The sequence below is a fragment of the Calliphora vicina genome, chromosome 3, assembly GCF_958450345.1.
Source record: "Calliphora vicina chromosome 3, idCalVici1.1, whole genome shotgun sequence".
NCBI classification, from domain to species: Eukaryota; Metazoa; Arthropoda; class Insecta; order Diptera; family Calliphoridae; genus Calliphora; species Calliphora vicina.
The window spans coordinates 21,136,449-21,208,537 of record NC_088782.1 but is presented as its reverse complement, the minus strand read 5'-3'; the positions used below and the strand labels follow the sequence as shown (position 1 = coordinate 21,208,537).

The following is a 72,089-nucleotide window of genomic DNA, read 5'->3' as shown; positions in this document are numbered from 1 at the left end:
AATATCGTCTTCTATCTCTGTTGATAATAAGGTGAGTAAACCTTTATGTTGGACTACAGATCAACAACGAAATCGTCGCCCATGTAATATTTGGAGGATATTGTCGTCTATATATTCGATGACATTTCCGTCCATATAATCGTTGTAATAACGATTATATGTCAATATTTGTTGATTGACATCAACATGTAATACAAAGACTGTTAAACTCTGCTGATGCACAACGAAATTGACAACATTTTCGCCCTTGTATTCGTTCAAGTTCAAATGGAGTACTACGTTTAATCGCTGACGACAATATGTTGGAAATATTTTTTTGTATAGAGCTTGTCTGCACACAGAGTAACCAATGTTGAAACGAGTATAATTTATAAAACTATAGTTTCAAATGTAGGGTATTTTAGATACTTATAATGAGGAATAGATGAATATTGGCATAACTTCCCTTAAAGCACATTTCAAAATAAGTTCCGTTTTTGAAATTGTTTGTATGCGAATAACTTTTCGAACTTGTGTACGTGCTGCGAGTGTTTATCCAACAATTTTTTACGTAGCCATGACTATTAATATGGCCATTGGCGTTTTTTAAAGCTCCATTGTAAATATAGGCGAAACAATTGTTGAAATAAAAATACAATATTATTATTTATTAATGCCTGTTCATAACAAAAATCCAGATGAACATTAACAAAAATAACATTTGTCAGCAATAATTTTTCAAATATATTTTTTGTGATAAAATCAAATTTTGTTGTGATTTATTTTGGTAAAAATTTTGGAAAAAAACAATCAAATTTGTTCAGCTTCAGTTGACATCCGGTGTGGGACTTATTAACAAAAGTGTGTGAAACTAAAAACATATTTATGTTTTTTGTATTTTATTTGGTTCTGAAATTATTTGCTGTTGAGATATTTAATAGATATTGTTCTTGTAAGTTTGTTTGAATTATTATTGTCAATTCAGTTTCTTTTAAGACGTCACAGTTGTATAATCAATATGTATCGATTTTTATTTTAAAAAGACAACAAGTTTCTTTTCCTTATGTTTGTTTAATTTTTTTTTTTTGTATAATATTTGAGCTGCGATTTATTGCCATGAAGGTCATCTACTAAACTTGGCTAAAATAATACATAATAACGAATCCAAGTAATGGAAATGCATTATTATACACTGAAAGAAAGATTTGGAGAGATTAAATAACTCAGCTAAAAGTAATGTACTCAAAACTGTGCAATCAAATCAGTATTATTTACTCCATTTTTATGTAAAGTTTCATATAGTTTCAAATATTTTTGAATTGAATTTCCATAGAATTTTTTACAGTGTTTTAATATATATTTTTTTCTTCTCCATAATGAATATGCGAATATATGTTCTCATATATCACTCACTAAATACCGACATTATATTTGCTAACAAAACCCCCCTCTCCTCTTCCAAACTGCTTCTAATCTCATGTAGATTTTGTGTTGACAACATAAATAAGTTGCTGTAATAATAATATGGCCATAATAACAGCAGCAGCAGCTACAACAACGTTATGCTTAAATGATTTACGAGATCATTTACAAAAAATAAAAAAAAAGTTCTTTCACAACCAGCATTTCTTAAAGTTGCATGTCGATGCAATTACTGTTGTCGAGTATCGCAACAGGTATGTTTGATTATTATAATAAATATATACAAAAATATTTACTGCAAACATGAGGAAGTTTAGCTTGGATACTACTCAAATGATTTGCGGTATTATGATCTTGTTATGCTGTTTGTGACACATTGATTTAACTCTTTGAGGTTTAGTGGTCACTTTTCTAACCACCTTTTCTATAGTCTTTAAAACATAGTTTATTGGCATCTATTGGCATTTTGCTAAACAATTCTATTTTTTAAAGTTTCCGTTTATGTTTTATTTGCAACACTTTGCCTTCAGGGTGATCTGGTTAGATTAATAAATTAATTTGAAAATATTGTGAACCGCAGTTTTTCTAAGAGACTTTCAGGCATTCAATAAAAAATCCACAGAGTGTTTATTGTTCATCGAATTCCGTGTTACTTTGCTTGTATTTACGGAAAATTTAGTCAGAAATTTATAAGCTACGAAAATTTGTATCATAATTATTTTTAATGCCATCAGCCATGGTGGTTAATAAACTAACCACCCCATTCCATAAAAACCTTGCAATGGGGTTGTTTTTTTGATTTTTAGATTTATTTTTGTCTTATTTTTCATAATAAACTAACCTGAATTAAAGTAAAAATGCAAGTGTTTTCATTTTAAACTTATACACATAAAACCGTGGCTGAAAGAGTTAATTGGTGGGTGGAAATTCCATGTTGCATACATCTAAAATACAAGATCGAAATAAATGATTTTTGTTAATATTCTTTGCCATTGTTCTAAGAACTTTGGTATGAAATATCGAAATAATATGACACAACTGCGATCGGTAAAGATTTCATTTACCCCTAAAACTAATGTCCTTTCGAAAACGAACTTTTCATTTCTGTATTTAGAATATTAAGTAGTATGCCTGTAAAATACAGTAAAAATAAGTAAAACTAGTAATTGAATACCATGTAAATTCCACTCTCGAAATTTACACAGCAAAAACTATTTCCTAAACCGTTTCAATTCAAATATTTGTCACATATTGAACTGGTTTCAATTATTTCATAATTAAATCAAGTATTCATTTGCTCAAAAACAAAATTTTTTGATATTTTCTATTGAATTTTGAGTTTTGAATTTGATAATTTTGACAATTGAATATACAATTTTCGTTATTGGTTGAACTTTAAATACAAAAATTATTCAATAGATAATTTTCGTAATTGAAAACACATTTTTGTTATTTTTTGTGTTTCAATTACGAAAATTATCTATTCAATCATTTTTATACCCTACACCACCATAGTGGGGAGGGTATAATGCGTTTGTGCAGATGTTTGTAACGCCCAAAAATATTAGTCTAACACCCACCTTAAAGTATACCGATCGACTTAGAATCACTTTCTGAGTCGATTAAACGATGTCCGTCCGTCCGTCCGTCCGTCTGGTTGGCTGGCTGGCTGACTGGCTGGCTGTCCATGTAAACCTTGTGCGCAGAGTACAGGTCGCAATTTTGAAGATATTTCGATAAAATTTGGTACATATTACTTTTTCGGCCCAAGGACCAAGCCTATTGAAACTGGCTCAAATCGGTCCATTATTTCACCTAGCCCCCATACAAATGTCCCCTCGAAATTGGACTTTATCGGTCATAAATGTTTAATTTATCTATGTATCTACAAAAATTTCGCTACAAATAAGTTTTATATATGCAAAATTCATGTCACCAAATTTTGTTACGATCGGTCCATAATTAGTCATAGCTCCCATATAGACCCGCTTCCGAAAATCACTTTAACGTGCATAAATCACTTAATAATGTTGGTATACACACAAAATTCAACATAGTTAACTTTAATATAGACATAAATCACACGACCTAATTTTATGGTGATCGGTCCATAATTGGTCATAGCTCCCATATAAGGCCCACTTCCGAAAATCACTCACGAATATAAATTATTGATATTTTAAAAGAAAAATATTTTTACTCATTTACTTGGTGTAGGGTATTATATGGTCGGGCTTGACCGACCATACTTTCTTACTTGTTGTATTTGAAATTCAACCAATAACGAAAATTGTATATTTAATTGTCAAAATAATCAAATTTAAAACTCAAAATTCAATAGAAAAAAATATCAAGAAATTTAGTTTTTGAGCAAATGAAAAGTTCAATATGGGATAAATGTTTGAATTGAAATATAATTTTTTCTGTGTACTTTAATCTAATTGAGATCACTTCTGATATTGGAAACACGTTCAAGGTTGACTACCGTTACCCCCAAAAATACATTTTCGGTTCAACTGCCGTTAGCGGTTACTCTTAACGAAATACTGCAATTACAGTTACCGCTAAAATGTCTTTACCGAAACCGTTGCGAATCGGTAGTCAATCTTGACTTCAGACAAAGATACTTGAAATGTAAAGCACTATATGACAGTTATATCCGCTGAAATTTTGGAATTTTTATGGATAATTATTATGCAATTCTTTCATTCAACTCGTATATTAACTCTTCTATAATAACACCTTACGACATTCAATATTAGATACGAACCAGATGATATAAGTCTGAAACTAGGGATTAAATGGAGCCAAACTGCGTTCACAGTTTTGCCATAGTAGGATAAGCAGAAGTATTTTTAATATTTTTTAAAAAATGTTCTTCTTTGACAATTTGAAGTCCTTTAAAAAGGATAGAGGATCACGAAATGAAAAACTGGACCTGGATAGACTAGGACGTTTAAGATTCAGCTGGAAGCTTATTCTACATACGGCTAAAAACGATTTTTCCCTGTAATGTATTGTACGATCCACTGTCCAGTCGACGACAAATTGATGAGCCCTTGCCAAAGAACGTGTATTGCGTAAAAAACTACTAAGAACTATTGGTAGAACAACGAAACACAACCCACATTGCGACGATGTTCCAGTAAGTCAATAGTGCTGAATACCCTTATTTCACCGATATGCACCTAAGCCCTCTCTTTTACGCTGTCTAGTAACTCCAAAATAGATTTAGAAGCACCGGTCCACAATATGTTTTGTCCAGCAGACATCGCACTGAATACTCATGCCTAGAACATCAAGAGCTTCTGTATTAACACATGCATTAAAATCGACTCTATTTGCACAACCCCATTCAGAGATTGTCATAAGATCTTCATGTTTTGCCTCATTGCCTCATTGCCGAAATATCCGACAATCTTGGTCTATAATTGAATGAATATGATTGGGAAATGTTGCTGTTCCTGTAATAGATCTTCAAATAAAAAAATTATGATCAGTTTTATTTCCAACTAAAATTCTATTTTTTTTATACTGAAGCCTAAAATAGGCTCTAGTTACTTTAACAGAGCTCCAAATAAAACAAGTAAGAAAGTATGGTCGGTCAAGCCCGACCATATAATACCCTACACTAAGTAAAAGAGCAAAAAAAAATTTTCTTTTAAAATTTCAATAATTTATATTTTTGAGTGATTTTTGAAAGTGGGCCTTATATGGGGGCTATGACCAATTATGGACCGATCACTATGAAATTAGGTCGTGTGATTTATGTCTATATTAAAGTTAACTATGTTGAATTTTGTGTGTTTACCAAAATTTTTAAGCGATTTATGCACGTTAAAGTGATTTTCGGAAGCGGGTCTATATGGGAGCTATGACTAATTATGGACCGATCGTAACAAAATTTGGTGACATGAATTTTGTATATACAAAACTTATTTGGAGAGGAATTTGTGGAGATACATATATAAATTAAACATTTATGACCGATAAAGTCCAATTTCGGGAGGACATTTGTATGGGGGCTAGGTGAAATAATCGACCGATTTCAGCCAGTTTCAATAGGCTTGGTCCTTGAGCAGAAAAAATAATATGTATCAAATTTCATCGCACAAGGTTTACATGGACAGCCAGCCAGCCGACTAGACGGACGGACATCGCTTAATCGACTCGGAAAGTGATTCTAAGTCGATCGGTATACTTTAAGGTGGGTGTTAGACTAATATTTTTGGGCGTTACAAACATCTGCACAAACGCATAATACCCTCCCCACTATGGTGGTGTAGGTATAAAAAGGATGATAATCTGTGATCTCTTTTATTTCCCACTAAAAATCAATATTTTAAATGGAAACCTATAATAGGCTCTATCTAGAGCTCCAAACCAAGAAAGGTGATCACTTTTATTTCCAACTAAAATTCTAATTTTTATATTGAAACCTAATATAGGCTCTAGTTCCTTTGAGACAATTCGAAGTGAATACCTGTAAGACTACGAGAAAAATGTAGCTCCAATATAAGGATATACTTTTTCTGCAATTTACGCATCATAATTGGAGAGACATTTCAAAGCTTCATTGGATTGGATTAATTGCATGATTTGTAAACATCTTGGATTTTGGAGAAGTGGTGACAGCCTACAGCTATGAATATCCAGTTCATTATGTAAGGCAAACATATACAGGAAGACCCATCATAGATTTTAGAATCAATGCCACAAGTGAGACCTAGTACCTCGTATATATCAGACAATAAATATAACCCAAGAAGCCACTAAAATTCAAGCACTTGAACATTTGGTTGGAATTTGACTTTTGTTTTAAACTTGAAAAACATATGGCTTGAATTTATGTTTTCTTTTTTACTGGAGAATGCTATTGAAATGAAGTGTAATATAACTGTAATTCAATTGCTTGATTATAATTCAAGACTTGAATTACACTTGCTTTCAACTTGAATTCCAATAAAAATGCTTATAGGAAATCTGAGTGTTGTGTTATATATTATACATCATTTTTATATTTAAATCGTAATAAATATTAATGCTTATTATTGGTAGAAGGTTACAATCGAAACTTAAATCTTTATCCCTCAAGAGTATATACATTCTGGGTCCTTATGAAAATCTAACAGGATCTAGCTATGTCCGCCCGTCTGTCTGTTAGGGACCAAACGAAAGAAGCTAGCTAGCTGAGATTTTCCACAAATACTCTCAGTTGATAAGGTTTGTTTGGTATTGAACATGGGCAATATCGTCCATGATTTCACCTCATATAATCCCTATATCACAAAAATATTTTATTGTCACATATTGATGCAAGATTCGCAACAGCCCAATATAACAGTCTTACTTGTTTCTAGTTTAGATTTTGTTTCAATCATTTTAATAGCTGTTTGCTGTTTATTAATCTGAAAATTGAATAAATTATTGATTGTGGTTTAATACTACTATGTATGCAATATGTTGGAACAGTGGGACTGGTTTTATTTACATGTAAACTTTGTATTAAGCGGAAATTAAAGTACAGACAAATTATAATACATATTTATATGGTATGTGTTTTCCAAACTACTGGTACCATATAAAAAAATAAAGTACATGGAAATTCTAAAGCAGGACCTAGGCTTTCACCCTTAATAGAACACAGGCAGGAAACACAGATTTTGTATGATTTTCAATGTCATAGGCTCCACTTTATTAAGTTTCTCAAGAAATTTAATTCTGTTTAAAAAGAGTAGTTTTCAGCAAATGCTGTTGATAATTTGTTTTCATATCCTTGTCAATCTTCTAAAAATTTACATTTCAATTAATTTATTTCTCATTTAAAACGTACTTCGTATAACCTCTACACCACCACAATTACCAAAAAATGACTTGTGTTTCTTCAAAATAACTGCCAATCATCTCATTAGCTTCTTCCAGCAGCTACAAAATGATCATGAACTTGAACCACAAACAGCAGCAGCTATTGAAACCATCAAAAACAATCTTGAACCACAAACGTGCGTGTGGTGCGTGTAAAACTGCACTAAATTACACGTACAAATATCAGTCAATTATACACAATACACAAATATCTAAGCATGCGGACGTTGGCCAAGTTGGAGACACAAGAAAATGTGTACTCAGATTCATGGTCATTATGGAGACACACACAGATTCGAATACTTACACAAATGCACGCACAGGTAGTTCGTTAAAGAAACCACATAAATCTAATTGCAACAAAAATAATATTTTTTTTATTTTGAACAACATTGTTGGTGTTCAGTCACTGTTGCTAGCTAGTTTTGCACGTAACGAAATTAAGAGATGAATTCGGAAGAATATTATAAATAACAGAAATATGAAGGCTACAATTTTAGGAATGTCCGATCAGTGTAAAAATTAATATCTTTAGGACAGAAAGATTTTAGGAAATGTTTTTCCAATTTTTTTTTAAAAAAAAAATAATTTTTGTTTTTATTTTTTCCAAATTTTTTTTTTAATTTTTTAAACAACTTTATTAGTGAAAAAAATGATGGCAAAAAAAATTTTGGATGAAAAATAAAAATAGGGTTAAAAAATATTTTTCCCGATTTTGACCAATTGTAGATCCAACTTACTAAAGCCTTTGGACTTTGAAATATCTATCATTGAATTAGTAATCCAGATATACTTTGTGGGGTCGCAAATAAATAATTTAAGGGTATAAAAATCATGTTAATCGAAATAATGATATAATTACCAATTAAACTGTTCGCCAAGGAATTGACTCCAGGTCAGTAAAAGTATTTCCAAATACTTATATTGGGTTCAAGACCTAAAAATGCTGGATTTTTTCAAAGTTTTAACTTTTATGTTGAAACATCTGTACAATAGAAATTTATTCAAAGTCTTGGAGATTGTTAGCGATGAGCTTTTCCCATCTATCTGGCAATATATGGATTCCGAGCCAAAAGAAGTGCTCATCATTTGAGGTCTATAACAAATCAAGCCACTTTCGGATACTCTGTTCTGAAGTGAAGCGTATTCCACACGCAGAGAAAAAATATAATTGGGCATGGTTACTGTAACCATTTATATAGTGTTACAAGTTTTTTAACTATATTATAGTCACAGTAACCATTTACATGATTGTGGTAACCATAATATGGTTAACTTACGATTCACATGATTGTCTCAACCATATATATGGTTACAGTAAACATATATATGTTTGTGACAACCATTTATATGATGAAGGACTTATCATATTATGGTGCTCTCGGCTTAAGGCTTATCATAATCTGAGAACAACATATTATGATAAAATTATTCATCATAAATATGGTTGCCACAAACATATATATGTTTACTGTAACCATATATATGGTTGAGACAATCATGTGAATCGTAAGTTAACCATATTATGGTTACCACAATCATGTAAATGGTTACTGTGACTATAATATAGTTAAAAAACTTGTAACACTATATAAATGGTTACAGTAACCATGCCCAATTATATTTTTTCTCTGCGTGCAGAGAGAATGTTCTGCATCGATCGAAACAAAAAGTAGTTGGACGGGGCAAGGTCTGAACTAAAATCTTCACAACCACTTCATTCTAAATACTTTTTGGTATAATTTGGCCGAGCGTTGTTATGATGGAATCTGGTCGTTTTTCGGCAAATATGCTGGCTTCAAACGAATCAGTTGAGTTCGGTACAGGTTCCATGTGATGGTCTGGCCAGATTTTAGCAGTATTTGCTCCCACCAAATACAGAGAATTATCTTATCTTTGGTGTCGATTCGGCTGGTTGCCAACATGATTTTCTTTTATAGCGTTCAAGCATAATTTCCAACATGCAAAATCGTCTTTCAAGGTCTCTCGGCTTCAATTCGTATGATACCAAACGTCCCTGCTTTTGGATGAATCCAGCTGCTCTCAAACGCTTGAGTAGTTCCCAGTAATAGCTGAGTTTTACAACAATCTTCATAAAGTAAAGCCTTTTTTGGTCATTTTTGGCTGCCTTGGGCGATCTTAAACTGCCGTTTAAGACAGTCAAACAACACCAAAATCTCTCATGAGTGTCTATACGATATTAAATTTGTCATTTAAAGCTCTTGCACTCCTTTATGTGAAACGTGCGAACTTTTACTACTGGATACCGAGACACCAGTGTGTAACAAGTAACTGCATCGATGATACAATGTTATCTAAAATGATCGATGGCTTTGGCGAACATTCGTCGATGATTACTGGCCTTCGCTTTCTTAGTGTATACTTTAGCTTATTGGATCGTCCCAATAAAGACTTCTGAAGCAGTGGTCAAAATGACTAAGAGGATGAGAAAACGATGAGACACATTCTCTGTCACTCTCCAATATTATTTTTCACAGTGTATACTACTATTGTAAAAACTAGTACATTAATGTTATTGTTTGTTATTGTTAATGTAACTGTTATTAAAAATGATTTATTTTAAAACTTTAAGACTCTAACTGAATTTCATTAAATATTTTATTTTTTTTTTTGTTATTTTGTCAAGTTTGACACAAACAAAACCAGTTGAAACATGTTTGTCTTAAAAGATCTGACTGAGATTTCAAGAAACTGCTAAATCAAACGTCATGATACTTTTTGTTTTAGAAGTTTTATATGAGTGGAGTGAGTATGTGGAAGTTTCAGTTAGCTGCTGCTGCTGCTATCACAGCTGCTGTGAGCCATTTACGGATTGTGCAGTCTTTGTTGACCACAATTTACAAATAAGTTGAATATAAAAAAAACGAAAGTGTTTCTTTGTTACAAAGTTTTTTTCCAATGCATTGGATTGGACTGGACTTTGTGTTTCTCTCCCCATATCTTTTTTTATTTTGTTTCGTTTGTTTTTTTTTCTAAACATGTCAAATATGTTGTAATACTAATAATGTATGTTGCTGTTGTTAATATTATTACAATTATTGTAGATAGATTTAAAAACCCACAATTGCTAGAAACGACATTACGACAGTTAAATTCTTAAGCAGCACCCATTCATTCATTTGTTGTTACATGCACATTAATTGTCTAAATAGGAAATATTTTGGAACAGCAAAATTTTAAAAAAAAAACTGAATGTGAATTACATTATTTGGAATTTCAAAATTTTATTAAATGATTGGCATAACACCAAACTTAAGAAACAATCATAATACAATTTCTCTATTAAAAATATTTAAATTCTTAACACAAAAATTAATTTCCCAAATTAATCCTATATATAGTTTTGTTAGAGAAGAAGACCTCAAGAATAACATTTTAACCTTCTCAATAAAATTTCATCCTTTTTTTAAACAAATTTCTTCCGTTAAAGATATAATATTTTCTAAAGGTTATTTCACTCTCGAAAGGTGGAAACTCTTCTATAGATAACTTCACTATTTAAAGATGGAACATATTCTAAAGAAAATTTCACTATTGATAGTTTTAATAGAATATTTCCCAATGACCCCAAAGAAATTATTTTGTAGTGAAAATTTTATTCCTTAAAGATGGAAAATATTCTTGAGAAAATGTCACTCCTTAATGATGGAACATTTTCTATAGAAAATGTAACTCTTTAATGATGGAAATTTTTCCATAGAAGATGTAAACCAGACTCTTTAAATTTCTACAGAAAATATCACTTTTTAAAAATTTAAAATTTTCTAAAGAAAATTTCTCTTTTGAATATTTCGCTCTTTAAAGATATATTTTCTTTGATGGGACAGAGTGAAATTTTCTAAAGAAAATATCCCTCTTGGGACAGAGTGAAATTTTCTAAAGAAAATATCCCTCTTGGGACAGAGTGAAATTTTCTAAAGAAAATATCCCTCTTGGGACAGAGTGAAATTTTCTAAAGAAAATATCCCTCTTTACACAGAGTGAAATTTTCTAAAGAAAATATTCCTCTTTACACAGAGTGAAATTTTCTAAAGAAAATATCCCTCTTTACACAGAGTGAAATTTTCTAAAGAAAATATCCCTCTTTACACAGAGTGAAATTTTCTAAAGAAAATATCCCTCTTTACACAGAGTGAAATTTTCTAAAGAAAATATCCCTCTTTACACAGAGTGAAATTTTCTAAAGAAAATATCCCTCTTTACACAGAGTGAAATTTTCTAAAGAAAATATCCCTCTTTACACAGAGTGAAATTTTCTAAAGAAAATATCCCTCATTACACAGAGTGAACTTTTCTAAAGAAAATATCCCTCTTTATACAGAGTGAAATTTTCTAAAGAAAGCAAGTGAAATTTTCTAAAGAAAATATCCCTCTTTACACAGAGTGAAATTTTCTGAAGAAAATATCCCTCTTTACACAGAGTGAAATTTTCTAAAGAAAATATCCCTCTTTACACAGAGTGAAATTTTCTAAAGAAAATATCCCTCTTTACACAGAGTGAAATTTTCTAAAGAAAATATCCCTCTTTACACAGAATGAAATTTTCTAAAGAAAATATCCCTCTTTACACAGAGTGAAATTTTCTAAACAAAATATCCCTCTTTGCAGAGAGTGAAATTTTCTCTTTCACTCACCTCTTTGCAGAGAGTGAAATTTTCTAAAGAAAATATCCCTCTTTACACAGAGTGAAATTTTCTAAAGAAAATATCCCTCTTTACACAGAGTGAAATAAAAAATTTTGCGTTGAATGATTATTCTTCGTCTTCGAATTCCAATTGACCCATTAACACTGATTGTAAATTTACAATTGCTTTATGTTGGGTCAGTAAAAGAATAAATAAAAAAAACTATTGTACAAATTAAACCACCAAACTTTAGTAATAAAACAACAAAGAAAAATAAACAAATAACAATAAACATTTGTAAAGTGAGTCTGTCTTTCCGTCTGTCTGTCCAGCTGAGTGCCGGTATATTGTGTTTTATTACATTTAATGTTTCTAATTCTCATTATTTGCGAATGTTCCAGCGTTTTCATGTTGGATGTTGTTGCTGTTGTTGTATTTGTGTGCATTTTTATGGCTTTATAGTTCATTTGGGAATTTTTCGTGTGGCTGGCATTGTAACCGATTTTAGTATATAAACCGCCACATAAACTTAGATTAAAACATAATCAATTTAGACTTCAACACAGTCTCAGTCTCTCAACACAGACCTCTATTGAACTTTTTCCAATTTTTTTTTTCTTCTTCAAAACTCTACTCAACAAAATGTTCAAATTGGTAAGTCCTTAAGGATCCTGGCTTGCATTCAGAATTATTAAAAACTGAAATTTTCCTTACAGGTGGTGTTGTGTGCTCTTCTTGCCGTAGCTGCTGCTCGTCCCGGTTACTTGTCAGCCCATGGGCCTTTGGTTTATTCCGCCCCCGCAACTGTGATCCATGAACCAGCATATGCTAAAGTCGGTGCCATTGTTAAATCCATACCCACTGCCGTTTCGCATCAATCGATTTCCCAGGTGCATAGTTCAGCTCATGTGGTGCAGCCCATCGTTGCTCCTGTTGTCAAGACAACCATTGCTGCTGCTCCCATTTTACATGCTGCTTATGCTGCTCCTGCCATTTCTTATGCTCATGGTCTACATTTGCCCTCCTGGTAAATGTTGAAACACAGCACTTGATCGATCACAAGTGCTTTCAGCAATAACAATCAAAACAACTACATTTATAAACAACAACAACAGCAAAAATGATGTGTGGATATTGTCTTTAGATCATTAAGTTTGCGTTTTTACTGCCGTTGCTGCAAGTAGTAACCCGGTTCTGACAGTTGGACGTCGTTCAAAATTCTAAATGACCTCATTTTATTTCTTTGTATTTTTATCATTTTATTTTATTACTTTCTGTTTCTCTATTTTTAGAAACTTTTCATTCCCATTTTATTCATTTTCTACTTCATGTTGTGTAAATATGTATTTTATTTATTCTAATGGTATTTTTTCTAACTATTTTTCACTTAAAAGTATTTTGTAATTTTCTTCTGTTTTTTATCTTGTTTAAACGAAAATTGACTGATAAATGCAATTTTGAAAAAAAAAAAAATAAATAAATATAGAAAAAATATTGATTTTATATAAAAATTTTAAAAAGTTTTATTTTATTTAGAAAATAAACTGGTAAAATATTTACATTTTTCAAGGAAAATTTGTCAATCTAAAATTTAGATTCTAAATCAGTGGTACGCAAAAAGAGGCATTTAATTTGTGTGCTCTTTTATCTATTTGCTATAGAAGATTAACCATCTTTTAAAAAGAGTGAAATTTTTGCGAGGGGTCTCAGCAAACTTTCCATAAGTTTTATCAAAGTTTTCACAATTATAACGTATTGTTCTTTCGTAAAGCACTCTATTTTTACAAATCGGAATAAACAGATGTGATAGCCAGAAACAAAAAATTTCACTAAATTTAGAAAGTGCACTCATACTGAGACACCCTTTATCTTTTTAAAGAGTGAAATTGTAGTTGTGGTGTTGGTCATCTGCTTGTTGAAAAATAAACAGGACGAAATGAAAATGATTAAAACCATAGAGTGGACAGATTGACTGTGGCTGGTATGCCCGCGTATTGCGCTCCTTAAGTTCGCAGGGTGGGGTGATTTTTGCCCATCTTTGGCCAATACGTTATTCAAAGTATTGGACATAGTTAGCTATGACCTTTTCCCATCTTTATGGCAACATATGATGGATTCCGAGCCAAAAGAACTGCTCATCTTTTGAGGCCAAGCACGAATGAAGCCAATATCGGATACTCTGTTTCAAAGTATCCTAAATAGTGTTATTTTCTTTAGAAAATTTCTTCTGCAAAGAGCGATATTTTCTTTAGAAAATTTCACTCTGTCTGAAGAGGGATATTTTCTTTAGAAAATTTCACTCTGTCTGAAGAGGGATATTTTCTTTAGAAAATTTCACTCTGTCTGAAGAGGGATATTTTCTTTAGAAACTTTCACTCTGTCTGAAGAGGGATATTTTCTTTAGAAACTTTCACTCTGTCTGAAGAGGGATATTTTCTTTAGAAACTTTCACTCTGTCTGAAGAGGGATATTTTCTTTAGAAACTTTCACTCTATCTGAAGAGGGATATTTTCTTTAGAAACTTTCACTCTATCTGAAGAGGGATATTTTCTTTAGAAACTTTAACTCTGTCTGAAGAGGGATATTTTCTTTAGAAACTTTCACTCTGTCTGAAGAGGGATATTTTCTTTAGAAACTTTCACTCTGTCTGAAGAGGGATATTTTCTTTGGAAACTTTCACTCTGTCTGAAGAGGGATATTTTCTTTGGAAACTTTCACTCTGACTGAAGAGGGATATTTTCTTTAGAAAATTTCACTCTGTCTAAAGAGTCTAATTTTTCTTTAGAAAATTTCACTCTGTCTGAAGAGTCTTATATTTTTTTTAGAAAATTTCACTATGTCTAAAGAGTCTTATTTTTCTTTAGAAAATTTCACTATGTCTGAAGAGGGATATTTTCTTTATAAAATTTCACTCTGTCTGAAGAGCGACATTTTCTTTAGAAAATTTCACTCTGTCTGAAGAGCGACATTTTCTTTAGAAAATTTCACTCTGTCTGAAGAGGGACATTTTCTTTAGAAAATTTCACTCTGTCTGAAGACGGACATTTTCTTTAGAAAATTTCACTCTGTCTGAAGAGGGACATTTTCTTTAGAAAATTTCACTCTGTCTGAAGAGGGACATTTTCTTTAGAAAATTTCACTCTGTCTGAAGAGGGACATTTTCTTTAGAAAATTTCACTCTGTCTAAAGAGTCTTATTTTTCTTTAGAAAATTTCAGTCTGTCTAAAGAGTCTTATTTTTCTTTAGAAAATTTCACTCTGTCTAAAGAGTCTTATTTTTCTTTAGAAAATTTCACTCTGTCTAAAGAGTCTTATTTTTCTTTAGAAAATTTCACTCTGTCTAAAGAGTCTTATTTTTCTTTAGAAAATTTCACTCTGTCTAAAGAGTCTTATTTTTCTTTAGAAAAGAAAATTTCACTCTGTCTAAAGAGTCTTATTTTTCTTTAGAAAAGAAAATTTCACTCTGTCTAAAGAGTCTTATTTTTCTTTAGAAAATTTCACTCTGTCTAAAGAGTCTTATTTTTCTTTAGAAAATTTCACTCTGTCTAAAGAGTCTTATTTTTCTTTAGAAAATTTCACTCTGTCTAAAGAGTCTTATTTTTCTTTAGAAAATTTCACTCTGTCTAAAGAGTCTTATTTTTCTTTAGAAAATTTCACTCTGTCTAAAGAGTCTTATTTTTCTTTAGAAAAGAAAATTTCACTCTGTCTAAAGAGTCTTATTTTTCTTTAGAAAATTTCACTCTGTCTAAAGAGTCTTATTTTTCTTTAGAAAATTTCACTCTGTCTAAAGAGTCTTATTTTTCTTTAGAAAATTTCACTCTGTCTAAAGAGTCTTATTTTTCTTTAGAAAAGAAAATTTCACTCTGTCTAAAGAGTCTTATTTTTCTTTAGAAAAGAAAATTTCACTCTGTCTAAAGAGTCTTATTTTTCTTTAGAAAAGAAAATTTCACTCTGTCTAAAGAGTCTTATTTTTCTTTAGAAAATTTCACTCTGTCTAAAGAGTCTTATTTTTCTTTAGAAAATTTCACTCTGTCTAAAGAGTCTGGTTTTTCTTTAGAAAATTTCACTCTGTCTGAAAATTTCACTCTTTAGAAAATTTCATTCTCTCTAAAGAGTGTTATTTTCTTTAGAAAGTATTTCACTCTGTCTTTGAAGTGTTATTTTGTTTCTTTAGAATATATTTCACTCTGTTTAAGTGAAGTTGTCTATCAAAAATGTTCGTTTTTAAATAGTAAAAAGTTCTATTATTTATTAGTTTTCATTGTTCAAAACTTGCATGCTCATTTTTCATAAATATCTGCGTCAGTTTAATGCGTATTATTTTTTAAATATTGTTTCATTATGTTTAATCTGGTTTTAATAAAAGAAATAATTCCTTTTATATAAATATTTTTTTTATTTATTTGTTTTTGGACAAATAGTTTTTTGTCTCTTTAATGAAATGATCTTCCGCTTATGTTTATTTATCATTAATGATGCTTAAAATATTATAAAAAATAGCTACTATTGTTATTATTATCAAATAAATATAAAAAGAAATAATAATATTATTAAAATTGCTATTGATATAATAAATTTTGTTTTGTTTTATTTTATCTTTATAAGATATTTCTAGTTAAACGGTTGTTGTGGTTTTTAAAAATACATTTTTATTATTAACTGTTTGGTTATTTATAATTTAAATAAATATGTATTTTAAGATATTGGTTGGGGTAATAAACTTTTTTAATAAATTTGAGTTTAAACTTAAGTTTAAGTGAAGATATGTTCGAGTGTAGAATCTGTTGAAGATGAGTTTTATTGCTGAGAAGAAGTGGTTATACCACTTCTTATATTAATAACTGTTGTAATCTGTTTATGAACCTCGTTGACATTCGTCTTTTTTTCAGTTAAATAATCGACTGTGTTCGTTACTTTGTGGGTGTGAGAGCCTATCACTGCTGTGATGTAATGAAAAGCTATGTTTATCTCTAAAGTTTAAACTACTAAGAGATCTCAAGAATTACTGTTTCCATTATCCAATGTATGAATAAATGAAATGATTTATGTTGGTATAAATTCCGTTATCATTGCTTTTTTTAATAAATTAAACGCTGCAAAACATAAAACCAGAAATAATTGAATCTCCCCCTTTAAAAGATAATTTTTATGCGCAGTTTTAAAATATAATGAAATTATTATAGTGATATTAATATCATTCTTCCCGTGTTTTATCAATTCCTTTCATATAATTATTGCCACTTTTGTGGTGGCTTCATCATGATGTTGTTCAATATTTATTTATTTTCTTCCATAATTCCCCCAGGAATTTATCTTTTGTTTACGCAGGCCAAACATATAATCCAAGTAACCTCTTATCCATCAGTTTGTGCTGCTCCATACCGATTGTGTTTGACTGCTGAAAGTACAATAAACCGCATTACAAATGACCTTGAACTTGAACTTAATAAATTTAATAGTGACCAAGATAAACAATAATAAAAACAAGAAGGAAAAAACGCTACAATTACAAACGATATAAGGTCATTTACTAAAGGGGAATTGTGATGGCGGGGGGAAAAGAGTTAGCGGCGTTAAATACTCGTAGTAGTGTTTTTTTGTGTATAAGCAATTACGTTGATTGTTTTTATTTTTTTTTTTGAACAACAATATAAACTAAAAACAAATAATAAACAATAATAACAAGTAACAGATAAAAACAGTTTAATTCCCTTACTAGTTATTATAACAGGCCATTAACACATATTTTTTATCCATGATATTGAAGAAAAACATACAAACACATTATCCGGTAATTTGACACTTGACTAAAACTTTTAATTCAATTTCCAAGAAAAGCTGGTCCAGAAAAAAAGAACCAAAATTCTTGAGTTTATTTGGTTTTGGTTGGTTGGTTTACGTGGTAGTTCGCTACGTACAAACAATCAAGTAGAGTCGAAGGGACCCCGTTTTGACAAGACCCACCACTCGTCAGATGTAATGTCGTTTAAATGGTAATGTATATAAACTGTGGGATATATCAAGGTTACTGGAAGTATTAATGGTGCATTGGACTTTAGGCAAGCATGCAAATTACCTGGGATTCCCTTTTAACGGCCATTGTCGTAGCTGTAAGGATAGGGAAAAAGAGGAAACAATTTTCCACCTTCTCTGCGAATGCCCAGCCCTGAGTGTCAAGAGACATTAATTCATGGGCAACTTTATATTGACCAACCTGTAGCTGTGAGATATCTCAGTCATTGAGTTTAGACCCGGCTACCTCACCAAGGTTGGAATTTATGTCTGTTGGCATTCAGGTCTGGCCATTCGCAGAGAAGAGTGAAAATTGTGTCCTCTTTTTCCCTATCCTTATAGCTACGACAATGGCCGTTAAAAGGGAGTCCCAGGTAATTTGCATGCTTGCCTAACGTCCAATGCCCCATTAATACTTCCAGCAACCTTGATATATCCCTTATATTGCGGGTAATCAGTTGCATAGTATGTTTTTCGTTAATAGCTACCCTACATATGTCTAAATTACGCCATCTATTCGCAACCTTTATAAGAAGGTGTCTGAAGATAATACCTTTAATAATCCCCAGTGGAATTGCACTGAGACCGCATTAGAGATATCAAAGGCAGATCCCATTCTGGCTAGTTCGTCTGCCTGTTCATTAAAGAAGTGGTCGCTGTGAGCAGCCTTGACAGAGAATTCTTACATTGCCTGACTAGTAAAATGTGGTACCGTGAAATAACTCCCAAATGAAATATATCCCCACGAAAAGACGAAATAACACCCAACAAATTTTTCATACAACTTAGGACTTATTTCATTATGAAACAACTCCTAACGCATAGGGAGTTATTTCATAATTTTTTGTTGGGGGTTATTTCATAATGCATTAACTCCCAATGAAATTTTTGTTGGGTTTTATTTCATTTTATTTTGGGAATTAGGAGTATTTCATTGTACTTTTCTGAGCGAAGCCAGTTTTTGATGCACCCCAGAGGAAAAAACCTTAGCTCCCGGCCGAAGGCCGGCAATGCAAATGAAAAAACAAATTTTCTGAGCGAAGCCAGTTTTTGACACATCCCAGAGGAGTAAAACTTTGCGCTACGCCATAGGCCCGCAATGCAAAAAATTTTTGGTAAGGGAAGAATAATTTCACTTTTGAAGTTCCTTTTTTAGATCACATAAATAACCTGCTTGGGAATTATTTCATTTCTATTGGGATTTATTTCATTGGGAGTTATTTCGCTTTTTTGGGAGTAATATTTTTAAAATTATGAAACCGCCGAATTTTGGGAGTAATTTCATTTTACCCTTTGGTAGTTATTTCATTTTTCAAGTTCGGGAATTATTTCATTTGTAATGCGAATTATTTCATAGGGAGTTATTTCATTGGGAGTTCTTCATTTGGGAGCTACTTCACGGTACCGTAAAATGTAGTTGTGTAGGCCTTTAGTGAGACAAGTGCCGCCTTTCTGACTCTGACTCTTCCTCTTTTTTATTTTCTTCTTCAATTGGTCGCCAGCCTTGGCATCTGATTGAAGAGGAGCATTGGTCGAGTTTTTGGAGGGCTATAGAGTGCTGTGTCGGTTACCCACGCTGCCTGATATTTTGACCAAAGACTCTTAACTAGAGGCTAGTAGGTCGTCTTCTGAAGATGATCCGAGATCATTGGTCTTCATCAATGTGTTGTTGTTGTTTAAATTAATTTTTGGTCCCGCGAGTAGGCACGTCAGTGGATGGACCATCCATGCAGTTACGACATACGTGGACTGGACAGAAATGGTTACAACCGGACCGTATCATAGAACCGGAGGTGAGCTGTTAGCGAATAATCTTCTTTTACCACTAATTAGCCATTCAGGTTCTTGGCACTGCTACCAACCACGTTAACCTTACAAGTGGTGGAGGTTAAAGAGCGAAGAGAGGGGATAAAAAGGATAAGGGAAAAGAGAGGGTTTTGCACTTCAGAAATTACTTAAAAATGCGGGATTTACAATAGATGGCTTGACTCTTGAACGCGGTTTTTGTTTCAATATCTTATAAGTCATTTTGAAAGGTACATATGTCATTTATTTTCACTTAATTATTGAGCATTATAGTGTAATCAACAAATGTCGAATTTTTTACCTACGAATCCTACCTACGAGTCATATGCGCGAAGTTTTGCTTTACTTTTTTAATTTGAAAAAAAAGTGCCGCTGAAGCCCTCCCATTGTTCACCAAAGCTTATGATAGATGTGTTCCATCGGTTTCACCGTTCGAGAGATTTGTTTGTGCGGTTCAGAAGTGATGATTTTGACACGGAAGACAAAGATCGCCCACGCCAGCCAAAAAAGTTTGAAGACCAAGAATTGGAGGCATTACTCAATGAAACATGTTGTTAAAACCCAACAAGATTTAGAGCTACTCAAGCAGCAATTTCGAAACGTTTGCGAACAGCAGAATTTATCCCAAAGCAGGAAAATTGGGTACCATACGAATTGAAGTCGAGACAAAGATGATTTGCATGTACGAAATGATGTTTGAATGCTATCAAAGCAAATAATTTTTGCATCGAATCATTACATGCAATGAATAATGGATCCATTACAATAACACGAATAGACACCAAATATCCATGCCGCCAAGGTAATGCTATGTAGTTATAGGGTGCAAAATGAGTCCTATTTATTGTGTGCTGCTGAAATCTTATCAGACCATCACAGGGAACCTATACCGAACGCAACTGATTCGTTTAAATCGAGCATTGACCGAAAAAAGCCCAGAATATGCGATTAGACATGAAACCGTAATATTCCATTATGTCAACGCTTGGCCACATGTAGCAATATCTGTTAATATCTATATATAATGAAGTGGTTGGGAAGTTTTTCCTTGCCTGCCTTATAGTCCAGACCTTGTCCCGTCCGACTACTATTTGTCTCTCTGGAATTTGTTTTCATCAAACATTTCATTTTCATATTTACCAGTACCAGGCAATAGAAAAGTTTGTGCAAAATTTTGTCAATTATCTTTGAAATCGCAACCTGTAGTTGGATTACAAGGTTTATATGGATGGACGGTCATACATAGGACATCGCTTAATCGACTCAGTAAATGATTCTGGGAAGATTTGTATACTTTAGGATAGGACACTATGTCATCACTATCCTAATATTTCTTCCTCACTATTGTGGTGTAGGGTATTAATATTTATGCATGCGGGTAGATGAAAAATTAAAACCTATTTTTCTTCAAACAAATATATACTTAATAAACTACGGCATCTAGCCTTTCTCAAATACATTTGTTTCATTCAATGCTCAACAATATTTTTTTTAAACTTTTGTTTTTAAAAAGGTCTCAGTTTTTTTTCAATAAACAATTTCAATTTTATTTCAAATCAAATTTATTTTGTTTTTTTTTTTTTTTATTTCGTAACAATTTCACGTCCAACTTAACTCAAACAGTCATTAAAACTAAATCATATCCATTGTCATTTTATGCACCCATCTTACCACACACCAGTAGCGGTATAGGTCAAAGGTGATGAAGCAGCATATGTGGTTACAGGAGCAGCATAAGAGTGTACCACTGGTGCGGCAGCATATGAGTGTACTACAGGAGCGGCAGCATAAGTGTGCACGACAGGAGAATGAGCATGAGCAGCAGCATAAGTTTGCACTAAGGGAGCAGATTCAATAGTCTTTACAACAGTGGGTACTTCCTGGGCAACAGCATAACTTTCCACTACGGGTGTAGCCAATGTTTTGGTTGTGTAGGCAGTGGTTTTAACGGCTGGGGCTACGACATCTTCGACAGTGTGAGCTGTGCTGTGTACAACGGAATTGCTGTGGTGAGAGATGGCTGAGGGTACACTCTTGACTACATTGCCGACATGAGCGAGACCGGATTCTTGTACGGTAACGGTAGAGGCAGGGGCGGAGTAGACAACGGGAGATTCGAAGAGACCGGGACGAGCAGCAGCTACGGCGAGGAGAGCAGACAATACCACCTGGAGAGGGACAAAATGGCATAAATTTAAAATTAAATTCTCAAGAAGATGAATATAAATTTTTAAATGTCTTTTATCATTAATACCTCAAACAAATGTAACCAATATTACCTATATGGGGTACTATTTTTTGTACATTTTTTTAAATATTTCAATATTGTTACTATTTATCAGATAAGTGTCATTTGGTATCATTTGTTTTAAAACAAAATTATTTACCTATATCGTTAGTCCAATTTCTGTTAATAATTAAGGTACTACTTTTTGATGCCTTTTATAAGTACATAGTGGTAATAATTTGCAATACCAAATTAAAACTAAAAATTCCCTGAATTTAATATATGTATTGTTTTTATTACTTTCATCCACACAATTTTGTTAAAGGCTAGAAACTAATTGTGATACCTTTTAAAAAAGTACTTTCTAATCAATAACGTGATAATTTCGATTTTAGAGATATTTTTGGAAATGTCAAATATTTATTTTAAATATTTTATAGATTATTTTAAATAATAATGCAAATTAGTTTACTATTTCTGGTACCAATATATTATTTAAACAAGTAAGAAAGTATGGTCGGTCAAGCCCGCCCATATAATACCCTACACTAAGTCAGAGAGCAAAAACATTTTTCTTTTAAAATTTCAATAATTTATATTTTTGAGTGATTTTCGGAAGTGGGCCTTCTATGGGAGCTATGACCAATTATGGACCGATCACCATGAAATTAGGTAGTGTAATTTATATCTATATGAAAGTTTACTATGTTGAATTTTGTGAGTATACCAACATTTTTAAGCGATTTATGCACGTTAAAGTGATTTTCGGAAGCGGGTCTATATGGGAGCTATGACTAATTATGGACCGATCGTAACAAAATTTGGTGACATGAATTTTTTATATATAAAACTTATTTGGAGCGCAATTTGTGGAGATACATTTATAAATTAAACATTTATGACCGATAAAGTCCAATTTCGGAAGGACATTTGTATGGGGGCTAGGTGAAATAATGGACCGATTTCAGCCAGTTTCAATAGGCTTGGTCCTTGGGCCGAAAAAATAATATGTACCAAATTTTATCGAAAAATCTTCAAAATTGCAACCTGTACTCGCGCACAAGGTTTACATGGACATCCAGCCAGACGGACGGACGGACATCGTTTAATCGACTCAGAAAGTGATTCTAAGTCGATCGGTATACTTTAAGGTGGGTGTTAGACTAATGTTTTTGGGCGTTACAAACTTCTGCACAAACGCATAATACCCTCCCCACTCTGGTGGTGTAGGGTGTAATGAATAAAAAAATATAATTTTTGAACTTTACTTTTTGGTCTATTGTAAGCTTTGAGACTGGTACTCTTTCTGGTACCATTTATATCAAATGATGTGATTTATTGTGATTTTTGTATCCTTTTATAATTTGGTATTTTTTACAACAGTTGGAAAGGTTCTCTTTTCACATGTCACCTTTTAAAACTATTTTCTTTTTATACCCTTCAGCTTCGTGAGAAGGGTATATATAAGTTTGTCATTCCGTTTGTAATTTCTACATTTTTCATTTCCGACCCTATAAAGTATATATATTCTGGATCCTTATAGATAGCGGAGTCGATTAAGCCATGTCCGTCTGTATGTCTGTCTGTCCGTCTGTCTGTCTGTCTGTTGAAATCAGTTTTCTGAAGACCCCAGATATCTTCGGGATCCAAATCTTCAATAATTCTGTCAGACATGCTTTCGAGAATTTTGCTATTTAAAATCAGCCAAATCGGTCCACAAATGGCTGAGATATGAGGAAAAAACCAAGACAACCTCGATTTTTGACCAATTTTTGACCTATATCTGGATTACTAAGACATTAATATAGACAATATGGATATCTAATGATAGATATTTCAAAGACATTTGCAACGACGTATATAAGACCATATTAAGTTAGACCTACAATGGGTCAAAATCGGGAACAAAAATTTTTAACCTGAATTTTTTTTTTCAAAAAAAAAAATTTTTATAAATTTAATAAAAAAAAATTTTAAATTTAAAAAAATTTAAATTTAAAATAAATTTTTTTCCAAAAAATTAAAAAAAACAACTAAAAAAAAATTAAATTTTGTTTACCTAAAAATATTTAAAATTTTGAAGTATAATTTGGTGAAGGGTATATAAGATTCGGCACAGCCGAATATAGCACTCTTACTTGTTATACCCTTCAGCTTCGTGAGAAGGGTATATATAAGTTTGTCATTCCGTTTGTAATTTCTACATTTTTCATTTCCGACCCTATAAAGTATATATATTCTGGATCCTTATAGATAGCGGAGTCGATTAAGCCATGTCCGTCTGTCTGTCTGTCTGTCTGTCCGTCTGTCTGTCTGTCTGTCTGTTGAAATCAATTTTCTGAAGGCCCCAGATATCTCCGGGATCCAAATCTTCAACAATTCTGTCAGACATACTTTCGAGAATTTTGCTATTTAAAATCAGCAAAATCCGTCCATAAATAACGGAGATATGAGCAAAAATCCGAGACAACCTCTGAAAATTTCATCAAAAAACATAATGTATTGCATGCTTTGACAAAAAAACAACAAAACGTATGGTTGGATGTGTATTTTGTTTTTTTTTGTGTTTTATTTCTTTTGGCGTTGTTGTTGTTTTTTGTACAACTAAACTTTTGTTTGGTTGTGTGTTGTTTTTTTTGACAAAAAATCAACAAATCGTATGTTTGAATGTGCATGCTTTGCGTATTTTGTTTTTCTTTTGTGTTTTGTTTCTTTTGGCGTTGTTGTTTTTTATACAATTAAACGTATGTTTAGATGTGTGTTGGTTTCATTGGATTGCGTATTTTGTTTTTCTTTTTTCTTTTGGTGTTTTGTTTCGTTTGGCGTTGTTGTTGTTTTTTGTGTTCTTGATAAATTTAGGATGCTGTACGCTGAAAGTGGGCAATGTACATACATACATATATACTAATTATAAAAAATAATAATGCATCCACAACAAAGGTGAAGGGTATATAAGATTCGGCATAGCCGAATATAGCACTCTTACTTGTTTTTAATTAAGTTTGGTGTTTCTACATTGTTTAGGTTTAAAGTATACATCACAAAAATTTAGCAAATTTTTACTATATATTGTAAATTTTGTACGCTTCTTGTTATAATCCCTTTTGCTGGTACAATTCAGTTTAGGTACTGACTCATGTATAATGATTCAGAAACTGTTATAAAATAATAAAAATATTAATAAAGTTCTATGTATAAGCCTTTTTTACCAAGCAGGAAATGTCAATAGTGAAACTGTACTGACTTACTATTGACACAGTCACCAGTACTAGTGACTTATTAAACCCCAGACAATGCTATTTACAATATACATTTAGCATGTGCGTGTCATAGAAAGTCTACTACTGGCGTTAGTACTATTGACTAAGTACTTATTTTGGGTCCATATGTGGACATTGGAACCAGAGACTCTCTAATACATTTTAGTAAATCTAATCTACACTTTTGGTACTTTTCTGATAACAGTTGGAAGAGTCGTCTACAAATGCATGTTTTTCTCTCTGATCAAAGACAAATATAAAAATGTAAACGCTTCGCTGACAATGTCGCCAAAATAGTCGACAAAACTGGTGACTTGGAGACACTTGTCTCCAGGTTCCCTTCAGGATAATTACTTTGGCACTTTTTCAAACATTTTTTAATACTTATACATTGGTACTTTATTGATGGCCATTATGCGTTCTAGAAAGTTTCAATGGTACTATATTGTTTAGCTATTTTGGATAGTTTTTGAAAATTCTTGCAATTGGTACTCGAATTTGTTTGGTACTATATTTGTAACCGAAGGTATTTATGTATTAATCAAAGTATTAGCTACATTGGATACTTTCTGCCAATTAGCTGAAATAACCTTTTGTACTGTGAGAATTGAGTTTTGGTACATTTTAAGTTAATATTGATTCATAAACTGATAATAAAGTTTGTTCAATAAACAGTTTTTAAGATCCAACCGAATAAATAAATTATATTTCTTTAATTCTTTGTATTTCTAGTGTGCTGGTACTATTCAGTTTTTGGTAGTTTTATAAACATTGATATTTAAGTTACTGCTAAAAATTTATACAAATACAGATCTTATTATTATAAATATTAGAACTTGTTTGGTACTTTTTTAAAAAAAATTTGGTTCAAATTTTGTTGGTACTTTATGTCAATTGTACGGAGGAACTTCAGCTCTTGTACTTTTTAGGTACTATTTTTTGTAAATTTAATTGCTAGCAAAGGGTTTTCAAGTCAAATTGTATTAGTATCCATCCAAATTGGAGTAAATAAAATTTACTTAAATTAAATAATTTATTAGCCATTATAATAATAATTTCTAAATTAATTGTAACACTTCCTTGTGCTTGTATTTGGTTTTGGTACTTTTAAGTTTGACTAATAAAGGATTTGCTATAAAAAACCAAGTCTGGTACTTTTTGTAAAACTGTTACGAATATCCTATTGAATTGGAAAACTTTTTTTTTGGGTACTTTAATTTTGTAACCATTAATGTTCTTCACTATACTTCACTTTATCACAAAACTATCTCAATTAATTTGATTTTTATCCTTAAAATTTTATATTTTATTATCCACTCACCAACTTGAACATTTTGATTTTTTAGTTTATTTTTATTTTTTGTCAAATTCACAGAAGGTCTGTATTGCTCGCTAATTGTTTAATTAAAAACTGATACCATTCCTGTCACCAGCACACAGTTTTATACTAAAACACCAAAATTTAATCTGCTCCAAAAAATAAAGTAATTTCGGAAAAAAAATATTGTTTGTACTTAAGTTACCAATTGAACTTGGCCTTGTAAAGAGATTAAAACAAACACAAAATTCTTTAAACACAAAAAAAGACAAATACAAAAATAAAGCGGAATTGTACGTTAAACAAATAGGAAAAAATTCAATTATATAATATTCAGTATGTGGAGGAGTACTTAATTCAAAAGAATTTTTGAACATAAATTGCAGGAAACCGGTATTGAAGCTTAAATAATATTAAATCTATTGTTAATAGCAATTCAGTCTGTCCCCAGTAATTGAAAATTACATGGTAATGGTCTAAAATATTGTAGGAATGTAATTTACTTAATGATGATTAAGGGTCATGGTAACCTTCTAGATTCTTAAGTTTTGTCTTTCAAAATTTTCTTGTAAACTCCTAAAGGTTTGTTTGAAAGTCTTTTTTTAACCTGCATTACTTGCACTTTGTTTTAAATTGTTTTCAATTTGCTATGGTTTTGACGCATAATAGCCAGGGACAAGTTTATAACTACTGTTTGTTACGTTAATAAAAAAAACCAAAATAAAAATAATTTTATTTCTTTTTTTTCTAGTTAAATATGAGATTGTTTTGTTATGATTACCAAAACTAAATGAAGGAAGGTTTTGAACATAAAATTTACATTAATTGAAATGAATTTGAAAACAATTTAGCTTAGTTTAGTATATAAACTCAAGTGAAAACTTTAATACAGCATCAGTTCTTTAAAACTTTTAAACACAAACAACACAGACCTTCCTTAAAAACAAACAAATTGCAAAATGTTGAAGTTGGTAAGTACTTAGTTGGTGAAAATATTTATTTTTATTTAAACCAATATTTTAATAATAATTTTTTCTTTACTTCAAAAAGGTGGTGTTGTCTGCTTTATTCGCCGTTGTCTTAGCTCGTCCTGGCTTATATGAATCCACCGTATATTCAGCTCCAGCTTATGCCTCGGTTGCCGTACAAGAACATGGTTACGCCCATGTTGGTTCCATTGTCAAATCTGTGCCTTCAGCTGTCTCCCATCAAAGTCAATCGGTGGTCCATAGTTCTGCTCATGTGGTAGAAGATGTTTTGGCTCCTGCTGTTAAGAGCACTTTGTATTCAACAAAATCTTTAGTTGCTCCCCAGGTTGAAACTTATGTGGCTGCACCCACTTATGTTAAATCTTATGCTGCTCCTTCGGTTGTTTACAAAACTTATGCCCAAGCCGCTCCTGTTTTGTACAAATCCTGGTAATGAGGAGGAAGACTAAAGTTTTTTGTTATATGATTTTGTTAACGATTATAAATGAATAAAATATTGTTTAAAATATAGTTTTTGAAGAGTTTTATTGGTTTTTCTTAGTTCTACAGTCTGGATTTAAGGTTTTGTTTTTTTTATACCCTTCACCTTCTTGAGAAGGGTATATATAAGTTTGTCATTCCGTTTGTAATTTCTACATTTTTCATTTCCGACCCTATAAAGTATATATATTCTGGATCCTTATAGATAGCGGAGTCGATTAAGCCATGTCCAGATATCTTCGGGATCCAAATCTTCAATAGTTCTGTCAGACATGCTTTCGAGAAGTTTGCTATTTAAAATCAGCAAAATCGGTCCACAAATAACGGAGATATGAGCAAAAAACCGGGACAACCTCGATTTTTGACCTATTTTTTATCTATATCTGGATATAGTCATTAATATAGACAATATGGATATCTAATGATAGATATTTCGAAGTCCATTGCAACGATGTAGATAAGGCTATAGTAAGTTGGATCTACAATGGGTCAAAATCGGGAAAAATATTTTTTAATCAAATTTTTTTTTCATCAAAAAAAATTTTTTTTCACACATTTTTTTTCCAAAAAAAAAAAAAATTTTAAAAAATTTGGAAAAAACTTTTTTTAAAAAATTTCAAAAAAAAATTTGAAAAACAATTAAAAAAAAATTTAAATTTTGTTTACCTAAAAATATTTAAAAAAATTTATTTTAAAGTATAATTTGGTGAAGGGTATATATGATTCGGCACAGCCGAATATAGCTCTCTTACTTGTTAAATTCGGAAATTGTTTAACTTAGAGATTACAGCTGATAAGTGAAACCATTCTCACCTTGTATCACCGCTTAACTTAATGAAGTTAGTTCTTAAATAGCTTTCAAATAAGCTTAAAATTTATTTTATAGTAACTACTAAAGCAATAAGTATTTTTGTGCAACCACTCATTACCTAGTAATGCAAGAGGTAAACAATTGTTATTAATAAAATCTCTGATTATATAAATTAACGATTTTGAAAAGTTTTATTATAATTGCTTAGAAATATGTTTAAAATATATAAAAAAAAACTATTAAAGTAATACACTATATTACAAAAGCACTCATTACCGAGTAATGCAAGGGGTAAACAATGAAAAATAATAAAATCAAAAATATTTCTTCCATAATGTGAGCTGAAATATCTCAGAGTTTGACGGTGAAATACACACAGCCTAATCCCAAGTGTAAAATTTAAATATATTAGGTGTATGACTTAAAAATTCGCAATGTTTTCAAATTTTTAGCTTTTATTTTGGAAAATTTCTACAATATAAATTTATTCAAAGTACATTGTTAGCTATGATCTTTCCCATCTTTCTGGCAACATATGATGGATTTCGAGCCAAAAGAATTGCTCATCTTTTGAGGCCAAGAAAGAATCAAGCCAATATCGGATACTCTAATCCAAAGTAAAGCGTATCACTGAGAGAGCATTATGTATCTATGGAAACAAATAGTAGCTGGACGGGGCAAGGTCTAGACTACCAAGCGGATGAGGCAATATTTCCCTATCACTTCATTCTAAATACTTGCAAACTAACTAACGTTGTCATAATGGATTATTACGGTTTCATGGCTGGCCTCATATTCTGGACGAATTTCGGTAAATGCTCATTTCAAACGAATCAGTTGCATTCGGTACACGTTCCCTGTGATGGTCTGGTCTGATTTCAGCAGCTCATAATAGATGGGACCCTTTTGTTCCCACCAAATACAGAGAATTACCTTAACGCCATGGATATTTGGCTTTGGTGTTGATTTAGCTGGTTGGACGAGCCTCACATACGATCTCAAACTTTTCGTGTTTTCGTAATGGATTCATTTTTCATCGCAAGTAATGATTCGGTGCTTCTTTTCGGACAAACAAAATCTTCTTTCGAGGTCTCTCGGCTTGAGTAGCTGCCTGAGTAGCTCCAAATGATTTTGCAAGATCTTCTTGAGTTTTACAACAATTTTCATGGAGAATGTTTTCAATTCTTGGTATTCAAACATTTTTGGCTGCACATATCATCTCTCGCACATTGAAACCGATGAACACATGCACCATAAGCTTTGGTGAGCAATCGGAGTGCTTCAGCAGCATTTTTTTTGTTTAAATTAAATAAGTAAAGCAAAACTTCCCTCATATGACGCTTTTTTGGTACAAAATTCGACATATTTGAAGCAAACAAAACTTTGTATTTTACACTATAATGTTCAATAACTAAGTGAGAATAAATGACAGATATGTCCCCTTGAAAATTGAAAACGATGACGAGATGCGCCATCTATTGTAAATCTAGAATTTTTAAGTCATTCACCCAATATTTATTCAAGTCGATCTTATACTGATATTTGTTGTGGCCCCCATGCCAATAATTTCCATTTTCTCTCTACATGTCTGTATATTTCACAAAAATCGTACATCTTTAAATCTTTCAACACTGGGTTCAAAAGTCAATTTGTTTCAAACTTAAGATATTTCACAAAAATATAACAAAATACTCTATTCATAATTAAATTTTTATTTAATTAAAGGTTAATAGGAAATATTTTGTATGAAATTTTTGTTAAATAAGCCTTTGATAAAATCAAAATTTGATTATGAATACAGTATTTTGTTATATTTTTGGGAAATATCTCAAGTTTCCCACAAATTGACTGTTGAACCCAGTGCTGAATGGTTTATATATGTATGATTTTTGTGAAATATAAAAAACATATTTGTTATGAAATAAACCAAAATATTTTGTAATTGTTTTATTATAATTGAGCAGCAGTATAAAATATTGGTGTATGTACTGAAATACTTTTGTTTCTTACGTTTTCTCCGAAATCCAAAGAATTCAAGCCACACTTACTCTAACATAATGAAAGGTATTGTCCTAATTTTTATTCTCTTTTGTGTCCTTTATAAAGTCACATTCAAATAACCTCATAGTTTCAGAATTTGTTTAAAATTTTTTTCAAAAACTGAAAATGCTGTGCAAAAATCAATCACTTTTGGTAAATGATGATGATGGTTAATGGTTCTAGTAGGAAAACTATTTCATATCTGTAAATTATTGAATATAAGACAAGCAGAGACAATCTCGAGTTACCAGATTTCCCGCAACTTAAGTTTTTGTATAATTTTCAAAAGGTTTAACATTGGTGTGGAAAAATTCTAATAACTTGAATATTTTCCAACAGATTTATGCTTTTTTACAGCATGTGGTCATGAAAAACTGTAGAAAATTAGCATTTATAACACAGACAATAAAAAGGTCATTACCTAACGATTTCTGTGTAATGCAGATGGTATGTAGTAGTCATTAAAAAAGTATGGTATTCAAGTTTTTGCTGTGTTTTACTTAATTTATTTATAGCTTAAATTAAAACTCTTCCAAAATACTTTAAAACTATTTTCATTTTATTTTTTATCGTTAATTAATAAATATAACAAAAATCACATTAATCTTTTTTTATTTAACAAAAGACTTTAGTTTTCCTCCTGATTATTTAACTTATTACCAGGATTTGTACAAGACAGGAGCGGCTTCAGCATAAGACTTGTAAACAATCGAAGGAGCAGCATAAGATTTAACATAAGTGGGTGCAGACGCATATGTTTCAACCAGGGGAGCAACTAAGGATTTTGTTGAATACAAAGTGCTCTTAACAGCAGGAGCCAAAACATCTTCTACCACATGAGCAGAACTATGTACCACCGAGTGACTTTGATGGGAGACAGCTGAAGGCACAGATTTGACAATGGAACCAACTTGGGCATAACCATGTTCTTGTACGGCAACCGAGGCATAAGCTGGAGCTGAATATGCGGCAGATTCGTATAGACCAGGACGAGCCAAGACAACGGCGAATAAAGCAGACAACACCACCTTTAGAAATAAAGGAAAAATTATTAATGAATAAAGATTTCAGCCAAAAAAATACTTACCAATTTGAACATTTTGTAATTTAGATTTTTTCTTAAAGGTCTGTGTTGTTTGTGTTTGAAAGTTGAAGGAACTAATATAGAATTAATGATTTTGCTTGAGTTTATATACTAAATCATGATAAATTGTTTTCAATTTTATTTCAATTACAGTAATTTTTGTATTCATTCTTGTAATCATAACAAACCATTATTTTTAGTTGCTTTTTTATCTTTCCTTAACTTAAACAGTAGTAAAAACCAGTAGTCATTATGTTGTACCTGAAATTATGCGTTAAAATAAACCAAAAACTTATTTGAAATTAAACCACAACAAATTGTAAACAATTTAAAGCAAAATGCAAGAAGAGCTGGTAAAAAGTGTCTTAAACATGTTGGAATTTACAAGAATATTTTAAAAGACAAAATGCTAGAAACTAGAAGGTCACCAAATACAATCTCTAAACCTTTACCCTTTATTGACACTGACTAGCTTACATTAATTTGGTTATTAAGACAATAGTGATGAAATTTACAATTACTAAAGACTTGCACCAAAAAATGTTTGAATTGTTGCTAGCTATAAATGAATATGTTATTTCTAATAATACAATATTACGAGTACTACTTAAAATACTCTTTCACATAGTTGGTCAATTCACAAAGTCTCCTATCGTGACATATTGTTAAAATGTCATAATATTTCACGACTAGGCGATCGGCTTAACCCACTCTAAGGCATTCGGCGCAGGTCTCTGCTGGTTGGTTACGATAACACAATAAGCATAGCTTGAAAGGCAATAACAAAATTTTCAAACCATTGTAAAGTAATAGGGCATTATGAAAATATGACATGATAGAAGACCTTGTGAATTTGTTTAAATATTTATGCCCTTTTAGCTTTTTATTATTAAAATTAGAAGAGATTTTATTACATTGGTACATAAACGGACAGACTTTTCTGATCAACAGAGAATATTGGGGGATATTTTCATTCCTCCCATATTCTTTCCTCTATGCCATTCCTGCTTATAACAGATAGATGCCTGTCTTAGAATTTTCTAAGAACCAATATTTCGATGTGTTACTAACATAATGGCAAATTTAAGATACCCAGTACCGACTTTACCATAAGGCAACCCGGGTACGGTCCCCAATACTGTTTTTAATAACTTATATGTCATCTTGTCTAGTTATTGAACATTATAGTGTAAACAACAAAGTTTTCTTTCATCGAAAATGTCGTCATATGCGGAAATTTTTGATTTACTTCTTTAATTTGTAAGAAGTGCTGCTGAAGCTGACACCAAATGCTAAGCAAAACTTATGGCGAATGTGTTCCATCGGTTTCAACGTGCGAGAGAAGGTTTGTTCGGTTCAGAAGTGGTGATTTTGACATGAAAGCAAAAATCATACAGGCCAGACAAAAAAAGTTTGAAGACCAAGAATTGGAGGCATTACTCCATGAATATTGTTGTCAAACTCAACACGAGCTTGCAAAATCATTGGGAGCTACTCAAGCTGAAACGTTTCGAGCAGCATGATTCATCCAAAAGCAGGGAAATTGAATTCCAGACGAATTTTCATCGCTACTTGCTGTGAAAAATGGATGCATTACTATAATCCAAAGCGTGAGAAATCTTATGTGAAGCTCGTCCAACCAGCCCAATCGAAACTAAAGCCAAATATCCATGGCGCTAAGGTAAAGATCTGTATTTGGTGGGAGCAAAAGGGTTCTATCTATTATGAACTACTGAAATATGACCAGACCATCAAAGAGAATATGTACCGAACGCCGAAAAATTCCCAGAATATGCGGCCAGACATGAAACCGTAATATTCCGTCATGGCAAAACTTGGCCACATGTTGCAATACCTGTTAAAAAGTATTTAGAATGAACTGGTTGGGAAGGTTTGTAGTCGAGACCGAGTAACGTCCGATTACTAGTAGTATGCATAACGCTCTCTCTGTGATACGCTTCACTTTGGAACAGAGTATCCGATATTTGTTTGATAGTTCATGGCCTCCAAAGATGAGCAGTTCTTTTGGCTCGGTATCCTTATGTTGCCAGAAAGATGGGAAAAGGTCATAGCTGCCAATGGAAGATATTTTAAATAAATTTATATTGTATAAATGTTTCAAAAAAAAAACTAAAAGTTTAAAAAATCCCATATTTTTGTGAAATATTTCATGTTTTGTTAAAATTAACCCGGTAATGCATTTGGGAACACAATTTTTAAATTTATTGAAGATTTTCGAAAGGAAAATTCTCAAAATTAACCATTTCAAGCTCTTAGAAAAATATAGTTTCAAAATTTATTCTAGGGTCATTTAGGTCCATATAACATTAAAGGGTTAATTTATTTTGTTCGCTTCTAATATTAATTTTAACTTTACTAAATCGATCTCTATAAAAATTCTTCAAAATATACATAATATTGAATTATGTCAAGTTGTTAAAAATGTTACCTTTGACCCCAGAGATTCATTTTGTGTCCGAATGACATTAGGGGGTTAGTTTTTTATATTTCTCTTCAAATACTAATTCTAACTATACTCAGTCGATCTTATACTCATAAAATTTAACATTTTGTGCCCTAAGGGTAAAAATTAGTTGTGGGGTCATTTTGGTCCCCATGCCTTTAATTTCTGTTTTCTCTCTACATGTCTTTATATTTCACAATAATCGTACATCTTTAAATCTTTCAACAATGGGTTCAAAAGTCAAATTGTTTCAAATTTAAGATATTTCCCCAAAATATAACAAAATACTCTATTCATAATTAAATTTTTATTTAATTAAAGGTTAATAGGAAATATTTTGTATGAAATTTTTGTTAAATAAGCTTTTGATAAAATCAAAATTTGATTATGAATACAGTATTTTGTTATATTTTGGGGAAATATCTCAAGTTTCCAACAAATTGACAATTGAACCTAGAGTTGAATGGTTTAAAGATGTATGATTTTTGTGAAATATAAAAAACACATTTGTTATGAAATAAACCAAAATATTTTGTAATTGTTTTATTATAAATGAACAACAGTATAAAATATTGCCTTTATTTTGTTACATTTTCCCTGCAAATTCCAGCAAATTCAAGCCACACGTACGCTAACATAATGAAAGGTATTGTCCTAATTTTTGATAATTTTTATTCTCTTGTGTCCTTTATATAATCACATTTATATATTTTCAGAATTTGTTAAAAAATTTTTTTTCAAAAAACTGTAAAAATCAATCACTTTTGGTCAATGATGATGATGGTTAATTGTTCTAATAGAAAAACTATTTCATATCTGTAAATTATTGAATGTAATACAAGCAGAGACATTATCGAATTACAATATTTCCTATAACTTAAGTTTTTGTATGACTTCCAAATGGTTTAACATTGGTGTGGGAAAAATTCTAATAACTTGAATATTTTCCAACAGATTTATGCTTTTTTACAGCATGTGCTCATGCCAAATACTCGAAAATTGGCAAATATAAAACAGACAATAAATAAGTCATTACCGAACGACTTCTTAGTAATGCAGATGGTATGCAGTAGTCATTAAAAAGTATTGTATTCAAGTTTTTGCTGTGTTTTACTTCATTTACTTGTAGTTTAAATTAAAACTCTTCCAAAATACTTTAAAACTAGTTTCATTTTATTTTTTATCGTTAATTAATATATATAACAAAAATCACATTAGTCTTGTTTTACTTAACAAAAACCTTTAGTTTTCCTCCTTATTACACCTCATTACCAGGATTTGTACAAAACAGGAGCGGCTTCAGCATAAGACTTGTAAACAACCGAAGGAGCAGCATAAGATTTAACATAAGTGGGTGCAGCCGCATAAGTTTCAACCAGGGGAGCAACTAAAGATTTTGTTGAATACAAAGTGCTCTTAACAGCAGGAGCCAAAACATCTTCTACCACATGAGCAGAACTATGGACCACCGAGTGACTTTGATGGGAGACAGCTGAAGGCACAGATTTTACAATGGAACCTACATGAGCATAACCATGTTCTTGTACGGCAACCGAGGCATATGCTGGAGCTGAGTATACGGCAGATTCGTATAGACCAGGACGAGCCAAGACAACGGCGAATAAAGCAGACAACACCACCTTTTCAAATACAGAAGAAATTGTTAATAAATAAAGATTTAAATAAGGATTTTAGTCAAAAAAATACTTACCAATTTGAACATTTTGTAATTTAGATTTTTTCTTAAAGGTCTGTATTGTTTGTGTTTGAATGTTGAAGGAACTAATATAGAATTAATGATTTAGCTTGAGTTTATATACTAAATCATGATAAATTGTTTTCAATTTTATTTCAATTACAGTAAATTTTTGAGTTTTTATATGATCATTATTCTTGTAATCATAACAAACCATTATTTTTAGTTGCTTTTTTATCTTTCCTTAACTTAAACAGTAGTTAAAACCAGTAGTCATTATAATGAACCTGAAATTATGCGTTAAAACAAACCACAAACATATTTGAAATTAAACCACAACAAAATGTAAACTCGTTTAAAGTTTAAACAAAATGCAAGTAGATTTGGTAAAAGGTCTCTTAAACATCTTGGAATTTACAAGACAATTTTGTAAGACATAAAGCTAGAATCTAGAAGGCTACCGAAAACACAATCTCAAAACCTTAACCCTTTATTGACATTAAATAACTTACATTCATACAGTCATAGAGACAATGGTCATGTAATTTACAATTACTCCAAAAAAAGGGCTGATCTACTGGTAACAATAGATTTTATTATGCTTAAATACAGGTTATTTGATGCATGAATGTGTATTTTTTAATAGTACAATACAATTTTACTTTGTTACTCCTTCACATACGCTATTTAATTGAATAGTTTACAATTTTTTTTAACAATTTATGCAGCATTATTTTTTATCGTTTAATATAGATTTTTAACCCCAAACATTTTTTTCAAAAATACATATTCATGTAGTTAATAACTTGAAATAATTGGTCAATTCACAAGGGGTCCTATCATATCATATTGTCATAATGTCCCAATATTTCACAATGATTTGAAAATGTTGTTATTGCCTTTCAAGCAACTACTCTATATACTCTGCCCAATCATGAAAAAAATTCCTCGGGAGTTTTTTCCCTTTTCTTTTTTATACCCTTCAGCTTCGTGAGAAGGGTATATATAAGTTTGTCATTCCGTTTGTAATTTCTACATTTTTCATTTCCGACCCTATAAAGTATATATATTCTGGATCCTTATAGATAGCGGAGTCGATTAAGCCATGTCCGTCTGTCTGTCTGTCTGTCTGTCTGTCTGTCTGTCTGTCTGTCTGTCTGTCTGTCTGTCTGTCTGTCTGTCTGTCTGTCTGTCTGTCTGTCTGTCTGTCTGTCTGTCTGTCTGTCTGTCTGTCTGTCTGTCTGTCTGTCTGTCTGTCTGTCTGTCTGTCTGTCTGTCTGTCTGTCTGTCTGTCTGTCTGTCTGTCTGTCTGTCTGTCTGTCTGTCTGTCTGTCTGTCTGTCTGTCTGTCTGTCTGTCTGTCTGTCTGTCTGTCTGTCTGTCTGTCTGTCTGTCTGTCTGTCTGTCTGTCTGTCTGTCTGTCTGTCTGTCTGTCTGTCTGTCTGTCTGTCTGTCTGTCTGTCTGTCTGTCTGTCTGTCTGTCTGTCTGTCTGTCTGTCTGTCTGTCTGTCTGTCTGTCTGTCTGTCTGTCTGTCTGTCTGTCTGTCTGTCTGTCTGTCTGTCTGTCTGTCTGTCTGTCTGTCTGTCTGTCTGTCTGTCTGTCTGTCTGTCTGTCTGTCTGTCTGTCTGTCTGTCTGTCTGTCTGTCTGTCTGTCTGTCTGTCTGTCTGTCTGTCTGTCTGTCTGTCTGTCTGTCTGTCTGTCTGTCTGTCTGTCTGTCTGTCTGTCTGTCTGTCTGTCTGTCTGTCTGTCTGTCTGTCTGTCTGTCTGTCTGTCTGTCTGTCTGTCTGTCTGTCTGTCTGTCTGTCTGTCTGTCTGTCTGTCTGTCTGTCTGTCTGTCTGTCTGTCTGTCTGTCTGTCTGTCTGTCTGTCTGTCTGTCTGTCTGTCTGTCTGTCTGTCTGTCTGTCTGTCTGTCTGTCTGTCTGTCTGTCTGTCTGTCTGTCTGTCTGTCTGTCTGTCTGTCTGTCTGTCTGTCTGTCTGTCTGTCTGTCTGTCTGTCTGTCTGTCTGTCTGTCTGTCTGTCTGTCTGTCTGTCTGTCTGTCTGTCTGTCTGTCTGTCTGTCTGTCTGTCTGTCTGTCTGTCTGTCTGTCTGTCTGTCTGTCTGTCTGTCTGTCTGTCTGTCTGTCTGTCTGTCTGTCTGTCTGTCTGTCTGTCTGTCTGTCTGTCTGTCTGTCTGTCTGTCTGTCTGTCTGTCTGTCTGTCTGTCTGTCTGTCTGTCTGTCTGTCTGTCTGTCTGTCTGTCTGTCTGTCTGTCTGTCTGTCTGTCTGTCTGTCTGTCTGTCTGTCTGTCTGTCTGTCTGTCTGTCTGTCTGTCTGTCTGTCTGTCTGTCTGTCTGTCTGTCTGTCTGTCTGTCTGTCTGTCTGTCTGTCTGTCTGTCTGTCTGTCTGTCTGTCTGTCTGTCTGTCTGTCTGTCTGTCTGTCTGTCTGTCTGTCTGTCTGTCTGTCTGTCTGTCTGTCTGTCTGTCTGTCTGTCTGTCTGTCTGTCTGTCTGTCTGTCTGTCTGTCTGTCTGTCTGTCTGTCTGTCTGTCTGTCTGTCTGTCTGTCTGTCTGTCTGTCTGTCTGTCTGTCTGTCTGTCTGTCTGTCTGTCTGTCTGTCTGTCTGTCTGTCTGTCTGTCTGTCTGTCTGTCTGTCTGTCTGTCTGTCTGTCTGTCTGTCTGTCTGTCTGTCTGTCTGTCTGTCTGTCTGTCTGTCTGTCTGTCTGTCTGTCTGTCTGTCTGTCTGTCTGTCTGTCTGTCTGTCTGTCTGTCTGTCTGTCTGTCTGTCTGTCTGTCTGTCTGTCTGTCTGTCTGTCTGTCTGTCTGTCTGTCTGTCTGTCTGTCTGTCCGTCCGTCCGTCCGTCCGTCTGTCTGTCTGTTGAAATCAGTTTTCTGAAGACCCCAGATATCTTCGGGATCCAAATCTTCAATAATTCTGTCAGACATGCTTTCGAGAATTTTGCTATTTAAAATCAGCAAAATCGGTCCACAAATGGCTGAGATATGAGGAAAAAACCAAGACAACCTCGATTTTTGACCAATTTTTGACATATATCTGGATTACTAAGACATTAATATAGACAATATGGATATCTAATGATAGATATTTCAAAGACATTTGCAACGACGTATATAAGACCATATTAAGTTGGACCTACAATGGGTCAAAATCGGGAAAAAAAATTTTTAACCCGAATTTTTTTTTTCAAAAAAAAAAAATTTAAAAAACCAAAAAAAATTTTTTAAAATTTAAAAAACCAAAAAAAAATTTTTAAAATTTAAAAAAAAAAAATTTAAATTTAAAAAAATTAAATTTAAAAAAAAAAAATTAAAATAAATTTTTTTCCAAAAAATTAAAAAAAACAACTAAAAAAATATTTAATTTTGTTTACCTAAAAATATTTAAAATTTTGAAGTATATTTGGTGAAGGGTATATAAGATTCGGCACAGCCGAATATAGCACTCTTACTTGTTTTAATATAGAATTTGAATAGGAAAAATGAGAAAAGGGAAAAAACTCCCGGGGAATTTTTTTTCATGATTGAGCTGACTATGTTTATTGAGTGATCATAACCAACCAGCAGAGACCTGCGCCGAATGCCTAAGAGTTGGTGAAGCCGAGTCGAGCAGGCGAGTCTTGATATATTAGGACATTATGACAATATAACATGATAGAAGACCTTGTGAATTGACCAAATATAATATCTATTGTTACCAGTAAATCAGCACTTTTTTGGTGTAAATCTATAGTAATTGTAAATTATTTTACCATTTTGTCTATGACTGTATGAATGTAAGCGATTTAGTGTCAATACAGAATTAAGGTTCTATGTTTAACAAACATTTTCTTGTAAATTCCAAAATGTTTAAGAGTTAAGTTAAGTTAATTTCAAATGTGTTTTTGGTTTGTTTTAACGCATAATTTCAATGCCAAGATAATGACTACTGTTTTTTTTACTGCTAGTTAAGTTAAGGAAAGATAAAAAAGCAACTCAAAATAATGGTTTGTTGTGATTACATGAATAATAAATGAAATAACGTATGTACCAACTCAAAAATAAAATTTACTCTAATTGAAATGAAACTAACAACAATTTGTAATGATTTAGTATATAAACTCAAGCAAAATCATTAATTCTATATTAGTTCCTTCAACTTTCAAACACAAACAACACAGACCTTTAAGAAAAAATCTAAATTACAAAATGTTCAAATTGGTAAGTATTTTTTTGGCTGATATTCTTATTTAAATCATTATTTATTAACAATTTCTTCTTTATTTGAAAAGGTGGTGTTGTCTGCTTTATTCGCCGTTGTCTTAGCTCGTCCTGGCCTATACGAATCAGCCGTATATTCAGCTCCAGCTTATGCCTCGGTTGCCGTACAAGAACATGGTTATGCTCAAGTCGGATCCATTGTGAAATCTGTGCCTTCAGCTGTCTCCCATCAAAGTCACTCGGTGGTCCATAGTTCTGCTCATGTGGTAGAAGATGTTTTGGCTCCTGCTGTTAAGAGCACTTTGTATTCAACAAAATCTTTAGTTGCTCCCCTGGTTGAAACTTATGCGGCTGCACCCACTTATGTTAAATCATATGCTGCTCCTTCGGTTGTCTACAAATCGTATGCTGAAGCCGCTCCTGTTTTGTACAAATCCTGGTAATGACGAGAAAAACTAAAGTTTTTTGTTATATGATTTTGTTAAGTAAAAAAGACTAATGTGATTTTTGTAATATATATTATTGTAATTATCGATAAAAAATAAAATGAAAATAGTTTTAAAGTATGTTGGAAAAGTTTTAATTTAAACTACAAGTAAATTAAGTATAACCTAGCAAAAGCTTGGCATGGCACTTGCAAGTACTGAATATAATACTTTACAATGACTACTCCATACCATCTGCATTACCTAGAAGTCGTTTGGTAATGACTTATTTATTACCTGTTTTATAACTGCTACTTTTCTAGTGGATTAGACATTTATATTGGGTGTATGACTTAAAAATGCGGTCAACTGGTTTTTTATCATTGTGAACTCTACCGTTTTCGGTTTTGTGACAAACCGGGTTTTGTAAGACGGTTAACTGGTTTTAATTAAATATATCGAGCCCTTAGCGCCAAATTATCGTAAGCGACATTTTTAAAATTTTTGTTTTATTGCAGAAATTAAAATTTTATGGACCGACTGATGTTTTAGCGTTCTCAGAATATCAAAATTGTTAATAACATCAAAAATATAGGGGGTAAGATTTTATCGTAAGTCAATGTTTATATTTTACAGTAAACTAATTTTATCGTAAGCGACACACATTGGTATAGAAAAAAAGAGGGAAATAAATCTGTAACTTCTAAATGGTTAGATTGGTTTGAATGAAATTTGACATGCACAAAGAAGAAGTGTTTTCGAGTTTAAGTTTTGAACGTGGACCTCATGGGCGCACCAGGGGCGCGACCAAGGGCCCTCAAATTATGACACCTCGGGTATGTTACATTTTTAAAATGATATTATTTCTTGGTTTGAGTTCCGATTTCAAAAAAATTATACATATGGAATCTCCACTTCGAGCACTACAAAAAACCTAGCTATCAATTATCTATTATAGCTTAATAGATATTCGCATTTGAAAATTAAATTTTCAACATTTTTACCCACCCTACTCCAGTTTTTTGATAACAGCGTATCCAAATATTTCTCGATTTTCTCCAGTTTTCCTTTATTGAACTAACAACACATGTATGTGTCAAATGGAAAAAGAATTATTTGAAAATAATGACAAAGTTATATGCATTTGAATTTAAAAAAATTTTAAAAGGCGATTTTTCGCTAATTTTTTGGGAAAAAAGAACATTTATCTTTTTAATTTATCGCAAAAAATTTCTAAGAGTATGTATAATAAATTTCTACTTTCTGAAAGCTAAGTTGTCACAAAATATTTTAAAGGAAAACCAATTTCAAAATTGTTGTTACCGAGAGGATCAGGTCCTTTCAAAAAACACCTATTTTTTATGTAAAATAAAATTTTAGGGCAAAAATTCTCAAATCGCTTATCCGATATCAAAATATAGTTAAACGATTATAGGTGCCTCTAATGTTTCTAATTATTTTGTAAAGGGTCCCGATAACCCAGACCCTTGTATGGATATTATAGCCAAAAAACTAAAAATTACCATTTTTGGAATTTTTCAATAAATTTTTGGGAATTGCGGGATTGCTGATAATAAATTTCAAAATTCGTTTTTATTTTTCCATTTTAAATAGAAAAATCTACATAGCTGTGAAATGTGATTGAAAACTATTTATAAATAAAAATTTAATTTCAATTCGAAAAATTTGTATCTATGCAAAAATTAAATAAAAAACATTTTTTGTCATATTTTCCAATAAAGTATTCCATGAATTTTTAATTGTCAAAAGTTATAAATATTTTTGAAAAATATACAAATAGCTTGAACGAAATTATATTATATCGCATCATAAAATTTTTAATTCTATGTATAAATGTCAAAATAATCAAAAAAAACCTTCTCCTCTAAAATTTGTGTTTTGTCGCTTACGATAATTTGGCTCTAAGGGCTCGATATTTTCAAACATATTTATGAATAATTTTGATAAGATTTTTAAAAATATTGATTTATTTTATACAAAATTTTACATTTGACAACATTTCGTAAAAGATATAAAATAATTGCATAAAGAATTTAAAAATGCTAAATTTCCATTAAATAAAAATTAATTATAAAAACGGTTAACCGGTTTTTTTTGAACACAAAAACCGAAACCGCGAAAACCTCAATTTCAAGGAAAACTTTGTCAATTTTTCACTACCCGATTTCTGGGATTTTTAGTCGGGATTCCCGGGAATTATAAACTGATGAAACTACAAGAAAACAAAAAACGTGAAAAGTTTTTTTTACAGTTTTTCATTTATATCTCGGCCATAATATTGAATTTATTCCTTTTACTAAAAGGCTTAAGAAAATTTTGTTCAATTCATTTTGTAAATAAAACTGATTGAAGAAAAAACATTTCAACTCAATTTGTGGTAGATTTGAATCAACAAAAATTTAATCATTCAAAGTTTGAATAAATTCTGTTATCAGTTAACTTCACAATTAAATAAATTTAATTAAAATGTGAGTATATACCAAAAAATATTGGATTTTTTTATGATAATAAAAATCCAAAAATTTATTCATCGATTAAAATTTTAATGTTTCGTTTTGTTGGAAATTGAGTTGAATAATAGATTCGGACTATAATGATTTTCATGATACTAAAAAAATCAAATAATTCGCTGGTGTTTACTCACTTTTGAGGCTGTGTGTATATTGGATTTATGGAATAAAGGGCTCACTTTTTTAAATTACGGATTAAGATTTTAGTTAATTAAGTTCAAATTGAATTAATTAATACGAAGATCTATATATAATGCTTATAACACTAATTTTGTATATGAAATAATGCTATAATATTCCTAATTTACGGTATTGTTATATATTTCGGGAATAGCCGGGTACCCGGGAATATAGAAACAAATTTTTCCGATACGCGGTAATCTAAAAAGGTCGAAAATTAAAAACCCTAGTTGGGAGTAATCATTTTTGCACCGAGCATTTACTTAAAAACGCAAAGAAAATGCGGCCAGACATGAAACCGTAATATTCGATCATGACAACGCCCGGCCATATTGCAATACGTGTTAAAAACTATTTCAAAATAAGTTGTTGGGATGTTTTGCTTCACACGTCTTATTGTTCAGACCTTACCCCTTCCGACTACAATTTGTTTCGATCAATGCAGAACGCACACTCTGGCATACGCTTCACTTCAGAACAGAGTATCCGAAATTGGCTTAATTCGTTCCTGGCCTCAAAAGATCAGCAGTTCTTCTGGCGCGGAATCCATACGTTTCAAAATAAAACCTAAAAATTTTAAAAATTCGACCATTTTTAAGCCAATAAAATACTATCGTTTTGGAACAAATTTTGATGATGGTGTTGAAAGATCAAAATCTCCTTCAACAACCTCAAAATTAAGTCGTTAAATATCCGTGAATGATTTATTGCTAAGTGGTGGCGTATGTCTATAATTTTTTTAAAAATCGTAAAAAGAATGCATTTAATTAGTTAATAGAATAATCACGAAAGGAAAATAGTTTTTTGGACGTAAACTAATCACGATCTATATTACTAATGATTCGTTATTGATATCTTTCTCGAATCTTCGAAAATGAAGGTCATGTTATCACAAACAGAGAGACAGATGAACATTTTTCGAATCGTTTGCTCTATTCGTTCTCGAATGTTTTTAAGAGATATGAATGTATAAAATTGGATGGTGTTACAATTTTCAACAAAAATAAAACAAATAAAACTCCAATATTATTCTCCTTGTTTTAAAACAAAACTAATTTTCTTTGTATTTCAATAAAAATATACTAAACAAAAAACAAACTCTTACGACAACCTTCCATTTCTCTCATTTCTGCTGCACACAATGTAAGCCAGCCACAATCAACTGCCTTCAAAGAAGCCAACTTTTATCATGATCCCTAAGCACTATAAGCCACAGGAGAAGCATATGAAGAGTAACTTAAGGGAGCAGCCGCATATGTTGAATAGCTAACGGGAGCCGTGTAAGTAGTCTTTATAACAGGAGCCACAACATCTTGGACAACTTGAGAGGATTTATGGACCACAGCATGACTGGCATGAGACACGGAAGTGGGTACAGTTTTGACCACAGCTCCAACAGTAGCTAAGGCGGGTTGATGATAGGCCACCGCAGCAACAGGAGCACTGTAGCTGACATAGGATGGTGAGGAAGCAATGAGACTAGGACGAGCCAAACAAACAGCAAAACAAGCTAACAGCAATACCACCTAAGGAATGAAATATATTTACATATTAATTTAGTAATTTTTAGTAAATTATAAGATCCTTTTGACTTACCAATTTAAACATGTTGTTTTGTAATTTTCTTTTCTTTATAAGGGTCTGTAATGCGTATGTTTTTCCTCAATTGAGTCTAAACAATTGTTTGCTATGGTTTTCTGTTTTAATCATAGTATTTATAGTTTATTAATGTATTAATTTAGTTACTTGGTGCATTTGGCGGCATGTTGTTTTAGTAACTAAATGATGACCTTCAATTTCAGCTTGATTGACTTAAACTGCAAATTACTACTTAAACAAATATTAATTTTATTATTATTATTACTGCTACCAATAATACATAATCAATTCCCTATTGCTGCTATTCTTTACTTCCCAATGTTTTCAGTTTTCATAGAAAAACAACAAAATATTGTAATTAGATCTCGCAGACCGTTTGAAATAATCACTCGCTTGTACCTATAGCAACAATCAGCCAGCCAGACGGGCGTTTACAGACATAAATTAATTTAATAGTTTAGTGACCAAAACATAACGAGTTTGTTTTCTATTAAAACTTCACGCTTTTTTATTATTATTAACATGGTGTTTGAAGTTAAGTGAGGCTTTAAATTTATTCACAAAGAATAAATTAAATTAGTTACTTCCCTTTCTTTAAAGTTCGCAAACTCAAAGTTGCTAATCACTTACTTTGATCAACAGTAGTAGTGGTTTACATTATTGGATTTTCGCAAAATTTGCTATGGTATTTAGCAAATAGTAAAATATTTCAAATTTCATTGTCAAATGGTTTCATCTCTTATTAAACGGTATCAAGAAGACTTGAAGATAGAACGAAATCCAGCCACTCTTACTAAGCGATAGTAGATTCTGGGATTTATTCCTAGACAGCGAGTTTATTCGCTTGGCTTGCTCCCCAATGATGAACAATCTCTGATATCAACCAGAATTCGAAGGGTTCCGGTTGCCTAGAATTATGTCCTGTCCTCTATTGGCTAAACTACCAGCACGTTCGTTTCATTGTTAATCTTAGCCTTATTCGGAAATGTAATACACTCCATGACAACTCTCTATCTTATCTCATACGATAATAAGGACATAACGAAACCTGGATATCCGATATCACAAGAATAGCTGTACCCTTTAAAGCACTCCTCAAGCACTCTCTTGATCAAATGAAATCCAAAGTGATGTCTTGGGATTTACCATTCACCTGACAGTGAACTATACTAGTTCGGTTATATCGGTTTGTCGCTACTCGGTATTAGGTCCTGTTCAATACCTAAATCAGTGCCCCATCGAGTATTTTATGCTAGTTATCTACCAGCACGTTCGATTCGAGCAGAATGTTAGCCTTGTCCATGACAAGTTCCAAAATTATCTGAAAAGGATGTTAACGAAATCTGGTTATCCGACTTATATCCCTCTCCTCAAGCACTCTCTAGCTCAAATGAAGTCCAAAAATACTGGCTCCGGTTTTATCAGTCATGAATAATATTTACTACATTAATTAGTTCGATTGAATCACTGGTAGCAATTCGTCATTGGGTCCTCTGCATTATCAGAACCAGTAACTTGCAATCAGGTATCCTGGTATTTGAATAAACTTCATACCTCCTCACTAGGAGTGGGCGAGATTTCATGTGAGGACGTATGTAACACTAGGGTGGCCCTTAATAAACGAAAGTTGGATTTTGGCCATTCTCACCCTCCAGTTTGGTGAACATTAGCAAAAAAATCATCCTGAAAAAATTTTAGGTAAATCGGTTGGGGTTAAGACGTGCCGCAAGCCCTCTGAAGTTTTGAGATGCATTTACAAGGGAAAAAAATTCATTTTTTTCAGTTTTTGTAAAAATTTTGCCATTAAAAAATTACTTTTGTAATTTAATTTAAAAGAATCGAAATGTGTACGTAATTGTCGTTCTAATGAGACATAAAAAACAGAAATCGGTCAAAAAATGTTAAAGTTATTAAAAATTCGCCAGGCCATTAACGTGTCTCAGGCCACTAGAACATGAAATGTAGGAACAAAATTAACATATTTTGAGAAATATTAAAATAAAAGCTCATTTTTACTTAAAATATGTCCATATTTACTTGTATATGAGTTTTTGTCTTCGTAGGATACCGTTAACCTATTCTTAGGTATGAACAAAAAAATTTAATTTTTTTAACGGCAGTTTCAAAACTCCATTTTCAAATTTTTAAAAATTTTGTTAAACAAATTTCAGAATTTTTTGATCATCTCATTGGGATTTATTAAGAGTATAATAGGGAATAAAAATGTGAAAAAATTATGAAAATATCTCTTATAGTTTTTCCGTACCTGCGATTTAAATTTTGAAATTTTCGAGAAAAACCAATTATTTGGCAATTTTTAGGCCAATGAGCTCTATTTCCTTACTCTTATGAATTTTAAGTAAAACCTATTCAGAATATTATAGTCCAGATAATTCAAAATATACTCTGAAACTTCTACTAAAATCGGAAGACGTTAACCCTTAAATCGTGAAGGTCAAAGGTAAAATTTTTCAATATTTGGAATTTCTCTTGGAAAGATTTCGAAATGATCGAAATGTTGTATATTTTTGGGCCGATTTTGATGAAATTTAACAAAAATATAACATAAACTCTAGGGTTTATAATAACAGCACAAGAATGGAAATTAACGCTTAATGGCACTTGGGGTTAAAATGACACCAAACTTTTAAAATCATAATTTTTATGGTTTTAGAAGTTTGGGGTCATTTTAACACCAAGTGCTATATAGGGTTAATTTTAATTTTTCTGCTGCTTTTGTAAATACTAGGCTTTGTGTTATATTTTTGTTAAATTTCATCAAAATCGGCCCAAAAATATACAACATTTCGAACATTTCAAAATCTTTCCAAGAGAAATTCCAAATATTGAAAAATTTGACCTTTGACCTTCACGATTTAAGGGTTAACGTTTTTTGATTTTAGTAAAAGTTTCAGAGTATATTTAGAATTATCTGGACTATAATATTCTAATTAAGTTTTGCTTAAAATTCATAAGAGTAAGAAAATAGAGCTCATTGGCCTAAAAATTGCCAAATACTTAATTGGTTTTTCTCGAAAATTTCAAAATTTAAATCGCAGGTACGGAAAAACTATAAGAGATATTTTCATAATTTTTTCACGATTTAATTCCCTATTATACTCTTAATAAATCCCAATGAGATGATCAAAAAATTCTGAAATTTGTTTAACAAAATTTTTAAAAATTTGAAAATGGAGTTTTGAAACTGCCGTTAAAAAAATTAATTTTTTTTGTTCATACCTAAGAATAGGTTAACGGTATCCTACGAAGACAAAAACTCATATACAAGTAAATATGGACACATTTTAAGTAAAAATGAGCTTTTATTTTAATATTTCTCAAAATATGTTAATTTTGTTCCAACATTTCTTGTTCTAGTGGCCTGAGACACGTTAATGGCCTGGCGAATTTTTAATAACTTTAAAATTTTTTACCGATTTCTGTTTTTTATGTCTCATTAGAACGACAATTACGTACACATTTCGATTCTTTTAAATTGAATTACAAAAGTAATTTTTTAATGGCAAAATTTTTACAAAAACTGAAAAAAATTAATTTTTTCCCCTTGTAAATGCATCTCAAAACTTCAGAGGGCTTGCGGCACGTCTTAACCCCAACCGATTTACCTAAAATTTTTTCAGGATGATTTTTTTACTAATCTTCACCAAACTGGGGGGTGAGAATGGCCAAAATCCAACTTTCGTTTATTAAGGGCCACCCTAATGTAACACTATACCGATAGTCATTCAAACTTTGACATCAAACAGGTGGACGCTCCCTTGAAGGTCTTATGTATGTAGGAGGAGAGCGTAAAGGGATATGTGCAGAATCGATTCAATCACAGCTCGTGATAGGCTGCTTTTAAGCACATTCATAGTGATATTATCAGTTTCGTGGTTGCAGAGTGCCGTATATAGATTGTGGAACAACTGAGATCAGGATAAAACTACATGCTTAATGCACTCTGATTCAGCTTAGGCCGTGCCATTTTCAACTTATGCCCAGCATATGGACTAAATTAATAGCTTATTCAGTAAATTCCTATCGGTCTCCTGTTTAAGATCGGCTTGATATGTCTGAAAGATCTGTGATTGTGATTTATAAAGGGATCAAGGATAGACTTAGTAAACATTCTTTCCACTAACCATTTATAGGTTATATGAAAATCTTAAATAATCCATTACGATCACAGATATAAATCCTCTCGATAAATGTCCACCGTAGTGACAATAATACTGTACCTTGTGGAAAACCTATATTAAATATGGTTCTGATATTCTACATAGGTCAAAAGTAATCATTCTGCATGTCAGCATCCAATTACTAATAACAATCCGAACGGGTTTCATTAATAACGAATGGTTAATTGCTATTCAATTTCCTATCTCTCTGCAACTACTCATCTTTTGGGAATAAGAACGAATCAATATCGGATACTCTGTTCCCAAGTGTAGCGTATCCAAGAGAGAGTGTTCTGCATCGATCAAAACAAATAATTCTAAATACTTTTTAACAGGTATTGCAACATGTGGCCATGATGGAATATTACAGTTTCATGTCTGCCCGCATATTCTGGGAGTTTTATTTTGCCAATGTTCGCTTTAAATCAGTTGCGTTCAGTACAGGTTCCCTGTCTGGTGTGGCAAAACTCAACAGTTCATATGATAGGACCCTTTTGGTTCCACCAAATACAGAGCATTACTTTAGTGTCATGGATATTTGGCTTTGATATCAAATACGATCTCTTACGGTTAGGGTTAGGGTTATTGTAAGGGATCCATCTTTCATCATGCATCATTTCAGACATGCAAAATCGTAAGTATTTCAAGGTCTGTCTGCTTCAATTCGCATGGTACCCAATTTCTCTGCTATTGGATGAAACCTGCTGCTCGCAAACTTTTTAAAATTGATTTTGAAAACTCTTGTTGAGTTTGACAACAATCTTCATGGAGTAATGCCTTCAATTCTTGGTCTTCAAACTTTTTTGGCTGGCCTGGGAGATCTTTGTCTTCCGTGTCATACGTTGAAACCGATGGAACACATTCACCATTAGCTTTGGTCAGCAATCGGTGTTCTTCAGCGGCACTTTTTTACATATTAAAGTAGTTAAACAAAACTTCCCACATATTAGGATTCGTTTATACAAAATGATGATTCCCTTTTAATCTAGAGGGGATAATACGCTACATTATGGGAAACCTCTGGTAAATACGGTTACCGATAGACTAGTCGATAGTGTGCTGGACTATTAATTTGAGGGTTGCGGGTTCGATTCCCGCCAGAGACTCTGGGTGTTGCTGCAGAAAAGCAAAACGCTTCGCAGTTTGTGTTTGTTTTAAAAAAAAAAAAAAAAAAAAACAAAGCTAAAACTTAGTGAACCTGGATGTAAGAATCTTCAGCTTCCTGTTCCTAATAACAACTGGAAAGTTGGACAATTGCGGCATATGTTGTATTATTGATTGATTCGAGACTAGAGCCTTTTCAGTTGCAGTAGTAAAATGATGAACTGATATGTCAATTAGAAGTGCATAATTGGGTTTATTGATAGATATGTTTCCCTAATGTAACTGTCCACAAAGAAAATCTAGCAGTGGCTAATCAGTCTGTAAGAATTTGATATTTTATTAGATTTGAAGTTGGATTCAAGTTGTGAGCCACTCTTGGAGACTCAGTGTTAGTGTTAGAACTAAAGTATTTTAAATAATTTCTTGACCTTGGAGAAAGGTAACTCTGTTATCTTTTAAAAATTCTGTCAGAAGAAAAAAATAACATATTTAAATTATTGACAAATAATAAATTTCAAGTACTCAAATATTATTTACTAATAAGCACCAAAGCTCCAAAAACTCAAGCACTTGAACATTTTGTTTGAATTTGACTTGAATGTAATTATGTTTTAAACTTGAAAAAAAACATAAGGCTTGAATTTATGACTCCTTTTTACTGATTTGTGATTCCTTTACTGCTAGACTATAATTCAAGGCTGGAATTACACTTGCTTGCAACTTGAATTGCTTATTGGGAATTAATGCCAACAAGCATTTTTACTGGAATTCAAGTTGAAATCAAGTGTAATTCAAGCAATTAAATTAAAGTTGTATTTCACTTTATTACAATAGCATTCCCTAGTAAAAAGGAAACAAAAATTCAAGCCATATGTTTTTAGTTTGAAAAATATTTAATTTTTAATTCAAGTCAAATTCCAAGAAAATTTCAAGTGCTTAAAATTTTGAGGCTATTATGTTATTATGTTTCCCAAAACTTAATAATCTAAATCTTAAATACAGCCAGCTATTTATGCCTCACAAACGTTAAAATTGACAACAAAAACATCAATATTCAAATAAATTTAAATTTATATCGCAAACAATCATAGACAAACGTGAGAACACAACATGTCCGCATTTGTTTAAGCTTCTAACAAAGCAACTTATCTTGAACACAAATTTGTCAAAGATAATAGACACCCCTAACACATCTAGTATTTTTAAGCAGACATTTTTTTTGACAAATAAATACTATTTTATTTAGAAAACTTAAATTAAATTTCTATAACCCGGAAACTTAAGTTTTTATGACAAAAGTCCTGATTGAAATAAACAAATTAGTACAACTATTTCAAAATTATACTTATAACTTTATAAGTTAGACAGAGCAGACAAATTTAAGATGATTAACCTTTTTTTTAAATATGTGTTGTCATAACTTTAATACCAGTATAACCAATTGTCTGTCTCAACACACGCCTTGTATTAGCGCCATAGAAATGTTAATGATGTTTTACAACCATTTACTATTTATATTTTAATTTAATGGGCGATTTTATTAGTTTATACTATAATTTATGGGTTTATTTAAATCTTGTAAACAAAGCTGGAACAAGAAATATTTGGACAAATATTTGTTTATTTTTAAACGGATCATTTTATAGAACAACAAGTAAAACAGCTATATTCTGCTGTACCGAATCTTATATACCCTTCACCAAATTATACTTAAAAATATTTTTTTTAAAATATTCTTAGGTAAACAAAATTAATTTTTTTTTCCAAAGTTGTTTTTTTAATTTTTTTCTTTTAAATTTAAATTTTTGTTAATATTTAGCAAAAAAAACTTTTGGTAAAAAAAAATTCGGGTTAAAATTTTGACCCATTGTAGGTCCAACCTTCTATACGTTGTTGCAAAGGTCTTTGAAATATCAATCATCAGATAACCATATTGTCTATATTAATGACTTAGTAATCCAGATATAGGTCAAAAATAGGTAAAAAATCGAGGTTGTCCTGGTTTTTGCCTTACACTATTTGTGGACCGATTTTCTCGATCCGGAAGAATTCCGGAGATATTGATGTAAGAATCGTGTATCTAAGTTATTTGGGGGCTTCGGAAAGTTGATTTCAACAGACAGACATACTTAATCGACTCCGCTATCTATAAGGATCCAGAATATATATACTTTATAGGGTCGGAAAATTATATTGTGGAAATTACAAACGGAATGACAAAGTTATATATACCCTACTCACGAATTTGAAGGGTATAAAAAGAAACAAGTAAGAAAGTATGGTCGGTCAAGCCCGACCATATAATACCCTACAATAAGTAAAAGAGCAAAAACATTTTTCTTTTAAAATTTCAATAATTCATATTTTTGTGTGATTTTCGGAAGTGGGCCTTATATGGGAGCTATGACCAATTATGGGCCGATCTCCATGAAATTAGGTCGTGTGATTTATGTCTATATGAAAGTTTACTATGTTGAATTTTGTGAGTATACCAACATTTTTAAGCGATTTATGCACGTTAAAGTGATTTTCGGAAGCTGGTCTATATGGGAGCAATGGCTAATTATGGACCGATCGTAACAAAATTTGGTGACATGAATTTTGTATATATAAAACTTATTTGGAGCGGAATATGTGAAGATACATTTATAAATTAAACATTTATGACCGATAAAGTCCAATTTCGGAAGGACATTTGTATGAGGGCTAGGTGAAATAATGGACCGATTTCAGCCAGTTTCAATATACTTTGTCCTTGGTGCGAAAAAATAATATGTACCAAATTTGATCTAAATATCTTCAAAATTGCGACCTGTACTCTGCGCACAAGGTTTACATGGACAACCAGCCAACCAGACGGACGGACGGACATCGTTTAATCGATTCAGAAAGTCGATCGGTATACTTTAAGGTGGGTGTTAGACTAATATTTTTGGGCGTTACAAACATCTGCACAAACGCATAATACCCTCCCCACTATTGTGGTGTTGTGTATAAAAATACCTAAATATGTATAAATATTTAAATAAATATTCTTTTGTTTGAAGCAAATTTTAGTTTTTTACTTGAATAAATTATTAAAAAGAGAAGAAGACGATAATTTCACAAAAATTTACATTAAACTGCTTAATGTTGTTAACAAACAAATTATATTTAATTTAAAAGCACACATTTTCTAAAACTGCATCAGAAAATTGCATTATGAATAATTTTTAATGAAAATATCAGTTTTGAATATTTTTTAGGACATCAGGTAAGAATATTAAAAAATATTTATTTAAATCATGCTTTGATTTACCGTTTGAAACCCTGCTAATAATTGCATATGTCAGCAACTGACAGTTTAATTATAAACTTAACATAAACTAGTTTGACATGTCTGTCAAAATTGTGCGCTTAATCTTTGGTTAAGATATAGAAAGAAGTTTTCATAGTTTACTGTTTACTAAAAATCATGTTTCATCTTATGAATTTATGACAGTTTTTTCTATATAAAAGAAAATTTTTATTAATAGTTTTAAACTGAGAGATTAACTAAACAATATATTGAACCCTGTTTCTTTGGAAATTCAATGATAAAGCTATTTTTAGAATAAAATTTGAATTTTATTTAAACTAGTTTTAATAAACCAAATAATTGAAATCTCTAGATTGTCTTAATCTAACAAAAATATAATTAATTGCTGACAGCTATACTCGGGTTAATGCTCTCTAAAGAATTTTAATAATTCTTTAAAACAAAAGAACAAAACATTTTAATTTCTTTTTTAATAAAAATGTTGTATTTATTTATTATATTTTTCTTTTCTTAGTTAATTAATCAGGTCCTTTTTTTTTTAATCATAACTTAATACTCTGTACTAGCCTAGTGTTTCCATGCACCATAAGCGGGAGCGTAGCTCTGGACTAGTGGGACAGTACCATAGGAGTGGTATACGGGAGCAGTGCGCACTACAGAGTGAACTACGGGTGTATGAACTACAGGGGTAACAACAGTCTTGACCACAGGTACAGAGTAATGAGTTCTTACGAGGGGTTGTACATAGTGGGAAGAGTAGACTACGGGTGAGGAAGCCAAGTAGCTGGGACGAGCGGCAGCCAAGGCGAAGAGAGCAGCGAATACCAAGACGATCTTCAAGAGAATTAAATAATAATTTAGGAATAATTTAAGGAGTTTTATAAAACTTACCAATTTGAACATTTTGAAAATGATTTGTTGATTTTTTTTTTGTAAAATTTGCAAAAAGCTGTTTTCTTTTAGAATGATTGAAAGTGATTGATATTTTTATCTAACGCATCTTTAGCTTTTATAGTAGAAAATTAGAATTATGTTTGGATTTTATGAGTGAATGTGTGGGTTTTTTTTGCAACATTAAATAGTTAGTTAGTTTGTTTAGTTATTAGATTATAACAGGTATTTGAGATGTATGATGATTCGATGATTGGTTTTAAAAGAGAAAGGCCAACTATTTACGTATATAAATATATTTTTTATTATTGTAATCAGGTGATTTGTCAAACTATTTGGATAACTTTAAACTACTCATATTTTGATAATTCCAAACAATGTTTGATTTTTTCAAATACTTTCACAAGACAAAGAAAACATGAATTTTTGGTCATAAAATAGATAATTTTTTTAAAATTTAAAAAACTAACAAATTTTAACTAAATATAAAAAAATTATTTAAGGGTTTATAAAATAGATGGAACAACATTTTTTTTGAGTCAAAAATTGTAATGATAGTACTAATTACACTATACAAACAAAATAAAATTTTTTCCAAAATTACAAGGTCCGACCAATAAATTTTGATAGAGGAGACAAAAACAAAAGACACGTGTATCGGCGTTTTGAAAGTTTACATCTGAATTTCATTTGAGGGCGGGTTAAAGTTTCCCAACTCTGGCACATTCTTATTGTTAATCTTCATAAGAAACCATATGATCCTTACATTTTAGGTATAAAATGTGTTCAGCAAAGTTATGTAAAATGTTACGGAGAATATTTTTGTAGAATATGTTAACCCTCTAAATACTCAAGGCATGGGTCTTTTTTTGTCCTTCTTTTAAAAAAGTACAAAAACCACCATTAAAACAGGGATTTAAGGGGTTAAACTGTTCTGCAAAAAAATTAAACGTGAAATTTTACTATAAGTCCCTGAATACACCAAAACGGAAAATTCAACCAGAAAGTCAGAAATAAGACACAACAAAAGAGAGCTTAGGGTTAATTTCGCATTTATTAAGAATTTCATTTTCAAGTCATTTTCTGAGGTGGACCTTGTTAGGAGACTAGCGACAAATGTTGCAGTATTCCGGAGGAATATTTGTATGGGGATTAGGTGAAATCATGGACCGTTATTGCCTATTTTCAATACCAAACAAACCTTATCAACAGAGTTTATTTGTGGAAAATTTCATCCAGCTAGCGCCTTTCCTTTGGGCTGTATCGTTTTTTCAACAGACAGACAGACGTACGGACATAGCTAGATCGTCTTAGAATCTTATGAGGACCCAGAATATATATAATATTTAGATGTTTTACAAATTTAATGACAAAATTAATATACCCCCCATCCTTTTTGATGGTGGATATAAAAATGGAAAAGATTTGTGTTGACTTTGAATTTTTTTTTCCAAAAATTTTAACAAACGCAGTGGATTCAAGAATCTATTATCAATCATTCTTCCAGTAAATGTTAGAATTTTCAACTTTTTATGTATAATGAATGAAACAATAAAATTTCATTAATTGATTCAGGGAAATAGTTTTAATAACATTTTAGACCAACAATCATTGATGGATGAACTAGTTACTGAATCGTTCTAGAGAAAGGCTGTTAGTTATTTTGCTTTTCCGAGGGTGAAACTTTTTAGCAAAAATCATTGATTAAAGAACTGGCTCCACAACAGTTTCAAGGATGGGGTACTGGCTGTGTAAAACTTCGGTAGAACTTGTTTGAAAATTGACAATTTCCAACAAAAATCAGAAGTCGTAGTGTCAAACAAGAATGAGTATTGGTTATATTCTTGAGTTCTAGAACTAGTTGTGGAATTAATACAGTTTTTCCTGGGTATATTGAGATCAGATAGGATTTATTCAACAATAAAAAGAAACCTTTATATTCAGAAACATTCACAATCACTTTTTCCCAAGATTGGCTACCGATTCGAAACGGTTGAAAGGTAACGGAGATTTCATCCTATTGCCGCAAGTATTTTTGTATATTATTTTTATAACCTCCAACATATCCGCTATAGGCCCGATTCGTTTACTATAAAATCGGTCCACAAATGGCTGAGATATAAGGAAAACCGAGACAACCTCGATTGTTTACCTATTTTTGATCTATATCTGTATTACTAAATCATTAATATCTAATGATAGATATTTCAAAGTCTATTGCAACGATGTATATAAGGCTATATTAATGTGGACCTACAATGGGACAAAATCGGGAAAATATTTGTTAAGCCGAATTTTTTTTTACCAAAAAATTTTTTGGTCATACATTTTTTTTCACTAAAAATTTAAAAAAAAAATTAAAAACTAAAAAAAACATGGAAAAAAAAATTTATAAAAAAAAATTTTAAATTTTAATTATTTTGAAAAAAAAAATTTTAATTTTGTTTACACAGAAAAAATTATATTTCAATTCAAACAAAACAAAATTTTCTGATATTTTCTATTGAATTTTGAGTTTTGAATTTGATAATTTTGACAATTGAATACACAAATTTTGTTAATAGATAATTTTCGTAATTGAAACACACAAAAAATAACAAAAATGTGTTTTCAATTACGAAAATTATCTATTCAATAATTTTTGTATTTAAAATTCCATAACGAAAACTGTGTATTCAATTGTCAAAATAATCAAATTCAAAACTCAAAATTCAATAGAAAATATCAAGAAATTTTGTTTTTGAGCAAATGAATACTTGATTTAATTATGAAATAATTGAAACCAGTTCAAAATGTGATATATATTTGAATTGAAACGGTTTAAGAAATAGTTTTTTCTGTGTACCTAAAAATATTTAAAATTTGTATTTTAAAGTATAATTTGGTGAAGGGTATAAAAGATTCGGCACAGCCGAATATAGCTCTCTTACTTGTTTTTATTTATTAAGCTATTTCCTTAAAAGTTAAAGAAATAATATTTAGCTTAAGTGTATTTATTATGTTCAAATTGATCCTTTTAGCCTGTATAGTTCCTGAACGATTATAGTTGGATAAACAAAGTGAGTGAGAATTCTAAAGCTACTGAACTTTTGTAACTTCAAAACTAATGGTAATACGGGAAATTTAAATTAATTCAGCCAACAGAATAATTGTTTTGAACTAGTTCTCTCATGAACTACACGAGTCCATGCAAATAACCATTTGTGTGTGTTTTTTTTTAACAAAATATTGTATTTATTAACAATTTTCTTCTTAAATTAGCAAGATAACAATCTGTTGTATTTGACATACATTAGACCTAGTTTTTCCAGGCACCATAACCAGAAGCGTAGCTGTTGACTAGTGGAACAGCACCGTAGGAGTGGTACAAGGAATCAGCATGAACTACTGGGGAAACAACAGAGTGGACTACGGGAGTAACAACAGTCTTAACCACGGGCACAGCGTAATGGGCTCTCACGACAGGTTGTACATAGTGGGAAGAGTAGACTACGGGAGAAGAAGCCAAGTAGCTGGGACGGGCAGCAGCCAAGGCAAAGAGAGCAGCAAATACCAAGACAATCTAGGGAAGAAACAAAATAAATTTTTAGTTTAATTGATTTTTTAAAGTTTTTAGCCAAACTTACCAATTTGAACATTTTGTTGATGATTTTATTAACTGGAACTTTTTGTTAGAAAATATGATTGTTTTCTTTAAGAATTGCTTCAAGTGTTTGATATATTTGTCAAATTTATCAGCAGCTTTTATAGTAAAGTTTCGAATTAATTAATTTGTGTACATTTAGTGCAGCAATAATATACTATTTAACCAGTATCTTAGTTTTTTGTTTTTTGTTCTTATTGTTTGTTTTAAAAGAATGATGACCTTATTCTTCAAATATATATTCTAAGCAGTAAAAATGCTGATCTATATGCAATAAAAATAAGTCAAAACAATAGTTTTGCTGCTATTGTAGCAGTTCACAGCAAACACACAAACAAGTTGTAGAGTAAGTAAAATTTTTCAGAGATTGTTTATTAGAGAAAATATGCAGTTTTAGTGTGTTTACTGTGAACTGCTATAATAGCAGTAGAACTATTGTTTTCACTTATTTTTATTGCATACAGATCAGAATTTTGACTGCTTATTCATTTAAAGCACACAATAAGAACAAAAAACTAACATACTGGTTAAAATTTAAATTATTGTTGCACTCAAATTAAATAATTCGAATTTTACTATAAAAGCTACTGATAAATTTGACAAACATATCAAACACTTGAAGCAATTCTTAAAGAAAACAATCATATTTTCTAACAAAAAGTTCCAGTTAATAAAATCATCAACAAAATGTTCAAATTGGTAAGTTTGGCTAAAAACTTTCAAAATTCAATTAAACTAAAAATTTATTTTGTTTCTTCCCTAGATTGTTTTGGTTTTCGCTGCTCTCTTTGCCTTGTCTGCTGCCCGTCCCAGCTACTTGGCTTCTTCTCCCGTAGTCTACTCTTCCCACTATGTGCAACCTGTCGTGAGAGCCCATTACGCTGTACCCGTAGTTAAAACTGTTTTTACTCCCGTAGTCCACTCTGTTGTTTCCCCAGTAGTTCATGCTGATTCCTTGTACCACTCCTACGGTGCTGTTCCACTAGTCAACAGCTACGCTTCTGGTTATGGTGCCTGGAAAAACTAGGTCTAATGTATGTCAAATACAACAGATTGTTATCTTGCTAATTTAAGAAGAAAATTGTTAATAAATACGATATTTTGTTAAAAAAAAACACAGACAAATGATATTTTTATGGATTCGAGAACTAGTTCAAAGCAACTATTATGTTGCCAGAATTAATTGAAATTTTATTAAATTTAAATTATAAATTTCCTGTAGTTCCATTAGTTTTGAAGTTACAACAGCTAAGTAGCTTTATAATTCTATCGTTTTTCATCTAAATTGATTCCTTCAGGAAACATACAGGCTAAAATGATCAATTTGAATGTACTAAATACACTTAAGCTAAATATTATTTGTTTAAATTTTAAGGAAAGAGCTTAATAAATAAAATCAAGTAAAATAGCTATATTCGTGCCGAATCTTCAATACGTTTCACCAAATTATAATTTAAAACAAAAATTATAAATATTTTTAGGTGAAAAATATTTTATTTTAAAATTGTTTTTCTTATTTATTAGTAAAAAATTTAATAAATAATAAATTTAAAAAAAATTTTAAAATTTTAATTTAAAAAAAATAAAAAATTTTGGAAATTTATTATTGAAAGATTACGACAAAAAAAATTTATTGTTGAAAAAAAAATTTGGGTTAAAAATATTTTGACCCATTTTATCGTTTCTGAATATGAGGGTTTATTTTTAGTGTTCAAAAAGTCCTATGTGATCTCAATATACTCACAAAAAAACTGTATTAATTCCACAATTAATTCTAGAACTCATGAATATATCCAGTACTTATTCTAGTTTTTCATTGGGACCAATTTTTGTTTGAAATTGTCAGTTTTCGAACAAGTTCTACGGAAGTGTTACAAAGCCAGTATCCCATCCTTGTAACGGTTTTGGAACCAGTTCTTTAATCAATGATTTTTGCTAATCATTCTGTAACTAGTTCTTCCATCAATGATTGTTGGTATAAAATGTCACACTTAAAACTATTTCCGTGAATCACTTAATGAAATTTCATTGTTTCTTTCATTATACAAGGTGGCGCAAAAGTAATCCTCCTATCAGAAAATGCTATAAACTTTGCGATTGGCCCCTAATGTCAGTTCTGTTTTGACATTTGTGTAGTAAACACATGCGAAATACACGTTAATAAACAATGTTACCCTACACTGCTCCAGAACGCGGAATATTGCTGACTATTTATTTGACCAATAATCGGTCGGTGACTTCATCAAAAATATTCATGAGTGATGAGGCCTATTTCCATCTTAGCGGGTACGTAAATAAGCAAAACTTACGCTTCTGAGGCACTGAAAATCCGCGCGTAACCCACGAAGAGCCATTACACCCGCTCAAAGTCACTGTATGGTGTGCTGTTTACGCTGGAGGAGTCATCGGACCTTTTTTCTTCGAAGACGTCGCGGTCCAAACGCTTACTGTGAATGGTGAGCGCTACAGAGCAATGATCAACGAGTTCTTTTTGCCGCAACTTGATGAATTGGGATTGGAAAACATGTGGTTCCAACAGGACGGTGCAACAGCACACACTGCACGTGCCACAACCGATATGCTGAAGGATGCATTTCCCGGGCGCTTAATCTCCCGTTTTGGCGATTTGCACTGGCCAGCAAGATCGCCTGATTTGACCGCTCCAGACTTCTTTTTGTGGGGCTTTTTGAAGTCGCGGGTTTATGTCAACAAGCCTTAGACTCTTGCAGCTCTTAAAAACAATATCCGTCAAGAATGTGAGGACCTATCGCCGGAAGTTTTGGCCAAAGTGATGGAAAATGCCATAAAAAGGGCTCAAATGACAATCAACTGTGGCGGCGGCCATTTACATGACATCATATTCTCGACTTGATGTAAAAAAAATTAAAAGACCAAATAAAAATAATCCACAAGAAGAATCAAAGTTTTTCATTTTTCTTTTTTAATTACAGCCAAAAAACATCGGAAGTTTACTTTTGCGCCACCTTGTATTACATAAAAAGTTGAAAATTCTAACATTTACTGGAATAATGCTTGATAATCGATTCATGAATTCACTGCGTTTCTCAAAATTTTTGGAAAAAATATTCAAATTCAACATAATTCTGTACCATTTTTATACCCACCATCAAAATATTTGTCTGATAAGGTTTGTTAGGTATCGATTCATCATTTATCTAGCCCCCATACAAATGACCCCCGGTATAATGGGCAGCCATAAATATGTTGACTATGCGACAATCCTTATAAAATTTTGCAGAAATTAGTTTGTGTTCTAGTTCTAAATAACCGGTTCCTATAAAACTCTATAGAATTACTTAAGAATCACAATAATGTTCCACAGAACCAGTTCTGGAAGTGGATGCGATAACACTAGTTCTATCAAAATTATCATAGAACCTCAAGTGGTTCTGGTTATACTCGTTCTAGAACTAGTGATTTTGGAACAAGTTCTAAAAATGTTCCTGGATATTGTTATTTATAGAAAAACCATTTATTTTATATTAGTTTTTTTTATTTATCGTATTCGTTAATACCTATTTTGTTTCTAATAAATTAATTGTTCTAATTAGTCTATTTTTTCCATGCACCATAAGTGGTAGTGTAACTGTTGACTACTGGAGCAGAGTGATACAAGGTAGAACTTTGTACTACGGGAGCTGAGTGGACTACAGGAGTAACAACAGTCTTGGTAACAGGAGTGTGGACAACTGGGGTAACAACAGTCTTGACAGCAGGAGTGTGGACTACAGAAGTGTAAACATTCTTGACAACGGGAGTCTGGACCAGAGTATTGACAACAGGAGTATGGGCTACTTGAGTATAAACATTCCTGACAACTTGATTTTGGTATACAGGAGTGTAGACACTCTTAACGACTTGATTATGGTATACAGGAGTGTAGACATTCTTGACAATTGGAGTTTGGTATACTGGGTTGTAAACAGTTCTAGTTACGGGTACAGAGTAATGGGTTCTTAAGGCAGGTTGCACGTAGTGGGAAGAGTAGACTACGGGAGAAGAAACCAAGTGGCTGGGACGAGCGGCAGCCAAGGCAAAGACAGCAGCGAATACTATGGCAGTCTAAGGCAGAATAAAATTAAATTTTTAGTTAAATAATTATTTTAATAAATATATTTAAGTAAACTTACCAATTTGAACATTTTGTAAATGATTTTTGAATTTGTAGTTTAATAAAATTACGAATGATGGGTTGTATTCTTGTAGAATTACTTAAGTTGATTGATAGCGGCAACAAAATCTTCTTCAGCTTTTATAGTAAAGTTAATAATTATTTATTTTATGAGGGGATTTTTCTTTTGCAACATTCACTAATATTATTAGCGGATATTTCAGTTATGAGTTCTTATTTTTGGTTTTCAAAGAGAAAGGGTAGCTATTTTCGTATATCTTTTATTTATGCATATTTATACATATCATAATATATTGTAATTAATTAATTTAACTAGTCTAAACTATTTTGATAACTCCTAAATATTTTATTTATTTGAAATACTTTCAATTATATACCTACTATACCTATACCTATAAATATAAATTAATTTAAGTTATTAAATAAATTTATGTAAATGTTTTTTATTTAAATAATTGGTGACGTAAAATGAATTAAATATTTTGCAATTTAGAAGATTTTGTTTATAGTGTAAACAAAGTTAGTAAATTTATTGAGGTCATATTGAATAGAAGGAATTATATTAACTGTAGTTTAGTTGGATCTACAATCAAGGTTTTGGTGAAATTTTGTTCTTAGGTCGGACCAATATTTTTCAAAATAATAAAAGTTCGGGCTCCAGTTCGAAGAAAATCATCATAAGCCATCATTCTTGATGGCTCTGTTAATTATCAAAATTGCTAAATTTGGGATTCACAGAACCCACATGCGATTGTCAAAGAACAAGTGCAGCCACAACTTGTAAGTTTTTGGTAAGGATTTTGGCCGGGAGCCCTACTTCTTTAAAAATGAGTCTGTTCAAGCAGTGACTGTTACTCTTGCTCGACAACACGCTACTATAGCAGAGTTCTTTCTACTTAAGTGAGATGATATTGATGTGGACGACATGTGGTTTCAACATTCTGAACAGTCTCTGAAACAATTCAATTACTGGGTGAAACATTTCGTGGTCGAGTACTCTCCTGTTTGGGTGACCGAAATTGGCCCCTAGATCGAGTGATTTAACACCATTGGATTTCTTTTTGTGAAGCTATTTGAAGTTAATGGTCTAGTCAAGAAGCCCACTATCATCCATATACTGAAAGAGGAAACTCAAGGCTGCATCAATGAAATTCAGCCTCATTTATGATCATGGATAATTAAGACAAAAGACAGCCAACAAACTGCGAATAGCATTTGATTGATATGATATTCCTTACATAAAAAAGAATCTAAAAAGAAAGAATGTGGTTTCTATTTTTGATTTAAATCTTGCGCAATCTTGCGTTATACTATGTTCAGACATGCACCTTAATTGCGCAATTGGGAACATTTACGCAATTAAGGCCTTAGTTGAGCATAATTTATCATACAAGAACTTAATTAATTGTATCATTAATTTCAATAATCTGCAAAGAATCATGAACATGGGAGGCATAAAAATATAAATGAGTAACGATAAAATTTGGAAGAATGATTGGAACGGAAAATGCTTTTACAAAAATCATTTGTTTATATCAAGATAGAAGAGTTGCGACAGGCAGAGATGTGTTAAATAATTGAATGAAATCGCAGTATATAGAAACAACTTCTGAAGTAAAGAAACTGAATAATCGAATGATTCTATTTCGATTGTTACAACGAAGCCGGATCTCTGGAAATCCAACAGTAGTGAGCAATCGATTGAAGTCTATATTTAACCCAGTTGACCGAAGTCGAAGTGTTGCAGATTCGACTGTAGTCGCTGTATTGAACACTCACATAATAGTCGAACTAAGTCGATGTAAAGATCGTCCCAAAATTTACGAAATGTTTGAATTTAAAAGAAAACACTGGTTTTTTTCTTTAGAAAGTAATTTTTCTATTGAATCATAAAGAAAACAGTATGGGCTTATAAATGGAATATTCAATTGGAAAAATGACCTCCACGGCTTTGCTCCACCATATAGGGTGCCAATTTTGATCACCAGGAAATTGAACTGTGTCGTGGGCTCTATGACCTGTGGCAACATCTTGATGACACCACATCAATTATGCAGAAATAAATCCAATTTATGCAGAAATAAATCTGTTATCATGTCGCGATATCCCACCGCTTGACCAGCCTCATTTCTGAAGAACTATGATCAAATGGTACATTCAGCCCAAAATCCGCACCAAACAATGACACGTTGTGGATGTATTTGTTACAATTTTGACGATTCATCAAGGTGAAAATTTGCTTCATAGCTTAGGATGATTTTTCATGAAAATTTCATTATTTTTGGAAATATTGTTCAACAATGAAGTCATTATATTAACCAGTTGAGCTCAGTCACTGTATTGAACATTTGACAAAAGTCGATGTATTGAAGAATCGATCGTAGACCCTTTTTTTGTATAGTGTCGGAAGCTTCTGTATTAACAGTCATCTGAAATGAAGCAGTTATGTTGAACATTCGATCGAATTCACAGTATTAAACTGACGTCCAAAGTTGCTGTACAGTCGCCTGCAGTCAATGTATTGAAAATATGAACGAAGTTTATGTACAGTATCCCAAGCAATAGTCTACAAATGCCGCTGTTAAACCATCACCCGATGCCTTTGTTTTGGACAGATGACTTAATCCTTAATCCTTAATCGCTGCATAGAACAGTTGAACGAATTGTTTAATTGAGTAACTTTCAGTCAATATTTCAATATATTGAAAACTCCATACGAATCTTCAGCGATGTCGGTCTTATGTTCAATAAGTGACTGTGAGCGATTGTTAACATCGAATTCATTCTATCGATCGAATGTTCCATACAAGGAGTTAGTTGGGATTTTCAGTTACTTCAGCCAGCTGTTCAATTTATTGCTAGACGTTTATGCAGCGAACGAAGTCTCCTAAATTCGCTGTATAGACCAGTTGACCGAACTGATCAATACAGTAACTTTCAGACAATAATTCAATATATTGAAAACTCCATACGAATGTTCAGCGATTTCGGTCGTATGTTCAATGAATTGAGTTCAGGCGACTGTTCAATTTAGTGACTTCGAGCGATTGTTAACAACGACTTCAGTCAATCGATCGAATGTTCCGAACATGGAGTTAGTTCGAATGTTCAGTTATCTCGGTCAGCTGTTCAATTTATTGGTCGACGTTTATACAGCGACCGAAGTCTCCTAAATTCAATGTATTGAACATATGACCGAAGTTCAAGAACATTGGAACTAATTCATTGTATGGAACAATCGATCAAAATAGCTGTATTGAGCACTCAAACATAAATCAGTTGTTTTGATTCGCTTTGATAACAATAGCTCAACGGTAGTTCAATAAATTAACGGTTGACCAAAGTCGCTAAATATTCGAAGTTGTAATTTTAAGCCATAGTTCACCAAACCTCTGTCCAAATTGCTGCATAGAAATGTTGATCAAAATCGTTGGAAGACGAACGCAGTTGAATGACGCTGTAGTGTATAAATCGTCAACTGAAGACAGTGAATTAGTCAGTGGTCTAACAGTATTGAACAGTTATAAGCAGTAGCCGTTCTGAAATTCTAAAATGCATGTTTTTCGTAAAGAAATTAAATTGGATTGTTTAATTTGTTTAGTTATTAGATTTATAGAGACTGCCTATAAATTAGAAATAAACAAAGTCAGTATGCAATAAATCTTTTTTTTCAGTATAATTTACGATAAAAATATACAGCAGTACTCCAATTACAATGATCGGCTAACTAAGCAAATATTTTTTATTTTTTAAAAAAAACTACTGATTTTCTGTAAAAATCATTGTTGAAATATATGAAGAAAATTTCTTCTTTATGGAAGCATTTCATTAGATAACAATTTTGAATTCAAAACATTAATTTAAGTGGAAAAATTCTTATTTTCTTGGCCTCATAAAAGTATCTAAAATAATAAAAGTATTTAGGATTTATTTTAAATACAAGCCATAGAATTATTAGGAATTATTGGCCATAGTTCAATTAATTTAAATTTATATTTTAATAATATAGTTTAAATTAAATATTTACAATATATGATAGATATAAATATTCATATATAAAATATGCGTAAATGAAAACCTTTCTCTTTAAAAACCAAAAATAGGTACTACAAGCGCCAGCAAATTTTACCAAAAAAACCCACATAAAATTAATAAATTTTAATTTTACTATAAAAACTAAAGCGGCTTGTGATCATCATATCAATCCCCTAAAGTAATTCTTAGAGAATACAACCAATCATTTATAATATTATAAAACTACAAATTCAAAAATCTTTAACAAAATGTTCAAAATGGTAAGTTAAAAAGAAATATCTTCGTTTTCAATTCCTTGTTACTAAAAATGTTATATGTTTCCTGCTTAGATTGCCTTGGTATTCGCTGCTCTCTTCGCTATTGCTGCTGCTCATCCCAGCTACTTGGCTTCTTCTCCCATAGTCTACTCTTCACACTATGTGCAACCCGCTGTGAGAACCCATTACTCTGTACCCGTGGTCAGGACTGTCTACAACCCAGTATTTCAATCTCCAGTTGTCAAGAATGTCTATACTCCAGTACACCAAACTCAAGTCGTAAGGAAAGTCTATACTCCCGTTGTCAAGACTATTGTTTCCCCAGTAGTCCACACTGTCAAGAAATTTTATACTCCTGTTGTCCAAAATCAAGTTGTAAAGAACGTCTATACTTCTGTGGTCCACACTCCTGCTGTCAAGACTGTTGTTACTCCAGTAGTCCACTCAGCTCCTGTAGAACATAGTTCTCCCGTGTACCACTCTGTTCCAGTAGTAAACAATTATGCTTCCGTTTATGGTGCATGGAAGAAATAGGTTAATTCCAACAATTAATTTATGGGAAATTTATAAAAAATGTCGCTGATTGTTAAACTCTGAATAAAAAATGGTTAATAAATATGAGAAATAAAAAATATTTAAATGTGTATCAATGATTATTTATTTTTTTCCTTAAATAATAAAATGTGGGTTTTTTTTTGGTTTTGCTAAATTCGGTAGTAAAAACTATAGCTGGTATTTCAGTTGTTGATTCTTATTTTTAGTATTCAAAGAGAAGGGGTAACTATTTCCATATATTTTATCTATTAATATTTATATTTATGTATATCATATGCATATTGTAATCATTTAATTTGTCTAGTCTAAACCATTTAAATCATATAAATTTAAATAATTAAATAACATTGTCAACAGTTTTCTTTGCCTTTGTGAAAGTATTTAAAATAAATCCTAAATATTTTATTTGTTTTAAATAGTTTCATAGGGCAAAGAAAATAAGAATTATTGCTAATAATATTAATTTATTTAAATTTATATTGTTTTTAAACTGTTAGTGACGTAGAATGTATTTGAAGTTTAGCAAATTAAGAGGTTTGTTTAACTTAAAGAGGTGCTAATCTAACTTAAAATTATTAAGGTCATATACTTAGAAGGGGAGGAAATATTTTAATTTAAAATGCATAGTTTTATTTGGTTTAAAAACATAAAGTCTTTATATTAGAAAAGTGTTGGGGGTTTTTCCAAAATTAAATAATAAAAAAAATTTATAAATAAGATTGTTAGACAATACATTATGCATTTTTTATAACGATAATTTAGTTTATTAAAATAATAAAAATATCATCCAATTTATTAAATATTAATGAATCATATGTAATTAAAATAACTTAGCATTCGATCATAAACCCTCCGGCCGACCACAAGAGTGTGAGAGAAATCAAGTCAAGTATTTAGTATTAACTCAGCTTTCTTTTGAGCAAAAAAAATGTCAAAAATTGTATGCATTGAGTTACAAAACTTTTATTTTGATAGATATCCCACTCGCATCCCACTAAGCGACCAAAAAGGTCTTCAAGGAAAAGACCTAATTTCTTTTGAGCAAAAAAAAAAAATGTGAAAAAAAGGTTCCATTTTGAAAAAAAAAGTCAACAAAGTTTTTGATTTTGCAAAAAAAATTTCAAAAATTGTATGTTTTGAGTTACAAAACATTTATTTTGATAGATATCGAACTCGCATCCCACTAAGCGACCAAATAGGCCTTCAAGGAAAATACCTAAGCTTTATTTTAAGAAAAAAAGGCCCATTTTGAAGAAAAAAAAACAAAAAAGTTTGATTTCGAAAAAATATTAAACATTTTTTTATTTTTAGATTCTAAACTATTTGGGACACATTGCTTGGCCAAAATGTCAAATTTTGACCCCCTCTAACTCAGAGAGTTCTCGACCGATCTTGTTGAAAAATTGTGTCTGAATTCGGAAGACAATGATCGGAAGACATCGATTTTAAAACCCCCATATATATTGTTCAAAATTAAATTAAACAATAAACAATTTTTTGATAAAAAAAAATTTTGGTGAAAAAAGTTGTAAAAAAATTGGTGGTGAATAAAAAATTATCAAAAAATGTTTGGGAAAAAAATTTAGTTAAAAAAAAAACAATTTTAATTTTCTTAGAATTTTGTGTAAATTCCGATTTTGCTATACGCCTGCCACTTTTTTTCTCACCCAAACAAATTGACCCACCGTAATATATGCACTTGACACTCTTGGTGAACATGTCTTAAATCATTTTGGATTAGTTTTAAATTAACAAATATGAAATCATTCAAGTGTTTACTAATTTTTATTATGAATTAATTCAGCTTTTCTTAAACAAATACATACTTATATATCGGATTATATGCCAGCCATTACCAAACTACTTATAAGTAAGTCCTTACCAGGGAAACGAAAATATGCAAATGCATGTTTTTTTCTGGTGAGTCTAATGAACACATGGATAAGATATTTACTCGTTTCAGAACTATTTGAGAAATTTGGCATCGATTTGTTGCATATATTTGTTTTAAGAGCATATTTGTGTCATATTTTTGCGTTTTTAGAGCATATTTTACTGTTTAATAGCATATTTTGACTTTATCAAAAACAAATTTTGTCTTACTTATTTTTCGGTGTTGTGTTACAGGTTTTTACTTCCTTTGTTTTCAAAATTGAAAAATAGATGGCTTTTCACCAAAAAAAATATAAAAAACAAAAATTTTTTTTAAAATTTAAAAAAAAAATTTAAAATAAAAAAAAACAATTCGAAATTTTTTTCCAAAAAATTAAAAAACTGAAAAAAATGTTTCTTCACCTAAAAATACTTAAACTTTTTTATTTTGAAGTATAATTTGGTGAAGGGTATATAAGATTCGGCACAGCCGAATATAGCTCTCTTACTTGTTTTAATATAAAATAAACACTATTTTAAATTTGCTCCTATAACATCAGTTGATCAGTGTTTAAAAAACTAGACTACAAGTAGCAGTAGCAACGAAAAAACACAAGTAGTCTAGTTAAAAAATTAATAAAAACTCGGAGTCAATAATTACTACAACTACTGCTACCAAAATGTGAAGGTAGCAGTAGTAGTAGTAATTATTGAAAAAACACAAGTAGTCTAGTTAAAAAATTAATAAAAACTCGGAGTCAATAATTACTACTACTACTGCTACCTTCACATTTTGGTAGCAGTAGTTGTAGTAGTACTAATAAAAGAAAAATTTAAAAGTAGCAGAGTAATTTATTTTCTATTGCTACCTTAAAAAAGAAAAAGTGTTGATGTAGCAGTCATTAGTTTTTTATTAATTCTGCTACTTTTTAGTAGTAATAGAAGTAGCAGTTGAGGTAGTAGAAGAAGTAGCAGTTAAGTAGCAGTTGAAGTAGCAGCTAAGTAGCAGTTGAGGTAGCAATAAAATAAGTCAAAAATAAAAATCTTCAGCCAAAAAAGTATATTATGTGTTGTTGTTGTGAATGTATATTTGTGTAAGTTGTTGTAAACAAAAGTTCGGCTTTTTTGTTATACACACAGAAAACACGATCTTTCTGTTAGCAACACGAACATCTGAGACGAATAAAATCGAATAATTCTTTCAAACTCTCTCAAAAAAAAACAACACACAGTGTTTAATTCTGTCAATGTTGGTGTTATGACTGAAGATTTTCTTTTTTGACTACTTTTATTGCTACCTTAACTGCTGCATCAACTGCTACTTTACTGCTACCTTAAAAATTAAAACTCGATATAGAGCAGTAGCAATGATTTGTATTTTTATGCTACTACTCCATTTACAATTCATGTTTTATTACTACTGCTCTGTTAAGAGTTTTATATTTTGAAGGTAGCAGTAGTTTTAAAAAACAAGAAAACGAAAAAAGACAAATGCTACTGCTACCGCTACATACACTTTTTTGAAGCAGTAGTTGTAGCAACAGTTAAAAATTTGTTAGTTATCGTAGCTTTTTAAACACTGCAGTTGATGTCGAAAGAACACTTTCTATGTATAAAAATATTTTCAGATCCAATAGACAACGATTTTTATTCGAAAATTTAAGTCAATATTTTGTAATTTATTGCAATAATAACCTTAATTGAAGAAGTGACTTTATATTTATATAAAATATCATCAAAAAATACCTCTCGAGGCCTTTTCATAGCTTATTGATTTTATGTTGTATTTATTTGTTGTTATACTTGTTTTTATTATTATTTATATTATTTTATGTTACTTTACCTTTTTAGAAATGAATTGTATAGATTTTTTTAAATAAAAGTATATTTTATAAAAATATTTTTAAGTATAATTTGGTGAAGGGTATATAAGATTCGGCACAGCCGAATATAGCTCTCTTACTTGTTTTTATAGCGTTTATGCAACATTACACAATTTACCCAATTTCCCTGCTGCTTCCAATGATTTTGCATAATCTTGTTGAGATTGACAACAATCTTCATGGATTAATGTCTCCAATTTTTGGTGGAACACGTACACCATTACCTTCGGTGAGCAATCAGTGTGCTTCAGCGGCACATTTTTTCAAATTAAAGAAGTAAAGCAAAACTTCCCGCATATTACGATTTGTTGGTACAAAATTCGACATTTTCGATGAAAAAAAAACTCTGTTATTTGCAATATAATGTTCAATAACTAAGTGAGAATAATTGACAGAAATGTACTTTTCAAAATGACATATTATTATCAAAAGATACGCCATCTCTGGTAAATCCCGCATTTTTAAAATATTTAAATATTCATTTGGGGTATTCACACGGTCTGCTATTAGTCATATTGTCATAATGTCCTTATAATTGACAATTCCCAAATATGTGCTGGTTAATGCTGTTTTAACTAAACCAAACTTTAGCCAGTGTATAATAATTTAAACAGACTAGAACTAAATATGTTTGTTTTAGTTTAAATCAAATGTCTTTATTAAATAAAAATATGTATTTGAATGCTCAATGAATCCTATAAATTCTGAAAATTGTGTTATTTATTTATTTATAAAGAAAAATCATTTAATGTATTTTTTATTTATCGTATTTATTAACTATTTTGTTTTATAATTTAGGAATCAGTTTCGTTAAATAAATTTCACATAAATTAATTGTGTGTATTAATCTATTTTTTCCATGCACCATAAGCCGAAGCGTAAGTATTGACTACTGGAACAGAGTGGTACAAAGGAGAACTTTGTACTACATGAGCAGTTTGGACTACTGGAGTAACAACAGTCTTTACTACCTGATTGTGGACTACAGGTGAAACAACATTCTCGACAACGTGAGTTTTGACAGCTGGAGTTACAACAGTCTTTACAGGAGTAACAACTGTCTTGTGTACGGCGGTGTGGACTACTGGGGAAACTACATTCTTGACAACGTGAGTTTTGACAGCAGGAGTAACAACAGTCTTGTGTACGGTGGTGTGGACTACGGGGGAAACAACTTTCTTGACAACG

At 31.5% G+C, this 72,089-nt stretch overlaps 9 protein-coding genes across 9 annotated transcripts; 4 read left to right on the top strand and 5 right to left on the bottom strand.

Annotated features, from left to right (window-relative positions):
- Positions 1–12,509: 12,509 nt before the first annotated feature.
- On the top strand, positions 12,510–12,943 carry LOC135955329 (neuropeptide-like 3). The gene is made up of 2 exons (XM_065505681.1): positions 12,510–12,566; positions 12,629–12,943. The coding sequence occupies exons 1-2, from the start codon at positions 12,555–12,557 to the stop codon at positions 12,941–12,943; spliced, it is 327 nt and encodes a 108-aa protein (XP_065361753.1). The 5' UTR covers positions 12,510–12,554.
- Positions 12,944–21,394: 8,451 nt separating this feature from the next.
- LOC135954736 (cuticle protein LPCP-23-like) lies at positions 21,395–26,652 on the bottom strand. The gene is made up of 2 exons (XM_065504961.1): positions 26,538–26,652; positions 21,395–21,897 (listed from the first exon to the last, which is right to left on the bottom strand). The coding sequence occupies exons 1-2, from the start codon at positions 26,547–26,549 to the stop codon at positions 21,397–21,399; spliced, it is 513 nt and encodes a 170-aa protein (XP_065361033.1). The 5' UTR covers positions 26,550–26,652; the 3' UTR covers positions 21,395–21,396.
- An 841-nt stretch (positions 26,653–27,493) lies between these two features.
- On the top strand, positions 27,494–28,033 carry LOC135955327 (uncharacterized). Its single transcript, XM_065505680.1, has 2 exons — positions 27,494–27,505; positions 27,579–28,033. The coding sequence occupies exons 1-2, from the start codon at positions 27,494–27,496 to the stop codon at positions 27,954–27,956; spliced, it is 390 nt and encodes a 129-aa protein (XP_065361752.1). The 3' UTR covers positions 27,957–28,033.
- Positions 28,034–31,510: 3,477 nt separating this feature from the next.
- On the bottom strand, positions 31,511–31,953 carry LOC135955948 (retinin-like). Its single transcript, XM_065506380.1, has 2 exons — positions 31,942–31,953; positions 31,511–31,882 (listed from the first exon to the last, which is right to left on the bottom strand). The coding sequence occupies exons 1-2, from the start codon at positions 31,951–31,953 to the stop codon at positions 31,511–31,513; spliced, it is 384 nt and encodes a 127-aa protein (XP_065362452.1).
- A 3,601-nt stretch (positions 31,954–35,554) lies between these two features.
- Positions 35,555–36,375, bottom strand: LOC135955326 (cuticle protein LPCP-23-like). Its single transcript, XM_065505679.1, has 3 exons — positions 36,366–36,375; positions 36,114–36,184; positions 35,555–36,042 (listed from the first exon to the last, which is right to left on the bottom strand). Exons 1-3 carry the CDS (start codon positions 36,373–36,375, stop codon positions 35,671–35,673), a joined length of 453 nt encoding a protein of 150 aa, XP_065361751.1. The 3' UTR covers positions 35,555–35,670.
- A 3,907-nt stretch (positions 36,376–40,282) lies between these two features.
- LOC135955325 (retinin-like) lies at positions 40,283–40,737 on the top strand. Its single transcript, XM_065505678.1, has 2 exons — positions 40,283–40,294; positions 40,357–40,737. Exons 1-2 carry the CDS (start codon positions 40,283–40,285, stop codon positions 40,735–40,737), a joined length of 393 nt encoding a protein of 130 aa, XP_065361750.1.
- A 3,889-nt stretch (positions 40,738–44,626) lies between these two features.
- Positions 44,627–45,038, bottom strand: LOC135955324 (uncharacterized). Its single transcript, XM_065505677.1, has 2 exons — positions 45,027–45,038; positions 44,627–44,956 (listed from the first exon to the last, which is right to left on the bottom strand). Exons 1-2 carry the CDS (start codon positions 45,036–45,038, stop codon positions 44,627–44,629), a joined length of 342 nt encoding a protein of 113 aa, XP_065361749.1.
- A 16,681-nt stretch (positions 45,039–61,719) lies between these two features.
- Positions 61,720–62,309, bottom strand: LOC135955323 (uncharacterized). Its single transcript, XM_065505675.1, has 2 exons — positions 62,298–62,309; positions 61,720–62,229 (listed from the first exon to the last, which is right to left on the bottom strand). Exons 1-2 carry the CDS (start codon positions 62,307–62,309, stop codon positions 61,720–61,722), a joined length of 522 nt encoding a protein of 173 aa, XP_065361747.1.
- A 4,273-nt stretch (positions 62,310–66,582) lies between these two features.
- On the top strand, positions 66,583–67,125 carry LOC135955322 (uncharacterized). The gene is made up of 2 exons (XM_065505674.1): positions 66,583–66,594; positions 66,664–67,125. The coding sequence occupies exons 1-2, from the start codon at positions 66,583–66,585 to the stop codon at positions 67,123–67,125; spliced, it is 474 nt and encodes a 157-aa protein (XP_065361746.1).
- Positions 67,126–72,089: the final 4,964 nt, after the last annotated feature.

Coding starts and splice junctions, on each gene's coding strand:
- LOC135955326 (XM_065505679.1), bottom strand. Junction 36,043..36,113: donor ATTACAAAATGTTCAAATTG/GTAAGTATTTTT, acceptor GTATTTGAAAAG/GTGGTGTTGTCTGCTTTATT.